General features: G+C 40.0%; 1 protein-coding gene across 1 annotated transcript; it reads right to left on the minus strand.

The window, feature by feature from the left end:
• Positions 1-3,760: 3,760 nt before the first annotated feature.
• On the minus strand, positions 3,761-45,625 carry ATP6V1C1 (ATPase H+ transporting V1 subunit C1). The gene is made up of 13 exons (XM_078072158.1): positions 45,439-45,625; positions 28,788-28,958; positions 27,717-27,784; positions 21,418-21,503; positions 20,692-20,786; positions 18,873-18,964; positions 17,757-17,855; positions 15,917-15,985; positions 8,600-8,692; positions 8,416-8,509; positions 6,878-6,975; positions 5,917-6,043; positions 3,761-4,381 (listed from the first exon to the last, which is right to left on the minus strand). Exons 2-13 carry the CDS (start codon positions 28,917-28,919, stop codon positions 4,286-4,288), a joined length of 1,149 nt encoding a protein of 382 aa, XP_077928284.1. The 5' UTR covers positions 28,920-28,958; positions 45,439-45,625; the 3' UTR covers positions 3,761-4,285.
• Between the last annotated feature and the right edge of the window lie 26,464 nt (positions 45,626-72,089).

Raw genomic sequence — 72,089 nt, forward strand, 5'->3', positions numbered from 1 at the left:
GGAGACCCCAAGATGCTCCCAAATCCTAAGTCAACGACACTAACTGGGGGTTCAGAGAAAGACTCTTTCAAAGGCGGTCTCATTTAACTGGCTGATCACCAGCGTCTGAGTCTCCTGGGTGTTTGTTAAAAATGCAGATTATTCCTTGGATCTACACAAGACTTACAAACCACATCTTGGTGGAGTTGGGCAATGAATCTGCATTTTTATTAAACTCCCCAAGTAAGAACTGCTGTAGATCTAATCAATTTCAATATTAAGCAGTTGTCAGAAAATCTCCTGTTTGTGTCTGCTCACGAACTTCTAACTTCTGCTTTCTTTCAAACTTTTTTCTTCTTGTATTATCTTGACCATTCTTGGTGTGAAGGATGTCCTGTTTCTCCTGTTTCACTTTCTTCTCCAGCTAAACCTTCCCAGGTGCTATTCCCTACTGCTGATCACTTCCATGGTTTTACCTTGTTCCCTTTTTCTCCCACAAGTCATGGGGCCCAGATCCAAAACTATTCTAAAGGTGAATGTGCTGGTAAAATAGTTCTGGTGGGTAATATTTCTTTAAAAAAAAAAAAAAAGGCCAGAATTACATTCGTATATTAATCTAAAGCTATCTAGGCTAGAAAAATAAAGACCCTAAATAAGATTACATTACTAAAATGAGTAAACTTCGGTTTACAGACAACTAAATTAGGGCAGTTTTCAATGCACTTCCTTTAGAACATAACACTGTTACAGACCTTCTAAGATAAACCATCTTTTACTGATGTTAACAGAAAAAAAGAACCATTTTTCTCTATAGAATAGCAAGGTTTTAATTATTAGCTATTCTATAATATTTGTATATATGGTTTTTAACCTAGTGCATTTGTTACTCTGATTTTTTTTAAGATTTATTATTTGAGAGAGAGAAAGAAAGAGCAGGGGTGTGTGGCAGGGAAGGTGCAGAGGGAGAGGGATACAGTGTGTCTTAAGCAGACTTCATGCTGAGCATGAAGCCCGACACAGGGCTTAATCTCACGACCCCAAAATCATGACCTGAACTGAAACCAAGAGTCAGAGATTCAACTGACTACACCACTCAGGCACCCTATTACTCTGATTTAAGGGAAAAAAAGAAAAATGCAGCTGTGAATAAAGGTGAATAACTTCATATCTAGATCAATTTCTTATATTTTATTTCCAACATCTGGGACTATTTAAATTTGAAGTTCATGTTTGCTGAGTATTTGTGATGCATGAAGTATTACTTGAAAGGTATTACTTGGCATATGCTTGTTCAAGAAGCTACATTGGAGTCTGTTCCACCCAGACCACACAGTGTCTGCCTAAGAGCAACTTTAGCAGGCAGGAAAACGTTCCAGTCTGAATAACTTGGGCTACTGAAATTAGCATGCAACAGCTAGACACATCACTGAAAAAAAGGTCTGGGTTCCTATGTTCCTGCCAAATACCAGCACAATTTAATATTTCATGAAGCACATGTAATGCCTTTTCCTTCTCTATATCACATGGACTAAGTTGAAGGAAAGTGTCTGTCTCACTCATACAGGACCCTGTAGAGGGCAAGAGGCATCATACGGACAAAAGAGCCCAGCAGTCAGAAAGCTTAGATTCAAATTCTGAATCTAACTCAAAATCTGTGAGATCTAACAAAGAAATCACCAGTCCTTTGCCCCTAAGCCTCCACAAGTAGAATGGGGACAACCAGTCCTCCCAACACAAACAACATGGGGAAGGGATGAGGCAACGGGTACTGAGAGCACTGGCAGAATGGTCTCGAACAGACACCCAATAAATGTCTAATGAATCTCAAAGTAATCTGAGCTCTATCCTAGAGGAGAACCAATAGACTCTGAAGCAAACAAGGCAAGAGGAATAGAAGAGTCCCTTCCCAGGAATGGTAGCTACCATCAAAAGTATAAAAAATCCAACACAGACTGAAGCTCAGAGATACTCAAACTGCTTTAACATTATGCTACACACACACAGTCTACTCACCCCACCACACACACACACACACACACACACAATTACTTCCTTCTAACCTTCAAACTCCACAATGTCATGACTAAACACAGGTGAAAAGAAGCTCTAGGCACTCATCTAGGATTCTGAGTACATGCCTCCAGCTCTCACCGGGCACCATCTCAAAGCCCTACACGTGCAGGTGGGAACTCTTGCACTCAGAACAACAGCCCTATGAGGTGGGCACTCCAGTTATCCCCATTCTACAAAGGAGGGATGGGGCGTGGAGATCACAGGGCTCAGCAGCAGCAGAACTGGGCTTGGGCTCCACAAGAGCTTGAGAGCTACATCTTGGTCACTCTGCATCCCTGATGGAAATTACAGTGAAAGTCCTGAAGTTCCAAACACACACTGGGATTTTAAACTTGAAACAACCCTACCTACCCATGTCAGAACAATGGTACTGTCCAGGTAAAACCTTAAAGTCATCACGTAGGCCTATCAATCTTTCACTTTGTCAAAACACATCCTCTAGCACAGACTACGCCCACTGTACAGATACTAAGACTCAAAAATCACTTGCAAAAGACGACAGAAAACCAGAATTTCCTGACACCAAAACCAAAAATTTTCAGCCTCCTTTTATCCAAAGGAAAACTGAAAATAAAATCTACAACATGTCTTAAACATGTCTTAAATTTAGAATTCTGACAGGGAACTTGGCAGTACGTGTCAGAACTTTAAATATACCCTATGATCTACGAACCCCACTTGCAGGGTCTTTCTTACAGAAATACTAACACAAGTAAACAAAGATACCTGTAGAAAGAGGTTTACTGCAGCAGTGTTTGTTAAGAGCAAAAACAAAAAATAACCCGAATATCCAACCAGTCAGCTATATTATGGCAGAAATACATGATGGAAAACCATGCAGCCAGTGGAAAAAAATGAGGTAGCTCTAGATAGACTGACATCTACCTATTTTGGATACACTAGTAAGCAAAAAAGCAAGTGACAGAATATATGCAGTCTGATCCTACATTTATTTAAAAATAAACTATGTTTGCATGTGTGTGATATATATGCTGTGGAAACCTAGAAAAAGGCCTGGAAGAATACATCAACTCCCTTGAGAAGAAATCTGGGGGGGAGGAAGGGTCATCTCTCATTTTTTACTTTCTAGAAGTCTGAATGTTTGAGGTAAATTTCTTTTGAAATAACAATATAAATTTATGAAGTAAAAAGGATTTGGAAGGTGAATTTCTAGAAGGAATAGAATAGCTGAGAAATGCCCTGGGAGTGCACAGGAAGGGGAACACTGCCACAGAACCCTCTTTAGAAGCTCCTCCAGGATGCTCAATGAAGTCGTCCAGAGATTTTTACAACAAACAATGCCTTTTTTCAGACGATGTCATAAATGACATATATGTCAAAACAAAGGCTTGTATAATCAAAAAATCCTAGAAAGGAAACACGTGAAGTAAGGACTTACACAGAACAAACGACTGAAGCTGCACGGTTTCGCTACACTTTATTCAAAGTTGGCCCCACTTCCTAATTATTTGCGGGAACTCAAAATCTAGTGTCCAAATGTAAATATCCATCATATATTGAAAAATAATCTTTACATTTGTGCTGTGACCCAAATTTGGCACACTTTAATCATACGTGAGCCAGATACAAACGGTTGACCCTCGATACAGAACAAAAGCCTGGAAGTGGCACAGCAAGGTAGCTATGCTCTCCTTTATTAAATTCTCAACCTGAACTGTTACCTTCCGAAGTTACACACACCACAATATACCTTTGCACAGGTAATTTTATTCTCTCCTGTGGGTGTCAACAGTGCTCACAGATTGGAATTTGAAACATTCAGAAAGCACATACTTGAATATCATCACATTTCGTTACATCATGATTCAGTAACTATTAAACAGTTATGTCTACTAAATACAATGAACAAATGGTATAAACATTTACCATTCCCTTGTAAACAAGGCTTTTGTGCACAACAGTAACAAATGGAATTAATGCATACCACAGTATCAATGAAGGCCTTCTCTTTAAATAAACTATTCTGTTTATAAATAAACTCTGATTTTTTTTAGTACACATTTACAGACCTGATCAATAAAAAGAAATAAGACATCTATTTTCCTTTAAGAAGAAAATATTGAGAGATGGACCACTATGGAAGAACTCACTAGGAAAAGTGGTCAGAAGCAAGCAAAGGACAAGAGGGAGTTAAAAGTACTGTCATACTGCAACCTATTTCTGTTAGAATACACCAACACAAGGACAGGATTGTCTGGGAAGGAGCTCATTTTTACTTGAATTCCAGCAAGTTGCAATCAATCTTGTAGTACACATAGGGGTAGTATTCCTGTTGACTCAGGTTTAAGCCTGGAATATCCATAGGAGCCTATAGGAAAATCAGACAATTATCCAAATGAGTACTTACAGAAATCAGAAAAAAAAGAAAAAAAGAAATTAAACATTACCATTTACCTTCTTATTGAACATCTACTCTGGGCTAAGTGTATATGTTTATGCTAATTTAATCTGAGTTAGGCATTATTACTCCAATTTTGCCAATGAGGAAACACAGTGGGTAGTAAAGCCAGATTTAAGCACTCACTGACTCCAAAGCCTGTATGTGTTTAACTATGACCCTGTGATCCATTTTTATGCATAATGTATAAAATTACTTTTTAAATCTCAGGCTTGGGGTATTCAGTTTATGGGGCACTTGGCTTATTAAAATGTTGAATAGAAGTAAACCAAGTATGATTTTAATGGTGTCACTTATCATTTACGCATGTTTTAAGAATATACTGGTAGGAGGGGTGCCTGGGTGGCTCCGGTTGGGCATCTGCCTCTGGCTCAGGTCATGATCTCGGGGTCCTGGGATCGAGCCCCGAGTTGGCTCCCTGCTCAGTGGGGAGTCTGCTTCTCCCTCTACCTCTGCCCCTCCCCTCCACTCATGCTCTCTCTCCCTCAAATAAATAAAATCTTAAAAAAAAAAAAAAAGAAAGAATATACTGGTAGGAAATTATGTATCAAATAGTTGAACCTCATATTTTATTGACAATTACATGAAAATGTAGAATGTAATTTCCTGCATTTTCTTCTATCAAGAAAATCTGACATTTCGTGGGTTCTAACTAATGCAAATGTGAGATACTACCATCCTAAAAAGAAAAAAAAAACCAACAAGATATTTGAAATAAAAAAATATGAAATAAAACCCACTACAATTTTAAACAGCAGTAGTGTGCTTAAATACCCTGTTTGAAAGAAGACAGAAACACACCAGTTTAGAAAAATGGTAGGTCCTTTTAAATTGCTCCTCTACTGACATCGCTACTTGTACCGACTACAACTGAATTAACTACTTCGTTTCGTCTTCTCTGCAATTCATTACCTTCGGTAAGTAAGTACTGTAGTATGACCAGCTGCTTCTGTATTTCTGCGGCTATAAACATCTGATCTATAGCAAGACGATGACTGGCTCAGAAGCAAAAGCACTGATCTAACTAGTATAAAACAGAGTAAACAATGTAAACTACTTGCTATGTTTATCTAACAAATTAATTGAGACCCTCAAAGTAATAAAGACATAGATTAAATAATACAATATTTACTATCCCTTTTCCATTTATCTCCTTCCAATGATTTTTTCTTTTTTTTTTTTTTTTTAAAGATTTTATTTATTCATTTGAGACACAGAGATACACAGAGAGAGAGAGCATGAGCAGGGAGAGAGGCAGAGGGAGAGGGAGAAGCAGGCTCCCCGCTGAGCCAGGAGCCCGATGCGGGGCTCGATCCCAGGACCCTGGGATGACCTGAGCCGAAGGCAGACGCTTAACCATCTGAGCCACCCAGGCGCCCCTCCAATGATTTTTTCTGAAATTCATTCCAGTTGCTACTCTTCCAAGGTGCCTAGTAAGTACTTACATCAATAATAGCTGCTGCACTGCTGTCTAGATGTTTATACAATTCATATAATACTTCTCTTAGTTTCTTCATTGTTTTCTTATTGGGCTGAAGTAGCATTGCTTGGAAGTTCACTGGCAAGCCATACCTTAGCAGGAAGCAAATGTACAGTACGTAACACAAGTAAACATAAAAAGAGATTTTCTTTTCAAAGCAAATATTCTCATAGTCTTCTTTAATCAGTTAACAGAGAGAGGGTATCTCATTTTAATGACCACCTCTACAAGTTCAACTAATATACAAAGAAACTCAAATCTTCTCTGGTCCTCACTGTCCACTAGAAAACTTCCTTAAAATGAGAACCCACGGTCTACTAGGAATTACTTTTAATTACTCTTTAATTTTTAATCTGTGAATACCCTCAGCAATAATATGTATACTTAGAGGAGACACCTTCATGATAAGGAACAACATAATTACATCTTGAAAAGTCAATGAAATTTACAAATAGCGAGCATGGCTACAAATAAGTATTTTGAACTACATCTAATATGAGCAAACTGTATAGAAGATCACAAGATGATTGAGATTTTAAGTATCTCAAAATAATAAAATATTTAAGGTTAATATGAAACAGTGATTTCAAATACATCATCAGTATACTGTGTACCAAACTACATGTAAAGTATGTGAAAGATCTCCTTTTAAACAAACATTAGCTAAATATTTTATAATCTACTTTTAACTTAACTACACCAGCAAAGAACTAGGGAATACAGCAGTATGGATCGCTTTTTCCAAACCTGGTATCAAGGACAAGATTAATATGAATGTATGATACTGACAATCTCTCTCTCATGGTTGTCCCTTTGGTTTCTCTGCATCAACTTCCTATTACTGGACCATATTTTGTAACAAAGAGGTCTAATGTAAAGGGATCTATAAACCCTTCAGTTCCAAGTTTCTCAACAACTTTCTTTACCTTAAAACAGACTCAACAAAAACCCTCAACGCTTTCACATGAATCCACGCAATAAACGCCTCACTGAAATTTACTTTCAGCCACCGTACAAGTGGTCCCTATAAAAAGGAAAAAAAAAAAAATCACTACAAATTTGGTCTTGAAAATGGCAATTAGAAATAAATAAACCAAATATTTTTAAAGGAGTTGACTATCCAGTAAGAATCTACAGGAGAATTAAATCACATTATATTCACTTTAAAAATGTTTCATTTTTCTCATTATCTTGGACACTTCATCTTAAATAAGATTAAAAGGTCAGCCACTACACTGAAACCTCAGTAGACACCAAAACTGATGGATCCTACTCGCTATGTATTTTCATGAAAGCAGTTTAAACTGATACATAATATATATGTGCCCTAGGTTTGAAAACCGAAATATAAAAACCTGAACTTATTATGCAATACATTTCAAACATTTAAAATAGAATTCAACTTACAAACAACTTCTCAGGAACAGGACAAACAGTTATGTAGTAAGTCATTTAATACATATCCCTAGGTCTAAATTTTTTCATCTGTAAAATCAGGGGTGTTGATCTAGATCCCTTAAACCTCTTCATATTCTAAATTCTTAATGATTCTATTACACAGGATAACTTCTCTTTGAACTTAAAATATTCAATATGATTTCCAGTACTAAATAAAAATACACCTTTAAACAGATTTTAAATAACTTAATACTGCCTTTCAATATGTAAAAGACATACGTGATCAGTTCAGCTAAATTATTTACAGAACATCATTAGGTTCATTTGATGTACTAACCAATTAATTTAAGCAAAAAGGACATGACAAAGTGAAAATCTTTGGTTAAAGTATCTGTTCTTTAAAAATGCTCTGGACCTTCTTAACAAGTTGGTTTTACTGGGCATTACTTGGTTAGGATTAGTTTTCTCCCAACTTAGAGGATATGGTTTATAAAGTACTTAGGAATAATTTTAAATGGGATTTGCTTTTATTTTCTCTTTCATCACAAGAGAAATAAATTTTCACTCATCACCCCTTCCATACTAGCTTCTTGTCTTCACAGTAATCCGGCACTTAAAGATGACAAGGAAGTTGACACCATCTTCCCTTGTCACAATTCCATTCCCTTTCTCCATTTTGCCTAAAACATACTAACTCTCCAGGGGTTTTAAGTAGAAACTGCTTCAGTATAATATTGCAGCATTAAAAAAATTTGCCTCAAGAAAATGAAAAATTCTTCCTGAAAAAACTATTACTTAATTAAAATAATACCTCACTATACTGCATTTAAAATTAATTCCTGATATGGATTTAGATGGAGTAAATAACTTTAAGGTATGGACTTCAAGATCTATGTTTGCTTAAATTCATTTTGATTAATAGAAAAAATAACTAAAATCAAATGTCTTAAAAATAAAATCAGTTTTCTTCTTTTAAAAAAATTTTAAATAAAAAAAGTAAAATAAAAAGCAGTACTGCTTTTTCTTCTGCTTAATGCTGATAATACTAAATATTAAGAACACATACAAACTGCTTTTTCTTGTCAGTAGAAAGCCTGTTCATTTCTTCTTTATCTGCTTTCATCTCCTCTTCGTTATACTGGAAGTCCCGAACGATGAATCTAAATTTGGGGTGGGGGGAAAAACAAAATTGTCCACACTGTGTATATAGGTGATCTAACAAATTAAAAAACAAAAAATAATTATCTTACTTGTTTTCCCTGGCTTTGTGCCTGAAGTCATCAACTGCCTTCCTAAACAAGGTGACATTACAAAGGTAACTGTCTTGGTCCTCTGAGAGAACACTATGGGGGGAAAAAACACACACAAAAAAGTCCATTTAAAGCTTTATATGGATTGCTCTCTTTCACACTGAGGGCAGAATTCACGAACAGAAGGAGGACAAACAACAGGGTATGGAGCCCTTCCCAAACCACCTCAAGGCTAAGCACCTGTATTGCCTCCAACACCGAGGACACTCAGTGCTTACGATGTGTTTATTTACAATGCCTTAACAGCCCTATGCCATTTACCTCTTCCTAACCCAACAAAATCCAACATTTACTCAAGTAAAATGTCCAAGCTCTAAGAACTATGCTTTTCCATCTATCACTGCCAGGCTGGCTGAGACAAAACCAGTAGCTAGTTTATTCCAGAGTCTCCCTGCTTCCCTGCTAATAATAAGCACCTTCTTCTCTTCTGGAAACCAAATTCTCTCTACCTCTCTCCAGTCCAGCCCAGCCCACTGAGGCCTGGCTCACCATCTATGCACTGCCAATAGCTCCTACCTCAGATCTTTCCTTCCCCACTGCCCCCAACACCCTAATTCAAAAACAGACAAATGCAGTGGTCTAAATATCCTCTGACAAAACACACTTTTATGCATCTCAGGGCTTCCTCCTAGGCTCTAGAAGATCCCAGCGAGGTCAGAACTTCTATCCAGTCATGGGTCTCATGGACATCACTGGAAAAACCTTTCCAGACACAACTACGTAGGGAAATTTTAACTGTCATATAAACTTCTAATGCCCTGGGGAAAAGCTGTTTGGAAAGGCAAACTGTACAGTTCACGTATACTATGACTCTCAATTGACTTTCAAAAGTTACCTATAGCTATTTATGTAGAGAATCCCAGACGCGGGGTCTACGAAGCTTTACAGTGAATTGTTCAACAGTGATGATGCTGGGGCAGGAGCATCACTTAATCGTGTGTGGAAGGGTCTCTTTTCCTTTCTATTTTCCAAGTATTAGGTTTTTTTGTTTGTTTAGTTTTTATTTACAATGTGGTACTTCTGAAATCCAAAAAAATAATGTTTTACAAACCTGAGGGAGTGCTTGTGGAATTCAAAGATACTTTACTAAATATGGGGGGAGAAAAAAAAAAAAAGCAAGTTTAGTTTTTCCAAGAAGTCTGAGAATTGCTTGATTAGGTTAATTCAGGTAAATTCAGGAGGCAACAACAATACTTAATGGCAGAATGGCTATAAGAACTGACGCTAGCCTGGCTCTTGGTCTACCTCTCCAACAGTAGGACCAGCAGACATCTCTGGGAGGACTGACCACTGTCATCACCAACAGAGAGAGAAACTCAGCTACTCTGGATTTGGAACATTTAAACTTCCTTTTCAAAGGTGTCCTCTCGGGGCGCCTGCGTGGCTCAGTCAGTTAAGCCGCCAACTCTTGATTTCGGCTCAAGTCACGATCTCAGGGTTGTTGAGATCGAGCTCCCTATCGGGCTCTGCGCTGGGAGTGGAGCCTGCTTAAGATTCTCTCTCTCCCTCTGCCCTCTCCCCCTCCCTCTTAAATTTAAAAAAAAAAAAAAAGGTGCCCTCTCTGGCTGGCTCAGTCAATAGAGCTAGAGCATGTATCTCGATCTTATGAGTTCGAGCCGCACACTGGGTCTACAGATTACTTAAAAATAAAATCTTTTAAAAACTTAAGAATTAGGGCGCCTGGGTTAAGCGTCTGGCTTCGGCTCAGGTCATGATCCCCGGGTCCTGGAATCGAGTCCTGCGTCGGGCTCCCTGCTCAGTGGGGAGTCTGCTTCTCCCTCTTCCTCTGCCTGCCACTCCCCCTGCTTGTGCTCTCTCGCTCACTCTCTCTCAAATAAATAAAATCTTAAAAAAAAAAAAACCCTTAAAAATTAAAAAAATAAATAAATAAGAGGTACTCTCTCAAAACTATTACCCTTAGTTCTTGCTCTCGGTGCCTATCAAATCCAAGGCATGGCAAGTACCAAGTGCACAGAACTCAATAAAAAACCTTTTATGATCTTCAGGTCTCCCAGGCTTATCTCTGTAAAATGCACACTGCAATCTAACAAATCCAAATCCAACCTGACAGGCTAGTGCAGACCCCTAACAATATTCCTCCATTGTCATAGTTATCTTTTAAATTCACACAGTACTTTGCCATTTTAAAGACCATTTCAAAAGCATTTGATGTTTGACACGGCTCTGTGACAACGAGCAGGGTGTCTATTACGCAGGGCCCTCTATCATGTAAAGACCTGGGTCACAGCAAAGTTGTTTGACTTTATTCAAAATCCTATGGTGAAGGAAGCCAAGATAAAAATTTAGTCTTATTTTATGACTAAATCCTGCTGTGCTATCTTATTAAGAAAAAATAAATAGAAACCACCTGCTTTTCCTTCCTACCCCAGGAAGGGTATTTCTTAAAACATTATAAAAAAGAAACCATGAGTCCTTGGCATAATGGACTTTCAATCATTTAACATGTACTGAGCCTCTATAAATGTGCCCAGCTCTTGCTACATATTAGGAATAAAACTAAGATATCGTGGTTCGCTGACCTCAAAGCATGGGTCTAATCAAGAAACAGACAGAAACAAGTAATACAATACAAAATTGCAAATGTTATAACAGAAGATATATGTGACATACTGGGGCAAAAAGGGAACTGATAACTTTATCTCAGGGGACATTAAAGAGTTTCACAAATGCAGTGATGCCAAGTGCAAGTCCAAAAGACAGGCGAAGGAGAGAACATGCCAGGCGAGCCCCACACAAATGCACACAGGTGTGGAATAGCATGGCGCATTTGGGGCTCTGCCAGATACAAGCAGAGCTGGAACAGAGCACACGGGGTGGGTGTGTGTGCACGCGCCTGTGCCAGTAATAGATCGGTACACCACAAAAATGAAAATGGCATCAATGCAGGAGACTGATGAGAGGAAAAAAAGAGTGGAGATAAAGGAGACCAGCTAATGGCAATTCCAACAGTCCAGGCAAGAGACGGGAATCTAAACTGAAGCAGTGGCTATAGCTACGGGGGCGGCGGGGGAGGGGGGGGTTCAAGTCAGCTGAACCATATGAAGTTGTTGGTATCTGACATTTTTGACCTACAAAATAGCAATTTCATAGGAGTCAACCAAATGCTACTGAAGGTAGAAATAACACAGCTATTAGACTGGGTGGTGGAAGGGCAGGCAGTGAGGGAGAGGTAAGAGTCCAAAACGACTATCATGGTCTGGTTTGGTAACTAGGCACATGTTGCTGCCACACACTACAAGGGAGATGGACGACTCAGGCTGAGGTTGGAGGGAATAATGTCCTATTGGTAGTTACCTGTGGCGTAGACATGTGCAGTGCCCAAGAGGAACCCAGGTGTGGGAGTCTGAAACTATGGGGATAGCCAGGCCACAGACGGAGATTTTGGAGTCCCAAAGCTGCAGGCAGAAGTCAGAGCCCTGGGTGTGGCTGAAAAGGCGCTGACAGAAGAATAGGCTGTCCCACTAAGACAGAAGAGCCCATGTCTAGACTCGCCAATACTCAGGGCTAAGAGATTCTCTCCGGCTCTCAGGCGCAGAAGCCAGCAGGCTGCATTACAGATTAATTCGGAGACAGAGTTTGCAGGAGGTCACGGGGCCAGAGATGAGGGTGCAGGCAAGACAACAGCTAAAGTAATGACTCGAGAGTCCAGGCTCAGCAGAAGAGGAAGCATGACTGGAGGAAATCAAGTGTCAGAGCAAAGGGGTGGGGACTAGAGATGTGGACAAGGTCAAAGAGCAGGTTCTGGGACAGTGGAAAAGATGGAAAGAAGGCTCCGCTTCAAGAACTGGATTACAGATTTAAGAGCCCAGAAGTAAAGCCTTTTTAGAGGTCAAGAGTGAGGCAAGGCAAGAGCCTACAAAACTCAAGTGGAGGGGCACGTGCGTGGCTCAGTCGGTGAAGCGTCTCCTTCAGCTCAGGTCACCATCCCAGAGTCCTGGGATTGAGTCCCACACATCAGGCTCCTTGCTTAGTGGGGAGCCTACTTCTCCCTCTGCCTGCCGCTCCCCCTGCTTGTGTGCTCGCTCGCTCTCTCTCTCTGACAAATAAATAACATCTTTCTAAAAATAATAAATAAATAAACAACAACCAAAAAAACTCAAGTGGAGGTGATGGTTTGTGAGTTGCAGGGATCGGGGAAATGAGAAGCCAGAAGCTGGAGGGATTTCAAACCAAGCCAAAACCAGCAGTGACCTTAAGTGACATAGGAGACCAAGGCAGAGAAACAAAATGAAAGCCAGAAGGAGAGGAAAGAGTTAAGAAAGTGCCATCTTTTCGTGATGAAACATGGACTTGGACTGTGCCTGAAAGGGAGCTTAGTTTAGCTTAAGCCAGGTTGCACAAGTTCTACCAGGTTCAAATAAATGACCCAAACGCACACCTTCCTTTAGTTCTACCGTTACGTAGAAGTAACAGCACGACCTCCACACAGGTATAAGCGGGCCTGAAGGAGACGGCAACGTTTTCCAGACACTGCACGGCATTTGCAGTCACCTGTGTGAGTAGCCTTGCTTCTAGAGCTCACTAGCTCTGTCTGCTGCTTCGGATTTCTTAGCTCGGTCCTAAAACTCAGACCTGCCATCTTCTCTGTTCCCTAACTAATCTTCCTATGTCACTGCCAAGGCATCTCTCCTGCTTTTCTTTGTAAAAGTTATCTTTGCAACCCCTGCTCCAAAACACAGGGGAAACTTTTCTCTGCACAATGGCTAGTACAGTTTTTCCTAGGCTTTCATAGCTGGGTACTTCTAGCTCCCCAACCAAAAACCTCTGGGAAGCACCAATGCGTTTGTGGTACTGTTTCCAAAAACAGAGAAAAGGCAAAAGTCAACTAGTGATCGGACCTGGTCAGACTACCTTCACAAGGAAAAGTAGACAAAAAGGAAAGTGGTAATCCTGAGTACAAGTGAAAAACACCAGTCTCTGAACAGTTTTTCCAACGAGCGGCAGCCAGCAGCCCAGCCTCCACTTCTCTGGCCGTAACTGTGCAGCACTGACGCACGGCCCTGCACTTATCCACACAACAATGGTGGGAGTTCAAACTGTCCAGTGATTTTAAGACTCAAGTAGAATATTTTACAAATAGCTGGATTCTAAGCATTTTTTAAGTGAAATTATTTCCTTCAGATTTGAAGACCGTATTTTTCAATCCGCTCTTCTACCTCACAATTCTACTTTCATCTTCACTGCTCCCAAGAGTAAGGACTCAAGTGCCAAAAAGCAACAAGTCAGAGTATTACTACTTACAAATGACTTAAAAATGAAGCACTTAGAACAATCACGAGCACACAGCAGCTACTCAAAAATGTTATTATGATAAGCTAAAAATCCAGCATCAAGTCAGAGAGATCTTTCCTGAACATTGGACAAAATGCCAAACTAACCCAGCACAGCCTGTCTGCCCCACATGATGAGCCGTCCTGACACGGCGCTGGCTGAGCTGCTGCTGTTCTCGTGGACTAAATTTAACCAGCAAAGCTTTCATGTCAGCGGTTCCAAAGGCCTTCAGAACAGAGACACAGGCAGAAAAGAGGTTTGCACTGACTGGTGGTCAGGGAGCACTTATTCGTCATCCAGAAGACACGCGTTGTCTACACTGAACTCTTACCGCTTGGCATTTTTTCCTTCAAGCTACTAGAGTAATGTTCAAGAGATGTAAATCTCTGAAGTAATATTTTTAATGTCCTTCTTTCAGAGCAAACCCGAACACAGGTACACACCACTCCCCGGGACCTTGGGTCTGGCATATGTACAACCTGTGAGGACATTCTGTATACACTGGGTCCTTGGTCTCCTCCTTCCCCTCCTCTCAGACATAAAGTCAACCTCTATGGCTTTAATGTCCTACAGAGCATAAAGGTATAAGAAGTTGTTATTCGTCAGGATAAACAGCTTCAGTGGGAAACTAATATGAAGACTAAGGCTGTCCCTTAGTCTTTAGTCTACCATGTGAAGGGCTGGTGAGAATGGAAGATATTCCCCAAAATGGGAAAAAAAAAATTCGTGATGAGCAGAGGTTTGTGGTTTAGTTCTCAAAAAAAATCAACATTTGTGAAACTATGATAATCATATTACCTTATATTTTGTATATCTTATCAAGCCTTAAAATAGCCTCATAATGTGTACTGGGAAGGGGCTATGCTCATTTTTCAGACAACGAAAAATGAGGCCCAGAGAAGGTAAAACACTTATCCCAGGTCACACAGCAAGTTGGTAGCAGAACCAGCAACAGAACTCAAATCCCTGGGCCCAGCACTCTTTCCATTATACTAAGCTACCTCCCATATGACACAATGAAACTGGAAAAGAAAATACTGCATGGGCCTACCCTTACTAACACCACTTCTTTACTCTCTGCTGTAACTTTCTCTCAGCGCATGTTGCCACCTCTTGAGGCACAGCCATACGAAAGAATCCTTGGGGGGTGCATATACACCGTACTTAATATTTTCTCAAAGAACATCTCGTGCAGAATGACAGAATACAGGAAAAAATGACACGGTAGTGTCAACAGTATAAGACCTAACATTAAAAAACCTGACTTTTAGTCCTAACTTTCTCCCTGGACACTAATACAGCCAATACAGCCAAATGCCTTAGGCAACTATTTAATTCTTCTGTATTTTTACTTCTTTCTCCACAAGAATAACTGCTCCAACTACTTCACAGAATCGTTGTAAATATCAAATGAGATAATGTATTATCAATCCGTATATTTAAAAACACTTAATACAAGTTTTTTTTCATGGAAGATATAGATTAAGTAGAATCTATGCTCACTGAAAATTGAGATCAACATGGTACTCTAGCAGCCATTTTGGTATACTTCCTTTGCAAGAGAAATGAAGAATTATAGACATATAGTAGGTATACAATAAATACTGAATGAAGAATTTTCAGAAGGTGGCAAAGCATGGCAGAAAAAGTACCATACCAGTGACCTGGGTTCTAATTCTAGCCCTGCCATCAATGAGATGTGTGACTCTGGGGAAACCACTTCACCCCTGTGGCCTCAAACTTCTCCACCTATAAACATGAGACAGTCGATCAGACTGTACAAAGTCCCTTCCAGGTCTTTAACTGCGATAACTAGAGTTACTTATTTATAAGGTGAAAAAGATGGTCCTGAAACCGTAAATTTACCACAAAGAAAAGATAAAGCTATTTCCTAACCCAACATTCCAACTCTAAAAAGGAATTCTAGGAAAGAAAGAAACAGGTTTTACAAAGACTACTACTTACTTGCTAGACCTTGGAACTACCATTTCAGCTAGTGTTTCATACTGCTTAATCCAGTCGTTGTGGTTTAACCTGCAGAAAAGGTACAGTAAGTAGTGGAAAAGAAAAAAGAAGTCTTACCTCCTGCCATAACCAGAAAGAGAAAAAAATATGGGACAAACAGGAAATTCAACTAAAGTATACCTCAAATCTATGTAACCAAAAAAAAAATTCAAGTTTCCTCCTGAGAAACAGTAAGTATGAAGCAGGAAATACAGTTCACCACTCTTATATCCAGTAACTATTGCAAAAGAGGCACATCCTAGAACTAAGTTTCGAAAGCAAGTAAAGCAAAGTACAGATTTTAAATGACTTTCAAACTTCAGAGGTAAATGCATTACCTTATTAAAAATAAATTAATTAATTTAAAGGCCATACTGAAATCTCTATCATGTCTATTCACTGGCCGTTACGAAAGGCTGGATCAAACCGTATTTACTAAAAGCACAGTGTACCAGGAAGCATTGAGTAAATTAAGTGACAGCAAACCATGCTGCACAGAACATTGTGCAACAACCCTCTGTAGAGGCCAACGGATTTGGGCGTGTGCAGAAAGACAGTTATGTTTGCAATTTAATGAACTGCAGTATTTGTAGGCCACATAGTGAATAATTCAACATGTAAGGTACCCTAGGTCCTATGTTTCAATTACTATGTACAGAAAACTATAAAAATTTCTGATCTTAAACACAAATTTTCAATAAAGATTGTGGCAAATCTTTTATCTGGGCAAAGGTTATTTTCCTACATAGTATAAAGACACAGATACAAAGAAGTTTATTATAAATAATCAGTGCTCTGGTATTCTGCAGTAAGGGGAGAAAAGCAGAAGCCAGATAATATTGTAGCCATAGTAAATTCAATGCGGGTGCTTTCCTACCATTTTCCAATATTCCCAGTTCCCTAACCAGATAGAAATGGAGAACACAGCAAAGGAAGAATTCGTGCAAGAATTCTGTGAAGAATCCCCAAATCTCCCACCTCAGTTTGGATCCTCCAAAGATTCCTTGATAGCGAGACTTCAGTCCAAGTCAGAAGTGAAACCATTAAGTGTTTCTCTCTCATACACACGCAGGCATGTGCATAGAGTTCTAATCCTTCCTATGAGTGTCCAAAGGTTTCATTTTACCAAGACAAACTATGATCACAGAAGAGCTGATCTCAAGAAGATTGCAAAGGATTCTCTAATCCAGGAAAACTATGCCCAGAGCCTATGCCTGTTTTCGTAAATAAAGTTTTACTGAAACACAGCCACATCCATTTTGTATGTACTATGTACAGCTGCTTTCAGCTACAACCACAAAGTTGACATGGCAGAGTTGAGTAGTTGTAAGAGACCCTTGGGCTTGCAAAATGTAAAATATTGACTATATGGCCCTTGAAAGAAAAAATTTGCTAACCCCTGACCTAATCCATCCTTTGCCTCTTAAAGGGTTTAATTCATCCTAACCAAAGATTTTTCAGAAAAACTAATACAAAGAGCTTCCTACTTTGAAAAATCTAAAATCTGTATTTTTTTAAAAATCTAAAAATTTAGCATTATTTAATTTTTAAATAAGCCCACCCTACTAAGCTGCTAAATTTGATTTGGAATTGCAATTTATAACTGATGTCTCCATTACCAGATTATGAACTCAATTCTACTATGTGTGCCATATGAATACATGTTGGTTCACAGAATGAAGGACAATGTAAGAGTCCCTTTACAATTGGGTTCTATGGAACACTTCAAATTACAATATCAGATACTAACATTTTTCTTATATTTTAACAAGTAAAAAACTTTTGTAATTACAAGACATACTTGGGAACTACGACCAGTAATGTGACGAGATACTCTGAATCAAGAACAAAGTCATCCTTCTTCACAATTTCTGCTAAACTTCTAGTTAGCAAACTTCCTCTGAGGAGTAAGAAAAAAATAATCAGGCTGATAATGCCTCCATAACACAAGTAAAGAAATAGCAGGCTAATTTTATTCGCATATATGTACTATATATACATCTCGAGAAATGGATTAATTTTATTAGTTAACGTTTTTACTTTGCAAGAAGTCAAAATTTAGCTATTTCCCGCCCTCACTATTAAAGAAATGTCAACATTTATCAAAATTTGCCTCTAGTATCTTCCTTTGTGTTTGCTTTAATTATTATAACTCAGCTCTTCTCTTGATTACATACATAATACCTTGACTGGGCAAGTGTTATTCATTATATCTCAATTAAAGTCTATTTCATCATAATTACAAAATGATATCATCTAAGGACAACCTTTGATTTTCTTCCCTCTCCCTGGGTATCATCTGATACTAAGCAATTTTGGTTAGTTAACCCAATAATCAACTCTTTCAAATCAGTCTTCATTTGGTCTCCCAGTACATTTCATAATGAAAATGACTTGCCCTGTTTGTTCCACTGATGGTATCCAACCAATTTTCCCTCTGGAATATGAACGCATAACTTGAATAGTTAAATGCTTAAAGCTACACTTGCAGTAGTCATAGTACGATGAGATCAAGAAAACAAACGTGTTCTATCTTTTAAAAACCTAACGTAAAAAAGCTAAACTTGGAAAACAGAAAAGCAGATAAATTACATTGTAAAAGGATTCTTCGATTGAATTCTTTTAAGCAAGTAATTGCTATGCAATTAAACTATGATTTGATTTAAAACAATTTTAGACAATTTTTCAGTAAAAACTTAAATGCATAAAGGGATAAACAAACAAGTACAATAAATCAGTCTCGCATCTGTTTTGACTAGGCTGAATTAATAAACTTTTCTCCATGAAGTAAACAAACACCGTTTTGATTACAAAAACAGCATAAACTGGAATTCACTAAACCCCAACAACAGCTCGTTCAGTGCATGCTAGAGTGCTTCCCCAATTCTTAATATTCACATATACTTGATATGCTTACGCATTCTTCCGTTCCAAATTCTGAAGATTTCCCTTCAAGTTATTATATGCGGATGCTCTAGATTTCAGGTCATTGTCAATTTGAGTCACTCCCTTTAAAAATGAAAAAGAAAAATAGGCAAAATTTTCCTCAATCTGCCTCTACTAACACAAAGTAGCTGTACCTGAACATTTACTTTAAAAAACACCATCACTGGTTGCTGATGTAAACCATTATTTTAAAAGCACAACTTTAAAAAAGGTCATTTAAAAAAATAACCTACTTCATTTTTAATAACCCTGGTAATTTCCATATGAATCTTTTCTACTAAAGATAACGTTTTAGTCCACATATATTTTAATTACTGTTATGATACTATTTCTTAAACCACATAAATGCAATCTAGGCTACTGGGTACAGAGATTATTGATTAAAAGGCTTTAACTTCAGAAGGCTGAAGGATTAATTTCCAAAAGTAATAAACTACACGGTTTTGCTGTTCACAACACCACTATTCTTACACAAAATATTTTTGCAATTAAATTACAATTGTGGATGAATATTATTTATAAATGTTATAAAAGCTGATTAAAAAAAAAAAACTACTAACAATTTAGGAAGAAAGTACAAATCAGCAGACTTAACATTTGAAGAACTAGTTCCAATTCAGCTCTACCATTATTACCATTCCTCTATGAGCCTGTTTCCTCATCTATACTAGTATCAGAAGATAATGATTAGATCCTTGATAAGGATCAAAAGAAAATAAGGCTCATAGTAAGAGCATCATTTTATATAAGCAAACTACTCACTTTCATAAAATTATAATGATGACCTCAGTTTTAAAACCCTTAATAATCTACTCATTTATATAGAGCACATTGTCAAATAAAGTCATTGGGAGCCAGGAAAAAGTCTGTCCAAATAATTTAAACCATAATTTTCATCCTAGCCAGATCATAACAATGTTGACAATTAAAAGGGCCTCGTCTATTTGCCCTGTTTATAGCTTCAGGTAAGACTTTTACATTTTCTCTCAAGTTCAAGGACTACAATATAAAAGGCGAGTTCATGGATGAGCTTCACAGGATCTGTGTACTCCCTGAAACTGTACATAAAATCATGTGTACGTGAATACAGGCATTTTTTTGGGTAGAGGATCGATACTGAATATCAGAAGGTGTCAGAGAACCCATAAAGTTTAATGTCTGAATCAGTACTATACATAACCATGCTAAAGTAATCATTTTTGGGGCGCCTGGGTGGCTCAGTCGCTAAGCGTCTGCCTTTGGCTCAGGTCATGATCCCAGGGTCCTGGGATTGAGCCCCGCATCGGGCTCCCTGCTCTGCAGGAAGCCTGCTTCTCCCTCTCCCTGCTGCTCTCCCTGCTTGTGTTCCCTCTTTCGCTGTGTCTCTCTCTGTCAAATAAATAAATAAAATCTTTAAAAAAATAAATAATCATTTTCATCTACCTAAATGACTACTAAATCTTTAATAGATTCCAGTTTCCTGTTCTACATAATCTGTTACCCTTAAATTTGTGTAAATCATAAATACAGAATTTTTAAGTTTACTTTCTTAAACACCATTGATAAAATATCTAAGTTAACCACTTAAGTAAGTAAACAGCACAACTTGGATAATGTACACAGCAAAGTGTTATATTTTAACATCTTTCTTTTTTGGTAAAGTTGTACTAAGAGTACCTCCTGTTTGTATCAGTCACATATCATTTAGTTGCTTTGTCAAAACCTAAAGAGTATTGCCCAGCTAAATACTTATAAAATAAATAAAGCCACTATAAATCACTGTGTCCTACCTGTGTCATTTTTTATCTTACCTTGGCGATTATTTCAGAAATATTTTTCAGGGACTGCTTGATTGGATACTTAGCCATGTCCCACTGAAACCTTGTTATATAAGTAACCAAGTCAACTGAAATAAGGAAATAAATTAATTACTGAGAAGCAACAGAATATTTATAGGTTTCCTACACAGTAATAACTTTTAATGGAATCAGTAAAGATGTCATCATTGCTGGAGAGTCCTGATTTTAAAAATGTGGAACTATATTAAATAACATGGATTAATCAACATTTTTTACCTTGTAATCTGACTGGCTCTCTTCTCCTTACTCAAAATTTTATATTTTCATATATACACATTTTTATGTGTGTATGTGTGTATATATAGCTATATATTAAAATGCTCCTTCTAATTTGATGACTTAAAAAATGGAATATGTGCATACCTGTGATATGCCTCAAATGTCAGAGAAAGAGACACAAAGATTAAGAAACTTCAAACTGTCTCCTCAATAAGTAGAATCTGACAAAAGTATGTTCTTTCTTCGCCAACTTAAACTGAAAATAAATCTATTAAAACCAGGTGATAATTGTTTCTAGGAGTCTATACTTCAACAATCTTCAAAACACAGACCCTTTCACATTCAAATGAAAAGAATAAAAAATGTAGAGTCAAAGAGACACTCAACTACTATTCCGTTTTCGTAGCTAAATCATTCACCTTATGTAAGTCAGTACCAAATCCTGAAGTATTAGCTTACCTCCATTGGCCAACAGATTCTCCTGAACTTTATCTTTACTATCCTCCAATACATCAGCCATGTATTGAGCCACTTTCTTAACCACCCTTGGGAGGCACAAAAAAAAAAAAAAAAAATCAACAATCATTTTCAGGAAAAAGACCTATATTCCATGCTATACAATGAACACACTACATAAGCACATGAATCTGACCATATCTGTTCCCATTACATCTATCTGTATAATATAGAACATGGGTCATAACTTCTACAAATAAGGTTTTAAGGATAAAAGGGACCAAGATTTTGTTATATGTGAAGCTCAACTGAGTAACTGTAGAGATTTAAAAAGACTACATGCAATATGTTTATTAAGTCTGGAAAGAAAGTAATGGGAAACTAATGAGAAACATACATTATATGACAAAAATGGATCAATGAATCTGACTGCAAGGACCAACAACAAAGGATGGAGGCTGGGAGCTAGCATTCACCACTTACATGCTTTCACTTAGGACAAAAGAGATCCGACAGGCAACAGAATACAAGCAACACTAATGATGAAGAATGAGGTCCTGTATTATTTATTCATTAACTATTTATTAAGCATCTACTACATGCAAGGAACAGTGCTAAAGAGAAACCATAGTGCCATAACTACTGAGGCACCTAGATATCACTTTGTCAATCCCTTCATTTTATATAAGTAAAGACGTTAAGGTATAAAGAGAATAAGTGACTTAATCACAAAAAGTCACAAAGTCACAAAACCAGCTAATGGCAGAGCTGGGACTAGAAACATAGTGTCTGGACTTTGGTGTTCTTTCTCCAGTTCCATGTCTGCCTCTGGGCCCTGGGTGGGATACAAAAGTATACAAGACAAAAACAAACAAACAACACTAGTTTCACATGGAAATGGAGAGACACCAAAAGACACAAATGACTAAATACAAAGTAACCTATGGTTAAGTGCCAGCTGAGAATACCAGGTTACAGAGAGAGAAGCACAAAGGAAAAAGGGATCACTTCCAGCTACTATAATCAAAAAAGCATAATGACTCATGAGCAGGGCAATGAAGGACAGGAATGGTTTTGAAAGGATGATTAGATGGGAAGAAAGTACATTCTTGCTGCAGGGCATCCTTTGAGTCAAGATCAGGAGCGGCAGAAAAGCAAGGGCATTCAGAGGATGACAAGGGATCCACACTGCCCAGAATGCTGTGCTGAGAAGGGGAGGTTAGGCTAGGAAGGTAGCCTAGAGCCAGATTGCAGATAGATAGCCTCTGATGTCAGACTTTAGAGAGAAGTGTAACATGGTCAAAACAAGGCTTTGGACAATCTGAGGACCATATGCTCAACGGCAGGGAGGATAAACGGGTAGACAAATTAAGAAACTCCTGCAAGGGGCACCTCGGTGCCTCAGTCAGTTGAGCATCCAACTCTTGGTTTCGGTTGAGGTCATGATCTCATGGGTCCTGGGGATGAGCCCCGTGTCTGGCTCCATGCTCAGTGGGGAGTTGGCCTGAGATTCTCTCCCTCTGCCCCTCCCCTAACTTGCATGCATGCGCCCCCTCTCTCTCTCATATAAATAAATATTTAGGAGAAAAAGAAAAAGAAATTCCTGCAACATGAACCAATAAGGGCCAGAAAAAACGCTATGCTAAATGACTTCAAACCTAATAAAGTAGAACAACTGTAGAAAAAATGATGTAAACTGCTAAGTCTTCAACACATTTAGCTTGGGGATTTGTACACACACTTGGCTATGTCTCCAAAATTCACTTATCCCTTCAAAGGAGACAAGGCATTATTCCCGTGTAATTTCACAAGCATCTTATAAACAGAACCATTTGCTATGAACACGCAAAAATGGCCATATGTTTACCGCAGAAATAGTTCAGAGTGTAGAATTGCCTAGTGTCAAATTTATAAACCGAGTGTGTAATTCAGAACTTCCCAATCTCCCTGTGCATCTCTACAAGAGTATCTATGTCAAAGTACACATGGTCACCTTAAAAACTGCTCTGATTAGATTACTTGATAAGTAAAAACTGTAATCTACTCCATATATCACAGTGTTCAGCCTTTAAAAACTGGAACATTTAAGTCATTAAGCTCCCATCTGTCAATTCTACCAAGGTCTAACAACTACAGGATTTAAATTCCTCATTGTTTCAAATAAACTGACAAAGACAAGATTGCATAACAGTGCAGAAAAGAACAGCAGACAAACTGCACAGGTAACTTTTGATTCCACAACCAAATGTACTACATTTAACCTAAATACTTTCCAGATTCCTCCCCTAAAAAATGTGAACAAACCTTACACTACATTCAGGATATCCCAATGACAATTTAAGGAAAGACCTATAGCGCCAACGAGATGATTAATAAGAATCCAAATAATTACATTGTCAGGGACCTCCCTTCTTCACGTCTCTGGTGGTTATGACCTGAAACTGTAATGAGGGGATGGAACTGTAGGGAATATAATCACCTCAGGGATGGCAACTACAAAGAGATTCCTCAAACTTTTTCATAATCAAGAAACAAAGAGATGTTCATACCATCAAATTAGTGCTCTGAGAATATCATCAATACTTATTTTCACATTTGCCCTATAATTAATGCATGGAATTACTCACCGTAAAGTACTTTTAACTTTTTAAAGTTACTTTTTCTTTCATCCTTTCATTCTTTTTTTTTTTTTTAAAGATTTTATTTATTTATTTGACAGAGACACAGTGAGAGGGAACACAAGCAGGGGGAGTGGGAGGGAGAAGCAGGCTTCCCGCTGAGCAGGGAGCCCGATGCAGGGCTCGATTCCAGGACCCCAGAATCATGACCTGAGCCAAAAGCAGACGCTTAACAACTGAGCCACCCAGGCGCCCCCCTTTGACTCATTCTTATTGCCAAGTGCCTCGTCTTAAAACTTTTAATATCTCTTGCTTAATCTACTGTAAATGTGTCTGCTGACTTTTTTGCCTCCAATATTAAAGACCATCAGTACATCTGTCTATTTACTTACTACACGCTGCTATGTTAAAAGGTCTCTCTGCAACATCAGCCTCTATTACCCAGAGACGCTGCATTATGGCTGTTCCATCAATAAAGAAAAGCCTAATAGCATACATGGGAAACCCTTCCAAACAGACTTCAAGAATAAGTTCCCTTAGAGCTTCAATCAAATATACATTTCTAAGATTCTCCAAAATTCTGTTATCTTACAAAATTGTACCTCTTTACCCAAACCCTAAGTATTTAAATGCTCTGTATTCCAAGAATCAAAGGAATCGTAGACTGGTTCTGCCAATTAATCAAAATGCAAAAAGTGATCAAGGATCCCATATCCATCTTCAGCTGAAATACAGAGCAAGTAAGTATCAGGAGTGACTAAAACTGTGGTTTAGAAAAACTTTTACTGTAACTGAATTTTAAAAACAAGAGCATCATTATCTTCAAATAAATGGCATAACATCTTATGTTCACAGAACAAAGACTTAAAATTATTAGGATGGCAATATTCCCCAAACTGACCTACAGATTCAACACAATCCCCATCAAAATTTCAGCTGACTTCTTTCCAGAATTTTGACATGATGATCCTAAAATTCATATGAAAATGAAAGGTATAAGAATGGCCAAGAAAACCTTGAAAAAGAAAAACAAGAGAGAATTCACACTTTCTGATTTCAAAACTTACTACAAAGCGACAATAATAAAGACAATGTGGTGCTGGCATAAAGACAGAAATAAGGATTAGAAAGAAATATAAAACTGAGAGTCCAGAAATAAACCCTCACATTTACACTCAGTTGGTTTTCAGCAAGGGTGACAGGGCAATTCAATGGAGAAAAAATAGTCTTTTCAACAAATGGTGCTAGGAGAACTGGATACCCACATGCAAAAAAGTGAATTTGGGGCTCCTACCTCACATCATATACAAAAATTAACTCAAAAAGGATGTAAGACCTGGGGTGCCTGGGTGGCTCAGTCAGTTAAGTAAGTGTCCAACTGTTGATTTTGACTCAGATCATGATCTCAGGTTTGTGGGATCGAGCCCTACGTCAGGCTCCACACTTGGCCCAGTCTGCTTGACATTCTCTCTCTCCCCCTGCTCATACTCACTCACTCTCTAAATAAATAAAATCTTTAAAAAAGGATGTAAGACCTAATGTAAAAGCTAAAACTATAAAACTCATGGAAGAAAATATAGCTATAAAACTGTGTCACCTTGAATTAGGCAATAGTTTCTTAGACATGATATCAAAAACAAAAGCAACAAAAAATAGATACATTGGACATCAAAATTTAAAATTTTATGATTCAGAGGCACCTGGCTGGCTCAGTCAGTGGAGCAGCAACTCTTGATCTCGGGGTTGTGAGTTTGCGCTCCACACTAGATGTAGAGATTACTTAAAAATAAAATACTTTTAAAAAAAAATTGAGGGGGGCACCTTGGGTGGCTCAATCTTAAGCGTCCAACTCTTGATTTTGGCTCAGGTCGTGATCTCAGGGTCTGAGATGGATCCCTGCAGCAGGCTCTGTGCTCAGCAGGGAGTCTGCTTGAGATTCTGTCCCTCTCCCTCTCCCTTTGCCTCTCCCCACTGTTTGCATGTATGCACACTCTCTCTCCCTCTAAAATAAGTAAATAAATCTTTAAAAAAAAATTGTGCCTCAAAGGACACTATTAAGAAAGTGAAGACAGGGTGTCTGGGTGGCTCAGTCGTTAAGCATCTGCCTTCGGCTCAGGTCATGATCCCAGGGTCCTGGGATCGAGCCCCGCATCGGGCTCCCTGCTCAGTGGGAAGCCTGCTTCTCCCTCTCCCACTCCCCCTGCTTGTATTCCCTCTCTCGCTGTCTGTCAAATAAATAAAATCTTTAAAAAAAAAGTGAAGACAACCCACAACCCAGAATGAAAGAAAATATGTACAACTCACATCTGATAAGTGACTTGTCTCTAGAATTATAAAGAACTCTTACAATTCAATAATAAAAAGACAAGTAAGACGATTAAAAAATGGGCAAAGGATCCAACAGACATCTCTCAAAAGAAGAAACACAAATGGCCAGTGTAAATGCATGAAAAAATGCTCAACACATCACTAATCTTTAGGGAAATGCAAACGGAAAATGCAATGAAACACTACTTCCTATCCGCTAGAATGGCTATAATAAAAAAGATGAACAGTAACAAGTTCGTCAAGAATGTGGAGAAATTAGAACCTCTATACACTGCTAGCGGGACTATAAAATGGTGCAGCCTCTTTGGAAAACAGTCTGGCAATTCCTCAAAATGTTAAAAATAGAGCTACCATATGATCAGTAACCCCACTCTCCTAGGTACATACCCAAGAGAAATGAAAACATAGGAATATACAAACACTTGTATACAAATATTCATACCAGTATTATTAGCCAAAAAATGGAAATAAATAACCTAAGTGTCCACCAACTGATAAATGGATTAATAAAATACGGTGTATATGTACAATGGAATATTCTTTGGTAGTAAAAAAAAAAAATTGAAATGGGGCACCTGGGTGGCTCAGTCGTTAAGCGTCTGCCTTCGGCTCAGGTCATGATCCCAGGGTCCTGGAATCAAGCCCCGCATCGGGCTCCCTGCTCAGTGGGAAGCCTGCTTCTCCCTCTCCCACTCTCCCTGCTTGTGTTCCCTCTCTCGCTGTGTCTCTCTCTGTCAAATAAATAAAATCTTAAAAAAATAAATAAATAAAATAAAAATAAAAATAAATAAATAAATAAATAAAAATTGAAATATCAATACATGCTATGACATGGATAAACCTTGAAACATGCCAAGGAAAAGAAACTAGTCACAAGAGACCATATATTGTATGATTCCATTTATATGAAATGTCCAAAATAAGCAAATCTTATACATATGTCAGAAAATAGATTAACAGGCAGGGAGTAAGGGGGGACAAGTAACAGAAGGTTTGTGATGGTGGAAGTGGGAGAGTGATGAAAATGTACTGTAACGGACTGTGGCGATGGCTGCACAACTCTGTGACTATATTAAAAATTGCAGTACACTTTAAATAGCTGAATTGCATGGGATGTAAATTATATCTCAATAAAAATATGAAAAAGACAGTCACGATTTTCATACTTCAAACAGGTATATTTTATTGTATATAAATTGTACCTTCATAAAGATGATTTACAAAGAAAAAAGAAGTCATTATTTTCTAAAACCATTCCAATAAGCAGAGTATCCATGTGATAATAAGCCCAATGTCCAGTTAGCCTGATAACAGTGACTCTCATTTTGCTCTAGTCTATGCATATAAGTACATTACCCTTCTACAAATGCATCCAGTTTAGCCAGTTCATCCGACAAACCAACCAAGACATCCAGTGTGCCAACCTAGGAGGGAAATAGACCATTTTACTACCTAGGTTTCATCCCCCCCCCTTTTTTTTTTTACAAGGTGATACAACATCTTGATTTGAAGGGCCCACAAATCTTAAGTTTTCCGTATTTTATTTCATAATGCACAAGTGTGGTTAAAAAATGTTTGTCAGACATTTCAAAGCTATTTTTATGTGGAAGATAATCCTCTAATTCATGGGTACAACCACTATTTAAGATGTGCAGATTCCCTAATGGCAGGCCTCTGCCCCTACCCGTGCTGCTCAGCGACAGGTGGATCATCTGAAGTCATGGTTTACAGCAGCACCTCTTAAATAGGGGTCCATGACTATCAGTGTCTCAAAGCAATTCATAACTCCCCAAATACAATTTTAAGTATTTCTTAAATGAATGCGATGTATAAGTGCCTGCTGTTAACCAGCAAAATAAAAGTATCATGATTTTTTCTATTCTGTAAAATTACTGACAGCCTGCTTCCCTTTGAGGCTGCCAGGTTACAGATCTTCAATAACTGTTAAATAAATTAACCACATTAAATAACTAGGTGAGATTTGCCAAGTATGATTAAAGAGGTACAAAGGTAAAACATTTACAACATTACTGAACACTATATGAATTTAACAAAAAATCGGGTTCACTGTGAAATTTAATATATATTACTAAGATTTTTCACTTCTGAAGATCATATTTGTGAATGTAATATATCAAATATTTTCATAAGATTTCTCATTACAATTTATAGAAAAAGCACAAAAGTTTTTAAAAACGTTATCTCACTTTGGTAGTTTACTTCTAAAATCTCAATTTCCTCATTATTTAAAATCTGAAGATCAGAGAGAACAAGGTAAGTTTTCAGTTATGCCAATGACTGGAAATGAGCTTTTTTTTTTTTTTTTTTTGAAGGAACCCAGATATCTCATTTCTTCTAAAAGGTAAGCACAGACAACTGTCCTCTTCATGATGAACTCACACACTATTTTACACCACGCAGTTTTACCTTTAAGTCAGGAATGTTAAACTTTGAAGCAATAGCAAGATTATTGTTCTTCGTAGTTGCTGCGTGCAATTTCTCCCAAGTTTGCTGACATGTTTTCTCCCCCGGAGCAGATATAAGCCAGAACTCAGTCATATTTGTTACCAAGTATTTTTTCCAAAATCAAGAGTGACTCTGAAAGGTAAAACAAAACAAACAAAAAATACCTTTAATACCATTTGTTCCTAAAGTATTTCAGAGTCACAGGATAAGATAATTATTAACCTGTTTCAAAACTAATCCAACACTGGCAGATGATCTCAAGCAAAGTAAAATTTACTTACCTGGAAGTAAATCCACATAAATGGTAAAAGGGGATTTATTTATACTAGAAAAAAAAAATGAGGGGCGCCTGGGTGGCTCAGTTGGTTAAGCGACTGCCTTCGGCTCAGGTCATGATCCCGGAGTCCCGGGATCAAGTCCCGCATCGGGCTCCCTGCTCAGCAGGGAGTCTGCTTCTCCCTCTGACCCGCCCCCCTCTCATGCTCTCTCTCTCTATCTCATTCTCTCTCAAATAAATAAATAAAATCTTAAAAAAAAAAAAATGACAAAGACCTAACACAGGAAGTATCTAATTTTTTTTAAATTACAAAACATCTAAAATGGGAATTACTCAATGAAGTGAGACTACTCAAAATACTAGCTACCAACGGTTTCATTTCACAAAAGAAGTAGAAGAGTCACAAATTTATAGGTTTATCTTAAACTTTTAAAACATAAAACCAAAATAGGAAATTTAAAAACATGCACAACTTTTACCTTTGAGAAGGAATTGAACGAATGCATTTGAACAGTAGCCACTAAATAAATTTGTCATATCTGGCTTAGCAACTCCAACAAAGTTAGCCAAATTGGTCATTAACTTTAATCCACATTCAACCTAAAGGAATCTCCTCAAATCCCTGGCGTATACTTAGTTGCCATCAAACATTCATAAATTTGCAAAAGAAATCTCGCCAATTGGCCTTATATGTAAAAATATGATTGGGGGGGGTAGTGATACAATCCCACTGGATCTGAGTGAGAGGCTGTGTGTGGATCCCCTTTCCAAAGAGTTCCATTAAGACACAACCAACCCTCAGACGCCTGGGTGGCTCAGTTGGTTAAGCATTTGCCTTCGGCTCAGGTCATGATCTCAGGGTCCTCCTACTCAGCAGAGAGCCTGCTTCTCCCTCTCCCTTTGCCTGCCACTCTCCTCTCTTCCTCTCTCTCTCTCTGTGTCAAATAAATAAATAAATAAAATCTTAAAAAAAAACAAAAGACACAACTAACCCTCTTCTACAACCTCCCTTTTTCCTCCCTCCCTCTCACACGGAAAAACAAAAGTCTAGAGCCAAATGTATTCAGAATCTAAGTAGGTAAAGTATACAAACTCAAAAATGAAAATATTACCATACCATTATTTCCACTTTAATATGTCTTCATTAGAACCACCATAAACTTTCCTACTACCTGTGACTGTTGACGCTCCCCTGAATAGAAAATAACTACCTTACAAAGTTGTCCTGATAACAAAATCATATAATGAATGTGAAAAGACTTTGTAAATTTAAATTTCCTTTAAGATGTAAAGTATTATAGCTAATCATAATGGACTTTTATTAATTTCATGATTTCATTCAGCCTATTTTTAGAATTATAATTGAAGTAATCCCATGCAATTATTATACAACTGAAAGTGCAGTGAACACAGACACCATTCTATATATTTATCTTTTTCCAATTTCTGCTTGTAGAGCATCTACTATATACCAGGTACTGTTGTAAATGTTTTATACATTATCTCGATCTTCCCGATATCTCTATGAGATACACATCATCCTCCCCATTTACAGATAAGAAATTCAGACAGGTTAAACTGGTATAAACATAGATGGTGGTATTAAATGACTATCTCAAAAACTCTACTCTAAAATGATTTTTCCAGGGCGCCTGGGTGGCTCAGTTGGTTAAGAGACTGCCTTTGGTTCAGGTCATGATCCTAGAGCCCTGGGATCAAGTCCCACACTGGGCTCCCTGCTCAGCCGGGAGTCTGCTTCTCCCTCTGACTCTCCCCCTTCTCGTGCTCTCTAATAAATAAATTTAAAAAAAATAAAATAAAATGATTTTTCCAGCATTAATGATAAAGATGCATTTAAGAGCTACACTCTCTCAAATGATCAACAAACTAAGCACAGGCTTGTTAGTGATGGCAAGCCCAGACAAAGCATTCAGTCTGGCCAGAAAATAGTACAGCTTAACTGGCCATCCATGGAAGGAAGCCAGAGCACCAAGTTCTAAAGAAGCCATCCAGAGATAAGCTTTGACTTGAAAACAAAACCATTACTAGACTACCTGAGAAACTTCAAATGTTAAATTTTAAAGCTATTATATAAATATCATTCTACCCATATTCTTTTCCAACTTAATTTTTTCATTCAACCTGTTTTTCGAATTATTCATGGTGATCCATATATGTAGTTCATTCATTTTAATTGCTATAAGGTATTTTATGAATAACCTAAAATTTATTATCCATTTTCCTCTGGAAGGATAGTTACATTTTACTTTTTTGCTATTATAAACAATTTTGCAGTGAACGCTTGTGCATGTCTGTTTTTGTGAAAGAATTTCTGCAGGATAGAAGTAAAACCGCTGAATTGAGTATGATCACGTGGTAGACTGTCTTCAAATATGGAGGCGACAAGTCTTTCCATGCTCCAATGCAATGTGACTGCCACTCCTCCCATCAAAAGGTGGATTCTATTTCCCCTCATCTTGAATCTGGGCTGGTCTTGTGACTTGCTCTGACCAACAAAACTCAAGGAAGCCACACTATATGAGTTCAGGGCCCAGGCTTCAAGAGGCCTTGCAACTTCCACTTCTGTTTCTTATGGTCCTCAAACCACCATGGAAGGAAGCATGTAGTCTAGTCTAGTGGAAAATAATAGGCCACATGGCAGAGAAACAGCAACACTAGGGCTGAGCAACACTAGGGCTGATAACCAGCAGAAACTACGGAATAGCTGAGTTTCTTGAAACTTCCAGCATAGTGAATGTTCCAGCTGAATACAGCCCCATCAATGAGCCCAAGTGAAACAAGCAGAAGCAGCACTGAGACAACCCACAGAATCAGGAGAAGTAAGAAATCACTGTTTTAAGCCCCTAAAGTTTGGGGTGGTTTGTTATATATCATGAGATAACTGACAAAAACCATCATCAACTTTGCTGGGTACTGACAAACTGTTCTCCAAAGCAGTTACCAACTGAAGTTCCCACACAATGGTATAGACTGTTCATAAATATGTATTTACAGAAAATACAGAAAGGAGCAAGGTGCTTCAGCTATGTATTTAAGATTTATTTTAAAAAATATCTGGGGCAGGGGCACCTGGGTGGCTCAGTCGTTAAGCGTCTGCCTTCGGCTCAGGTCATGATCCCAGGGTCCTGGGATCAAGCCCCGCATCGGGCTCCCTGCTCAGCGGGGAGCCTGCTTCTCCCTCTCCCACTCCCCCTGCTTCTCCCTCTCCCACTCCCCCTGCTTGTGTTCCCTCTCTCACTGTCTCTCTCTCTGTCAAATAAATAAATAAAATCTTTAAAAAAAAAAAAAATATCTGGGGCAAATATGGCAAAATGTTAATACCTGTTAAATCTGGGTAGTGGATACATGGATATCTGTCAATCTGAAATATTTGAGCTTTTCTGTATACTTGAATTATTTCAAAATTATTTTAACTGTTACAAGAATATAATTACTTTATGATAAAATAAAACAGAATACTTAGCAAATTTATAAAAATTATAATTTTAATGAACTTTCAAATGGAATATCCAGAGAATAAAGTAGCCTTGTTACTACGTTAATCCTCCGAACACAACTTTTCTGTTTTAATACTAGTAAAGATGCTTTCAAATCTGTTTATGTTATGACCAAGTATAATAATATATTGAACAGGAAACCTTTCTGATGTTTTGGAATTTTTAAAAAATATTTTAGGGTCGACATATTCAGCAACTCTAATCACATAAGGTTGTAAAGGTAAGAGCTTGGACTACACCTATATTAACTACAGGATCCATCTCAGTAAGTTGCTTTTTAAATTAAACTGCTGATGAAATGTGGTTCTATCTCCTGCTTTCCTGTCATTGCCTAATCCTGTTCTCTCCTGTACCTGGGTCACCTCACCTAAGCTGCTCCAACCCTGCTTGCTATCTTTTCACTTGCCTTTGGCCACTTCAGCTTTGGCTTTTCCCTATCTCTGGTCTCCTCCATCTAATATTCTTACATTTATCAAATCTAGCTTTTTTTTTTTAACCCAAACACCAATTACAGGACTACCTTGAACTTTAAAATTCTTGATTAATTAGAGAATCCAATAATATCTTTCAACCTCTTTTTTAATAACCCAGATCTTCTACGTGATGGTAGTTTTTGGAAATTTGAGGTTTTATTATTATTATTTATACAAATGGTTCTGTTAAAGTATATCTGACGACATTTTATACCTCCTCTCCCCTCAAAAGAGCAGGTGATTAAATCGATTAAGTTCTTCCTGAGATTTTAAAATTATTCAAAATGTACCTTCTTCAGAGACTGTAATAGTATGAGCTACTACAGTAGATGTCACTATCATGCCATTTAGAGTTCTAGAAAATCTTTTTCATCCAACAGGTTTCCAAAGTATTTCAAGAAATAAGAAAAAGGACCCCGTTTCTTATCTATAAATACCTGCCCTACCCTATTTCACTGAGCTTTTATTAGGATCAAATGAAATAATGTCATAATAATTCTAAGCAAACGTAGAGTCTAGTAACGTCTAGGAAAGGGGTGCCAGGCTGGCTCAGTCAGGGGAACATGTGACTCTTTATCACAGGGTCCTGAGTTTGAGCCCCACGTTGGGTGCAGAGATTACTAAAAAAAAAAAAATAAACTTAAAAAAAGGTCTAGGAAACTTATAGAAAGTACTCTAATTCCATCTTTCAACTGGAGACTTCCCTAGGGCCTGTTTGGTGATGGGGAGGAAGAGGTGTCCTCTATGTTTGGTACTGTGTTAGACACGTCTCCTATGCTATCTCATTTAATTCTCAAGACAGCCCTATGAATTAAGCAGTAATACTTGAAGAGGTTACTAATTTACCAAGGTTACATAAGTGGCAAATGGGGTTCAAATCTCACTGGGTTTGACTGTAAAGCTATGTTCTTTCTACTGTGTCATGCTAGAAGAAAATGTTCTGCACTCAGACCCACCTGAGCTCTCCTATTTGGAGAGATCCACTTGTAACCTTAAACCCTTTTGTCCTGTTTCCTTCCAGGCTCCGACGTAGGCCCAAGGAATTCTCTGCTAGATAAAGGGACCTGATCTGAGCTTCCCTTCCCTTTTTGTTTCATCCAGGATCATCACAATTTCTAAAACAGCAACACCCAACATCGCAAACTATCCTAGCTCCTAGAAGGAACAATGATATCTCCAAACAGAAAAGCAAAATAAATAAGAGATTCAAAAGACCTGGAGACAGAATTTAAATTAAATTTAAAAAGAGACCTTGATTTCAGAAAGAAAAAAAGCACAAACTTTGGAGTCCATAATAGTTAAAATCCTAACTAACTCTATCCTCTCACTAGTTTCCTCATCTGTGGAATACTACAAATCTCTTCACAGAGCTGTTGGAAGGAGTCAACAAAACGATGAATGTAAGAAATGCCCATGAGAACAGCCATCAGTAAATCTTTTGCAAAATCCCTTTTTCTCTGTTTCTGAACAATGTTACCCGGTGGACACAAGTCACATAAAAGATATTTCTCCTTGAGGGGCACCTGGCTGGTTCAGTTAGTAGAGATGTGACACTTGATCTTGGGGTCACTGAGTTCAAGCCCCACACTGAGTGTAGAGCTTACTTAATTAAAGAAAATTCTCCCTGAAATTTAAGAAACCAGTTCCCGATAAAATTTATCTTTGCAGATGAATACACATATGTACTTTTTGGGATCAGAAAATGAAATCCATATTGCTAAAAACATTTCTCCTTTTATCTCAGCTGCATGGAAACAGAGTCAAAATTGGGTGTCCACTGGTTATCTTCTCATTAAGAACCTAGACACTTCCACCTCCTCTGAATGCTTCAAATGACTTCTGTTTTTATTCCTAATCATTTCCCTTTATTTCATCTTAAATATTGGAATTCAGGCATAAATACAGACAAATCATCTGTTAAACAAAAGAGAAAATTAAAAGGCACTCCAATCAAATGTTGGAGTTCCTCAAGACTCAGATCTAGGTCTAAGTCCCTCTGCTATATGTGGGTATAAATGTGTGTATACAGGGCGCCTGGGTGGCTCAGTCAGTTAAGCGTCTGACTCTTCATTTCAGCTCAGGTCATGATCTCAGGGTCGTGGGATCAAGCCCTGCAACCAGCTCCATGCTCAGCCAGGAATCTGCTTCTCTTTCTCTGCCCCAACTCCCACTTGCGCACTCTCTAAAATAGTTTTTTTTTTAATCTTTAAAAAATTTTTTTTAAAAAATGTGTGTATAGTTTTTCTCTTGAAGATGTTATCTATACTCAAGGAAATTCCAGGCTAGATGCTAAACACTCTCCCAAATTTTTATCTCCAGCCCAGGCCCCTCCGCTGCATCTAGAGCTGTACCCAACAAGCCTCCTCAACTAACTAGAAGATGTCTCCACTTGGATGTCTCAAAAGCACCTAAAACCCAACATTTCTAGTCAAACTCATAATCTCTTCCCCAAAACCTTGTCCTACTCCAGTGTTCCCTGAGTTAGTACAGGTGTACCCCTGCAACATTAGACAATCAGAATGTCAAATGTCATCAAGATAACGGCCAATACTTATTAGGCACTTCCTATTTACTAGCACCAGTCAAAACACTCCATACATATTAACTCAGTATGTTTAAAACAACCTTATCAAATAGGTAGTAGTTACAAATGAAGAAACCAAGGCACAGAAAGTGCCTCATCTATTAGGAGATATATAACATGTATCATATATCATGATTTGCTAAGATGATACCATATATCATTATATGCTAAGAATGAAATGTATTATATGCTTTCATAGCACCTTCTTTTCAGTATTTCCCTGAGGGACACTTTTTATTAATGTCTTTTTTCCAAATAAACTTCCCCTTGGAGTAGATGGAAACCATGACAGTTTTTGCTCACAACTCAGTATCCTCAGTACCTGGCACAGAGGCCAGTATGTAGAACCTCAAAAAGTATCTGATGAATATTTTTTTTTAAGATTTTATTTATTTGAGAGAGCACATGCGCTCATGAGTGGGGGGAGGGGCAGAGGGAGAGGGAGAAGCAGACTCCCCGCTGAGCAGGGAGCCCTACAAAGGGCTCAATCTCAGGACCCTGAGACCATGACCTGAGCCAAAGTCAGATGCTTAAATAACTGAATACTCTTGAATGAATAAATAACTGTGAGGATTAAATGAGATAATAAAGTACCTGGTTTATAACTGGTTACCTCCCTTCACTTCCCCTGTATTTTTTAAAATCAACTTTATTGAAATATAGACAATAAAATGCACTCATTATAAAAGTACTGTTTAATGAGTTGACAAACGTATACACCTGGGGAACCACCACCACAACCAAGATTAAAAACATTTCTGTCATCCCAAAGCCTTCCCTCACACCCAATCCCAGTCAATTCCTACTGCACTGCCAGCCCTGGACAGATGCTGATCTGCTGTCACACTATAAATTAGTTTTGCCTGATCTAGAAGTCCACTGTAAATGGAAAATACATTATATATTCTTTGTATTGGGCTCCTTTTGCTCAGCAGATCTTTGATATTTATCCATGTTGTGGGTATCAGAAGTACACTGTTTTATGCTTACTATTCATTACATGAATGTACTACAGTTGGCTTATTTATTTGTCTGTTGATGGACATTTAGACTGTTTCTGGTTTGGGGCCATGGACAACCAAGTTGCTATGAACATTCCACTACAAAGCTTTCTGTGAAAATATATTTTCATTTCTCTTGGGAAGTGGAATTCCTGAGTCGAATAATTAGCATATACTTAACTTCATAAGAAGCTGCCAAACTGTTTTCCAAAGTAGATACATTAACTAGGTATGCAAGTTCCAGTTGTTATACTGCTCACCAACACTTAGTGCTGTGAAGTGTTCAATTCTGCTAATTTACCAATTTTTTCTTTTATAACTAATATGCTGTGGCATAAGAAAAATTTGCCTACTCCACAGCTTGGACTTCACTGAGCTTCTTCAATCTCTGTTTAGTTTTCATCAAATCTGAAAAAATTTCATCCATTATCTTTTTCAATTTTTTTTTCTGCTCCCCTTTCCCTTCTTTTGAGACAAAAATCACATGTTGAACCACCCAACATTGTCCCACAGGTCAAAAAGCTTCTATCCATTTTTTTCAGTTGTTTTTCTATGCTTCAGTTTGGGTACACTCTTGCTCTATATTTTAGATTGCTGAACTTTTCTTTAGAGTATTCTGCTATTCATCTCATAAAGTGAATTTTTCACCTTAGATGTATTTTTCAGCTTTTTAAGTTCCATTTTTTTAAAAGTAGGCTTCAAAGCAAAGCTTGACTGTAGTTATGCTGTGAGCACAACAATGAAAATGTATTGCTTTGGTAATAAGGGGAGAAATGTTCACTTTTGTTTAAAAAAAAAAAAAACAAAAACAGGGGCGCCTGGGTGGCTCAGTCATTGGGCGTCTGCCTTCGGCTCAGGTCATGATCCTGGGGTCCTGGAATCGAGTCAGGCTCCCTGCTCAGCAGGAAGCCTGCTTCTCCCTCTCCCACTCCCCCAGCTTGTGTTCTCTCTTGCTGTGTCTCTCTCTGTCAAATAAATAAATAAAATCTTTAAAAAAAAAAAATTAAAATTAAAAAAAAAAAACAGTGCCTGAATAAACGTCCCATACATTCATACACGTATAATTAATTTGGAAATGTATGACATGGTAACATGATTGATAAAATATAAATTCATTTTAAAGCATTAAGAAGATGTCACTTGCCATTATTAATATCCCCAGTATTGCTAGTTCTATATTACAGAAATGATTTCTGTTCTGTGGCACTTAGAAACCCTATATATCAACCCACTTTTTGCATGTTTTCTATGGCAGATTATAAACTTAAAAAGTGAAAAGCAATATGAAATACGAAATCAAGTACAGAACAAAACAAAATCTGAGTAAACTCTTGCTGGGCTCAAGAAATGCAAATTTTTATTTAATTTATCAAGGACAGAATACAGAGGATTTTAAATGCCCTATATAAATATAGTGGTGGCTTTGTGACCACAATGTAGAGTCCTGATTCATTCCCAAAATATCCCCTTGAAAAATTTTTCCAGGTCTAAAAATATTGGTGATAGAAGGCTGTAAAACTCACAAAAATGTATCTCCTAGTTTGCTTCTTTCTTGGAAATAAAACTCAAATCTGCCAGTCTTCACTCTCATCACTCAAAAACTGAGTTTTTCTGCCTTACCTTCATAATCTTCCTGAACTCTTATCAATCTTGACCTCAGGCCTGCCTGCCTTTAGTTCTCTTCCTACTTGCCTCTGCTCAGACAGTCCATTTTGCACAAAACTTCTATTCCTGTCTTAACCAACTCAAACTTTCCTTAACAAAAAGGTTTTCCCAACTAAGCCTAACCATGCACTAAATCCATTATTATAATCCCAAACCAGTATGTTCCCATCAGTATGTTCTCCTTCAACCCGTTTAAACCCATGTAATTAACTGCGTTAAAGCAGACATCTATTTGGTGTTTTGTTACGTATCTCTTGCTTGACTATAACTGTTTTCAATTTACGGTCATATCATTCATGTCACCAAATGTTGTAGGTGCTTAAGTTTTCAGAACTGTGGTAGGATTTAAGAAGCAAAACAAATAAAATGCACTCCCTATCTTTTTTTTTTTTTTAAGATTTTTTATTTATTTATTTGACAGAGACAGTGAGAGAGGGAACACAAGCAGGGGGAGTGGGAGAGGGAGAAGCAGGCTTCCCGCTGAGCAGGGAGCCCGATGTGGGGCTCGATCCCAGGACCCTGGGACCATGACCTGAGCCAAAGGCAGACGCTTAACGACTGAGCCACCCAGGCGCCCCTGCACTCCCTATCTTGAAGGAGCTTACAAACACGTGCACACAGGTCTGTGTAAGTAAGTAGGTCTCTGTGTGCTGATAGGGGTGGGAGGAAAACTTAATGCAGATGACAACACAAAAAAGAAAAATCGAGGCAGAATACATTGGAGGGGCTCCTGGGTAGTTTAGTCGATGAAATGTCTGACTCTCAATTTCAGCTCAGGTCATGATCTCAGGGGTGGTAGATGAAGCCCCAAGTCAGGCTCTGTGCTCAGGGCAAAACCTGCTTGCGATTCTCTCCCTCTCTCTCTCCCCCTGCCCTGCCCCCCTGCTTGTGCATGTGTGCATGCACATGCACTCTTTCTCTAATCTTAAAAAAAAAAAAAAGACTACATTGGAGCATAAGAGAAACACTGGTCCAATTTTTAAAATATTATTTTGTCTGACTGCAATAAGTATGCTGCTTGAAAAAAAAAAAACAAACAGTAACAATTATTTTTCAAAACGGGAGAAAGGAAAGGAGAGAAAGGAAAACCTGGGTACAAAGCTCTGTTTATTTACTGTGTCAACCCACTACTGGGAATTTGAAGGCTGTAGATTATTTTCCTACCACAACTGACTTGAATATAAAAAACAGTAAAGCAATAACCATCACAACAACATAAAAGGTTAAGATAATAAGCTCAAAGAGAGACCTGCTGGCATCTCTTCTTGAAAGTGTGAGCCCTTGGGCGCCTGGGTGGCTCAGTCGTTAAGCGTCTGCCTTCGGCTCAGGTCATGATCCCAGGGTCCTGGGATCGAGCCCCGCATCGGGCTCCCTCCTCAGTGGGAAGCCAGCTTCTCCCTCTCCCACTCCCCCTGCTCGTGTTCCTGCTCTCGCTATCTCTCTATCAAATAAACAAATAAAATCTTTAAAAATTTTTTTCACAATAAATTAAGACTGAAGGTGGTTTACATGCAAAACAACCTCCTTTTCAGTACTTGAAAATACCAAGTTTACTAAAGTGGCCTATTTCAACAAGCGCAAGAAACACCTCAGATGTTAGTGAAATATCAATCACACAGCCTTCCAACTGCGATACATCAACTTTTAAGAGAATTCATCAATGCAAAAGATTTACCACAATCCATTCATTTTAAAAAGTTGCCACATCCTACCCCAGAAATTGTTAACACCATACAAATAAAAAGCAAGAACAACTATTTCCTCTTTGAATGTTAAAATTCTACCCTTCAAAACAGAAGCATCTTAATTGAGATTGTGGGAAGGGGTTACTGGTAATAAAACTTGTTTAAAAGTTTCCAATAACTAAAAGGGGAATTTTACCTTTCAAGGAGTAGTTTCATGATTCATACAGAATGAAATTCTGAAACTGTCAGAACATACACCTTCTTTAAATAAACCTTGATTTTTGCTTTTTGTTTTCAACTGACATATTTAAAATTGCTCTATAATCCCATTACAGATTACCTGAATTTCATGCCATAAATACATTTAAAGATGGAAGACAATTTTATCTTTAATAGACATATTTTATAAACTACCATCTTTTTTTAAAAAAGATTTGAGAGAAAGGAGAGCACATGCGCACATGAGCGAGGGAGTGGGGGGTGGGCAGAGAGAAAGAATCTCAGGCAGACTCCCCGCTGAGCAGAGAGTCCAATGCAGGACTCAATCCCAAAACCTACGAGATCACGACCTGAGCCGAAATCAAGAGTTGGATGCTTAACTGACTGAGCCACCTAGGCGCCCCTAAACTACTATCTTTTTATTTCACAGTTGGCTAAAAATAAATTTGTAAAAGCCAAGCCTTAACTTTTACATAGATATCAGTCATAAAAACTGAAATGTGGGGGGGTGGGGGGGTGGAGGTGGATGGTGTTAGGGTGTGTTAGGGAAAATATCTTGTAATTTCTAGTAAAGCTAGATGAAGACAGGAGGGCATTGGACACCTATTACTGAAAGTAATCATCAGGACCTTCTGAGCTCCCAGAGACTTCCTCTCTGCCACAGGCAACTCAGCAATGACCCAAGGAACAAACAATTCTTTCCATGCCAGGGGAATCCCTGAATCTGCACTCATGGCTCCCAAAGTGTTACTTCCCTTTTACTTTGGGCTGGTATTTTGTAACAGTAATTGGACCACAATACCACATTCCACCAGAAGATGCTTATATCTCTAACACAATGTAGCCTGAAATTCATCAAGTTACAGACTTAAAACAAGTTAGTTTTTCCCAGTTCATCACTCCAGTAAGCTTGAGATTCTGTTTATTGATAGTGACAACCACTTACTGAATATGCACTATGTGATAAGCACTTCAGTATGCTACGCAATTTTGTGTTTAACTTCTTCAAAGATGTTATTACCACTCCCACTTGTAGATCAAAGAACAGTTAATGAAATTATCTGCCCAAGATCACACACCTAGTGACTATACACATTTTACATGCTAGTTTATTAAAATACTACTCTTAACTTCTATATCCCCAACAACTAACAGTGCCTGTCACTTAACAAGCACTCAAATATCTGTCCAAAAAATAAATGGTAGCACCACATGCAAGTGTTTTGTAACCAAATGGTATCTCTCTCCCCCAGGAGGAGTTTGGAAATGTATGAGAACATTTTAGATCGTCCCAACGTGGAGGCTACTAACTGCATTTAGTGGATGGGGACCAAACAACAGACCGTCCTGTCCAAAATGCCAGTAACACCCATACAGAAACATTAAGCGATAACCTGGTTCATAACGAAAACCCTTCATGGTAAAGTTAATCCAACTGTTAATCAGTTTAGTTTATAAATAACTTCCTATTCGCTGGTAGTTTGCTTAAAAATACACTAGTTTCTTTTTATAAAACACCATTTTTGCACTTACCTGGCATTTCATTTTCAAATATACACACAACTCATTTTAGATAAAAAGCTAATGCTCTTTTATCCTCTGATGTAACCAAAGCACCTCTCCTCTACTGCTCACCTGGCTCCTTTTTGAACTCAATAAATGTATAGCAGATTTACACAGTGATATAACATTAGAAGTAGATTTACCACTAGAAAATAACTTTGCTTCATTATCAAGAATATAGTTTGAAATTTCTGGTTCCAAGGGTCACTCGTGTCAGTAAGAAATTTTAGAATGCCCTGGGTCATTGCCTGAGCTATCTTTCCAAGGGCACTATAGTAATGGCTTCTACTATGTCTTTTTTTTTTTTTTTAAGATTTTATTTATTTATTTGACAAAGAGAGAGGGAACACAAGCAGGGGGAGTAGGAGAGGGAGAAACAGGCTTCCCGCAGAGCAGGGAGCCCGATGCTGGGCTCGATCCCAGGACCCCGGGATCACGACCCGAGCCAAAGGCAGACGCCTAACAACTAAGCCACCCAGGCGCCCCAGGCTTCTACTATGTCTTTAAAATGTCAATGAAATGGGAATCTAACATGAATTAGTTTACAACGAAAATAGCATATAATTTCACATCAAAGGGTGAAAAAGATTGACTTCTGCAGACATATCAAAATATGTACAAGAACAAAATTTAACTAGGAGATACTTGTAGCTATCCTTAAACAAGTTCAATAGGAAGACTGCTTCGGAACCGGTGGACTCCAAGGAGATCCTTCTGCAAAGGTTTATTCTGGCATTCCAGTTTTGCTCTTTGGCCAATGGAATTATTTCATGAGTTATGGAAATAATCACAGAATAAAATTTTTGAAGCTAAATTTTCTTTTTAGGTTGTAAAAGCCAATGTAAATGAGGTTCCTAATACTGATATACCAAAAATTAAAAACAAGTATCTCCTGCCCAGTTCTAAAAGCAGAATTACATTAACTACCTAGCTCTCAGCATTTACTTCAGTCAGATCCCGAGTACTGTTTCCGTAGATTTTATCTAGTCCCTGCAAGATACACCAAAAGAGAAGAAGATCCAGGAGTTCTGAGACACAACCCCAAGGCTCGGTCTTCAGCACAACTTGAGACTTGCTTGTTGCCAAAGAACCGTGATTGACAACCTGAGCACTGTGCCCTCCACTTTGTTGCTTATTATCTCCTCCAGAACTGTAAATTGACTAGCTTTACCCAAGCTTACAGAAAAGCAGTTTTTAAAGCACTGACCACCACTGCCAAATCCCTTGAAGATGTCCTACTAGAAAAAGTACACCAAGAGTGCTAACGTGCTGAATCAAAGATTACAACATACTTCAGCCAACTCATCCTCTCTAGATGTGATTATGGGTAAGTATTATGTAGGTAATCAGCAGGAACAGGACACCAGCAGTCAGCACACTGTGAAAGTTCTGCCAGACTGAGACAAACCTGTTTCTAGTTCCAAGGTTCTAGATAGGTTCCCATCTATAAAATGAAATGCATTTTCATCTACTCTCTCTCAAAGACCTGTGAGAACAAAATAAACATGAAAGTTAATTGAGTCTACCCTGTTACTACTATTCAATAAAAGGTATTCTGGAGGAGTAACATTACCAAAGGATAAGTCTGGAAGGCCAAAACAGATTTTTGCAAAGGAATCTCCAGTCAACCCCCAAATGATCCAGCCTCCCCTGTCCTCAGGACTGCTTAGGGGGTAGTTATAACTACCCTCAGTGAAGGGTCAAAATAGAATCTAATCATTCTTCCCCTTCCCCAACTCCTTAGCTCCTCTGAAAGTGAATACGGTTAAACCTTCTCCTTAATTCCTTAATGGAGAGAGAAGGTATCCTGCCTTCAAGTCCTTCAGTGGCTCTCCATTTCCTACAGGAGGAAACTATTAAAATGCTTTGCCATCTCTTGGCAGGAATTACAACAATGACCTCCTGAAGTGGTTTCCCCTCATTCAGTTTTGCACCCTCCACATTCTCAACAAAATTTTATTTTTAAAAACCACGTCTAACTCAACTCTACTGCCTATCATCTTCACTGGCTTCCCTTTGCTTTTAGGATAAAAGCCCTGCTGGGCCTGATCCCAGCTTTCCCCTGCCTGCCTCTCTCACATAGTTCTCTGCAGATTCAACCCTGCTAGTCCTCCTACAATGTCTCAAAAGCTTTATTCCTATTCACATCTCAGGGCACTGACATACGCTGTTCCTTCTGTCTGGAATGTTTTTACTCACACCTTCACATCCTTTTTAGCTGCTTTTCAGATACCAGTTTGGAAGTCATATGCTCCAAAAGCCTCCTTTGAACTTTCTATAAAGACCATGTCCTTTACAAACTCTCTCACGCCACTGTTATTCCTTCCAAGCACATTTCACACGTGCATAATTATTTATTAAGACCCATCTCTCCTCCACTCCACTGGAAGCTCTAGGAGAGTGATCCTGTTTTCTAAACCTTCACACCAGCATAGCACTTGGTATATAACTCAATATATATCAGTTGAATGAATGAGTAAATATCATTCAAAGTCTTCATTATCTGATCCCAACTTTATTTTTCACTTTTCTGGAATCCAAATACACCATAAACCTGGGCTTCTGACTCCCCTAGGAGTACTCTTTCTTTTCATCTTCAGGCCTTCAAATCCTGTGCCTTTCCCTGCCGAGAAAGTTCTCTTTTCTCTCCACCTGTTCAAATCCTACTGGCTTGCAAAGACCCAACCCCCGTTATCTTTCCTCCAGGATATTTCCCGATAGTGTCAGTTCATACCTCTGTCCCTGCTCCACAATTCCAAAGCACTTAGCAATTTTTTTGATAATTACATATAACCTCATAGTACTTCAATGTGTCATGTGTGTGTGACTTATCTCCCCAACACTGGTGCGAACTCCTAAGGCTGGACTGTTTACACCCCCACTCCTGCACTCCCAGAGCAGTGCTAAGTACTGAGCTCTCACTGAAATACTTAATTTTTCCCTAACATACCAGATTTTTCCTCTGAAAAGAGTATCAGCTTCTCTTTACTCGTTTTCTCAAGTGATTCAATTTGCCGTATGTGACTCTCCCCTCAAGTTCCTTTTCGGGGATTTCTTGCCTACCCTTCCCCCATTCTAATAAAAAATGGTTTGAGTTCTCTGGATTCTTGTTCTTTCCCCTGCCTACAAAGACCCTGCATCCTCTGTGAGAGTACCCTGCATGTAGTGAGGGGCTCCTAGACCCTTTAAACTGCCATCCCCGCCCTACTCACAAGCGCGTAAGCCCAGTGAAGGCTCCTGAGCTCGCTGTGACCTCACACACACCACCCCAGATCCTCATCTGGGCCACTCTATCACATTTCATCCCTCTAAATCAAGGGGCGTGGATTCGCTCCCCGCCCCCCTTGCAAGGAGAAATGTCCCAGACCCGCAGTGTTTCTCCCTCCTGTCTCAGCTATTCAGTACCCCCTAGGGCCATTTCTTTTTCCCTTCTTCCTCTTCCTTAGAAACAACCCACGCCCAAGGTTTCAACGAACCGACGCAGAGAAACCAAACACAACCACCCAGCCAGCTCCAACGCCACAGCCTCGGCCCCTGCGCCCACCCCCATCCCTCCCAGACGGCGACCGCACCGCAAGGTTCGGCCTGGCCAGGACTCCCCATCCGGGGTAACCATCGCTCACTGACCCAGGAAGGTGTCAAACGACGAAGTGGCTGCACTAACAGGTACGGAGGCGGACAGCCTTGCAGACGTTAACGGCTCAGCGCTCCATCCCTCCCGGACCTAAGCTCCGGCCTCACGGCTTTCTCGACCCCAGCGCCTACGGAGCAAGTCACGTGCCAGCCGGAGCAGTCAGCTGACCGCGGCGCGCGCCGCTTCGCCTACGCGCGCGCCACTGCGCAGCCGCAGCTGCCGTCGCAGCCGCGACCTTCGCGGAGGGGCGGGGCTGGCAGGCTCTCCGGGGCGCCCGGGAGACCCGGGAGGGCTGGCGGCCGCCGTTCCGTGGTGGGTGGGGTTTGCCGCCTCTCCCAGTGTCCTGGCGCCGTCTGGTCCGCCCCCTGTGAACGTCATCACCATCATCCCTAACGTTATCCCGCTTTTTCAGATTTCTGTGGGTCAGACTGTCTCTAGCCCCCTACACAGGCTACTCCACTCGGGGTTTTTTTCAGACAGCCCCGTTTTCTGAGTAACATCCTTAATAGTTTACTTCGGCTGATTCACATTTTCCTTCTAGTCCACTTCCAGTTAATTCCGTAAGTGTTCCTGGAACATTTACTGTGCACTAGGCATTCTGCTAATTTTTTTTCAGGGTTTATCTACCAGAGCGAATCACTCCTTGCCATGAGAGGGCACGTTATCTAGTTTAGGAGTATGTGTGGCGTGTGATAAACATCACAATAGTTGAAACCACATTACATAATGAGAAACCATGAAAGGTTTCAGAACAAAGCTATGGACAGGGGAAAAAGCATATCCTTTGAGAGGCAGAAGGTAGCAAGCCGCTCTTCTGAACCCTGCATATTCCATTGGCTTGGGAAAATAAGGGGGGTTCTAATTTAGAGTATAGTTTTAGAAACGGTAGAAAACTTTGGGATTTTCTAATGTAGTCCTTTTAGATTTACAGATGAGGAACGTGAAGAACCAGAGGTCAACAGAGCTGTTTAGCACAAGAGCATAAACATATCTCGTTTTAAATCCTCATTCTACTACTATCTGTGTGACCTTAGGCCTCTAAAGTTCAGCTTCTTCACCTGTGAAATGGTGGTAATGATACACACCTTTTAGAGGTATTGTGAGGATTGAAGGAAGTATGCATTTAGCACAGTGGCTGGCACATAGAAAACACCCAGCAAATGATCACCAGGATTACTGTACATTACAGGACCCAGGTTTTCTGAGCTATCCCATGCCTTTTCTGCTCTTGGGTCCCTGTAGAAATTCACCACAAAATTTCTTAAAGCCTCAGTATTAAACTGGACAGAAAGTAACAACCAACCAAACTATCCCCAACCTGATATTTTTCACCAATTCTGAATGAAGTTCAGGCAATTCCAACAACCAGTTCTATAACACAGCTTTGGAAACTTATCAGGAATTTCAAAAGTTTGATCTGGCTTCACAAAAATGGGCCTAAAAGCAGTATTTTGTTGGCTCTGTACCGTCCAATAAAACTTTCTTCAATGATGGAAATGTTATTCTGTCCTGTTGATATGGTATGCACTAGCCTTATGTGGCTACTGAGCACTTGAAATGGGGCAGTGTGACCAAAACTGAATTTTAAATTTTATTTCACTTTAATTAAAATTTAAATACACACAGGAGGTTAGTAGCAACTGGTTTGGACAGTGCAATTTTAGGGTCTGCATTTGAAATCTTTTGGGGTTTTTTGTTTGTATGTGGCCCTGAAGCAGAATTCTCCTCTCAGTTTCTTAAATTTTAAACTCAAGTGCATCCACTTCTGTCCTCCTGACACTTTCCAATGTTTTAAACACCATGTTATACTTGAGAGGCAGTGTAATGTAGTGCCCAATAAATGTTAGCTCTATTACTAGGTCTAGCATATCTCATTCAAAAATCTAGCAAGCATATTTAATATAAGCAGGGCATGATTGCTTCCTAATGCTTCTAATAGTAAGAGAATATGCTTTACAAAAAGAGAGGAAGCTCACTTTTCTATACTACACGTAGGAGCGTGCTAATATGTCAGGATGCCCAGCAGGCATGCCACACTTTTCCCTCCATTTCCAAATACCTACATACTCCACACCAGGAAGTACGTTTTAAGCTTAAAGGCACTGAAAAAATGCATAGAGAATATCTTTTTTTTCCTCATATTTTTTAAGGGAAAAAGATAAATGTTTTAATTAAACAAAGTGGGGGAAGTATTTGAAGCTAATAGCACAATAGAAATCAAAATCACTTCACCCTCCTATAATATTTAAAATATCTTGGAAGTTGGTACTGGCATTCCCCTGAGAAAAGGAATTGTCCTTGCTTAGGAAAATGTCTTGATAAACTAGCAAAAATCAAAGATAAACTGAGCTTGGGTAAATGGAGACAAACCAAGCATAACTAAACTAGTTTCCAGATTGGAAAGAAACAGAATTGGGGTGAAGAGGTGGGAGGAAAGCATAGGGAAGTGAAGGGAAGAGAGAAGAGAAAGGAAGCAACATGATAAAGAGCTTACAAAAACAGGAGTGCTTAGAACTCCATTTGAGATTGCTGTGATGTAAATCTTTTGCCATCTGCCCAAGTTTTTAATAAAGTCTAAGTTCAGATGCTTCATACAAGCTTTTATTTTGTAGAAATTTCTGCTCTCAGGTTACATTACATAAAGAGCTCAAACAAATGGATAAGAACAATCAGTAAGACCCCAACACACAAATGAAGAAAAGACACAAACAATTAGGAGAAGAAGAAATACCACTGCTAAAACATATGAGAAAATATTCACCCTTACTAGTGTTCAAAAACATAAATAAGACAAGGGCGCCTGGGTGCAGTTGGTTGAGCGACCTACTCCTGGTTTCAGCTCAGGTCATGATCTCCGGGTGGTGGGATCATGCCTTACATCTGCTCCACGCTCAGAGCTCCACGCTCAGCGTGGAATCTGCTCAGAGTTTGTCTCTCCCTCACCTTCTGCCCCCTCCCCTGCATGTGCACTCTCTCTCTCTCTCTCTCTCTCAAATAAATAGATAAACCTTTAAAATATGTATAGAAATAAGACAATATAAATATCTATAAAAATAATATATAAATATAAGTGAGAACTTATATTAGCAAAGATAGAAATATGTACATAACAGCCAATGCTGGTGAGAATGTGGTAAGATAGACTCCCTTATCCTGCTAGCGGAAATGTAAACTGGTACAACTTTTACCGTCACCAATTTGACTTATGAAAGTGAAGGCTTAAAAATGTTCATTTATTTGCTCTACATTAGGGTGGAAATAATTCACAAGATAGGAAAATATTTATGCAAAATATGTCCATTATATCATAAAGTCTGTTTTTATCAACAACAACATCAATTAAAGATTTAGCCAAAGAACTAAGCCCCCTGTGAAGGTGAAGTGTTGAAAATGGTTTGAGGGGCGCCTGGGTGGCTCAGTCGTGAAGTGTCTGCCTTTGGCTCAGGTTATGATCCCAGGGTCCTGGGATCGAGCTGGCATTGGGCTCCCTGCTCAGCGGGAAGCCTGCTTCTGTCTCTCCCACTCTCCCTGCTTGTGTTCCCTCTCTCGCTGTGTCTCTCTTTGTCAAATAAATAAATAAAATCTTAAAAAAAAAAAAAAAGAAAATGGTTTGAGTTTATATCTTGAATGTTTGGAGTTTAATACTCATAATTAATGAATAGAATACACTAAACCAGTGGTTCTCAATCAGAGGATATTTGGCAATGTCTGGAGATGTTTTTGCTTGTCACAACCTGTGAGGAGAGGGATATTACAGGTGTTTAGTGAGTAGAAACTAGGGATGCTGCTAAACATCCTACAATGCACAGGACAAACCCCCACAACAAAGAATTATCTGATCCAAAATGTCAATAGTGCTAAGAGAACTCTAGTACTAGACCCATGATATTCTCAGATTCCAAAGGTCTTTTTTTAAAGATTAATTGATTGATTGATTTTAGAGAGATAAAGATAGAGAGCATGGGGGGAGGGGCAAAGAGAGAGGGAGAGAGAAACTTTAGCAGACTCCCAGCTGAGTGTGGAGCTCTGCACCGTGCTCAATGCCACGACTCTGAGATCACAACCTGAGCCAAAACCAAGAGCTGGACGCTTAACCAACAGCACCACCCAAGGGCCCCCAAAGTTTGTTTAACTTTTATTTTTTTAAGTAATCTCTATGTTCAATGTGGGCCTCAAAGTCATGACCTCAAGATCAAGAGTCATATGCTCTACTGACTGAGCCAGCCAGGTATTCCATTAGATTCCCAAATTCTTGACTACCAACATGATATATAATACTCTCAGTTTTTTATCTGTAAAATTGAGACAATAATATCTACCTCTATTGTTGTTGTAAGAATTAAATGGAATCATGTAATAAATTATAGTCACATTGCCACTTTGGCTTGTCAACCAGGCTCACTCACCAGCTAAGAAATTGGTTCCCATATGCCAGCCTCATAGTGAATTCTGGATTTGTCAGTCACAAATTTCTACATATCATACCCCTTGCTCGAGAAGAATAGACACAGAAATTTTTTATCAATAAATGCCAACTATTTAATGAATAATGGCTTTTTAAAATAGGTTTTCATTTATTCCTATTATAACAATATATATTAATTATTTCATAATTAGAAACTATAGATAAGCAAAAAGAAGAAAATGAACATCACCCATCATTCCACAAGGCAGGGAAAATCAATTTGGTACATCCTTCGAGAATATTTCAATTCAGATGCATGCACATATGTAACCTTTGCCGTAGGTTCAGAGCAGTGGGTGGGGAACGTCTGTGTCTGATCTTCCCCAGAGCAAGAGTCTAGGACATCCGTCTTCCTGGTGCCTCAGCTGGGCTGTCAGCTGAGGGATGTCTAACGTTGTCTCCATTCCATCCCCTGCTGTTAACCAGGGTTACCTGTAATGCTTCCTCATTCATAAAGTTTTTTTCTGAGCCCCATAATCATACATATAACAACAGCCAATTAGAGCTGGACTTCTAAAGCCCTTAGTTTTGTGCCCAGCACTGTTCTGTGTGCTTTGAATAGATTAATTCATTTAACCCTCGAAACAACCCTTTGATACAAGTATTATTATTATCCCCATTTTGCATATGAGGAAACTGAGGCATGGAGTGATAATGTAATTTTACTAATTAGTAAGGGGCAGATCTGAGTTCTGAACCCAAGTTGTCTGGCTCCTGAGTCCATGCTCTTAACCTCTGCAGCATAAATCTTCTTGCAGTATCTCTTAGACATACTTCTTTTATACTCTGAATTCTCATGGCATTCTTATGGCATTTAGCTAGTTTCACTTGCATTACAATTTATCAATCTTACCAAGACCACCTTTTACTCAGTCTTGAATGTGCATTGTACACGGTAAGCATCCAATAGATGATTAAATAGATTTTACAATTAAAGGAAAAGTCGGATTTTCAAACACTTAATGACAGAGGGGCAGGGAAGAGGTCACTGAGTAATTAAACCTGTCAGTTCCTTTCTTCTGTTCCCTACATTATTGGTCCCTGAACTAATAGAAATTATCTTTGTCATTATCTCCTTGGAAATGTTACGGAACCTTCTTGGGAGCAGCAAATGTTCATAGGAGTAGGAAGATAAAATATGTTTCTTTAAAAAGCAGTTCTGTCCTTTCACCTGTATTTCAAGATTTTGTTCACTTTATTATTACTTTCTGATTTGCTCATTCCAGCTTTAAATAACATATTAGGAAAGATTTTGAACAACTACTGTTCTGTACTAGGAAGTGGCTGGCTACAGACTAAATCTATTCAATTTTCATCTTATTTACAACAATAGCCTAAAAGTGTTAGCACAAGAAGTTAGCATTCAGTAGTTATAAGGAACCAATCAGTTAAAGGAAAAAAAAAAAAGGAAAAAACATGCAAAAAACAACTGATAATAATTATAAACATGTTTTCTTTAGTCGCCCACTTATTGTTACATCTAATTCCTCAATTTACAAACATACATCGTTCAAAACAGTCAATAATACAATTGATTTACTGAAGGGAGAATGTGTTTAAAAAATTACCAACAGAGGGGCGCCTGGGTGGCTCAGACGGTTGAGCGTCTGCCTTCAGCTCGGGTTGTGAGATCGAGCCCCATATCGCATCGGGCTCCCTGCTCAGTGGGGAGCCTGCTTCTCCCTCTCCCTCTGCTCCCCTGCTCCTGCTCTCTCACTATCTCAGATAAATAAATAAAATCTTTAAAAGAAATAATAAATAAATAAATAAATAAAAATTACCAACAGAAATAATGAACACTCACTTTAAGTACCCTTTCAATACTTTCATCTCAGCCCTCACTATTTTATTAAATGTATTGATTTATGTGACTCCTGTAGGCAAATGATTCTCGATGGATCTCTCACATTTCTGCATGCCCTGTTAGTAGAGGCACTAACTGCCTTTTGCTCGGACTGTCTTTGCAAGGATGTTTGTATGGCCCCCAGCGTTGGAACATAGAGATCACGTCTCCTTCTAAAGTGCGGGACAGCCATACTCACTGTAGAGTATGAAAGATCTGGGTTCCCTGAGCTCAGTGTTACTTTCCTGTAATGAAATAGACTGTGTGTCCCCACATCCATCTGGGCCCATCCATGTCCCCGCCGTGGGAATTGGCGTGCGGGAACTGATACGAATATGCTGATGCTCACATACTGTGCTGTGAGTAAAAGTCCTCTGTCTCTCACCCAGGGGTCTTGTGTCTGCAGCTAGCATCCTTGAAACTCTGACAGGCCCGGCTACCTTGTAGGGTTAAATCTCAGACCCTTCCCGGTTCTCCATAGTGTTTGTGACAGGAAATAATACATCAGAGACACAGCTTTCTGGAAGAGGAAGGATGAGGATCTCATGGGCTGATTAATGGAATTTGCAAGACGGCCATGAAAATAGATAATAAGCCAAATTGTATGGTCCCGAGGAATCAGTTGTAGGCTAAATTGTATGTCTGCTGAGCAATAAGTGGCCTTCTGCTTTATAGGCTGTTACTGTTGTGGAGGTGGCTGCAGGCCATGCAGTCTCAAAGACTAGATAGGGCCATGGTTGCTATGCCGCTAACTCTCCTTCAGGCAGAGGCACTTCCTCACCATTCTGGCAATCAACCTCAGGTCCTCCCTTTATAATGACTAGTACTCCTATTTGTCCCGGGTGAGCAGAAGGTCACCAACCCACCAATCAAAGAACAGTTACAAAGATCATAAGGATAGTGACTGCTAGGTTGAATACACCACTCGCCAAGTCTCCCTAGAGTGGGGGCATAATAAATCACTGTAAGTTTATAAAAATGCCTTGTCCTTCTTGCATGGTTCTTGCAGATGAAAGTCTGGGTGAGAGTAGGGAATGACTGGGGAAAGTGAAGCGGTAGCCACTGGAATGGGACATGCTGATTTTGTGATGGAGGAAGAAGAACAACCAGCGCCTGGGCAAGTAACACCCTAGACCTCAGCAGGTGCAGAGGAGGAAGGACCTTGAGGATCTTTGTCCTTTAGATCATCCCTGGAGCCTTCTTCAGGCAGGAGAACATGTTATTGTGATTCTCCTAAACTGTTGTAAGCACTTTCAATTTAATTCACTGCTTTCCCCTGCCAGATGGCTCTGAGAACAGCTTGAGGTTTGATCATCATTTCCCTTAACCTTACCAACATGTTTATCTGAAATAGCAATGAATGGTCCCAGCTCCTGCATGTCCCACACAAAACACCTGTCAACAGCTCTAGATGTCTTCCCCAACCCTATTCCTATAATCATTGCTCAGTCATTCCAAGGGGTGGATAAATGCCACCTGCCTAGTGACATGGACAGACAATTTTAGTCTGATTTCCCTCAGGCAGCCCCTCCTTAAACAGAACTAGACTCAATTATTCAAAGTGACCTGAGAACTCTAAGATTTAACAGCTGGTGGGCGACCATGTTAAAGGTACTATTGAGCTATGCCCATTGAATGATGTGGGTTTAACTTGGGGCGGGGGCACCAACATTTGTAAACAACACTTTCTTTCCAGGGCTATCACGTACACCTCCAGGACTGTATTGCTTGCGTGGCATCCAGGCATTATTTTGACTTACTTCCAGAAACATGGTGATTTGCACCTTAGGAATGATCATGAGACCATCAAGGGTTTAAGGAAACACTATTAGTAGATCACATAACCGTCAAATGACTGTGAACCCAAAATGAAGTTCAAAATCAAGACTTTGATTACCTGCAAGAGTTTCCCAAAGGGATAACTGGCTCATTTTTTTTTTTTATGGGCAGTTGGTGTTTAGTTACTGCTACAAAGAAAGCCATCCAATCAGAAAATATAGTACAAAATTTGTCCCTGAGTTGAACTGAAGTGACCAGTGACACCACCTTGGCCCTGGAAAGCATTCAGGTCAGCCTCAACTAACTGGCCAGGGATATTATCGATGGTAGAATTGCTTTAAACTTCTTCCTCATGGGCCAAGGCAGAGTCTATACGATTGTAAATACATCCTGCTATACCTACAGTAATGCCTTGGGCCAAGGGGAAAGACCAGCAGAGAAACTTGGGAGAGTCCCCTGACTTCTCTTAAGTTAGACCCTGGTGGTTTATGGGATCTATTCAATGGGTTGATTCTAAGATCCTGGGATACATAGCTGAGGCCATTGCTGTAGGATGGCCGCCTCCTCCTGCTGGGATTCCTGTTCACAGTGGCTTTAACAGGATGCTATATGAGACATATTGAACATATTTGGCCCCAGCCTCTGTCAGTTAGGTTAATCAAAGTGGCCAAGGGAATGGCAGACATATTTATGAAAAAATTCACAAGAAATCAAGATGGTGTAGAAAGGAGGGGTAGATATCGCCGGGAGATAATTCTTCATGGGTTTCTTGTATTTCTTGCTGTTGTTCTGGGCTCTCCTCCCCCCCCCCCCATTTTCAGGGCCAGTTGATTCAGCAGGTAAGTTGTTACACACTTCTTAGCAGATTCTGACCTACATGGCCACTGTCCTGCTTGGACTCTCTTATTAAGGATGTTTGTGTAACAAACAGTATTGGAAGATAGAAATATTATCTCTAGAGCAAAGTTCTGGTAAACATTTTTTTAAGATTTTATTTATTTATTAATTTTAGAGAGAGAGCACATGTGAGCAGAGGGAGGGGTACAGGGGGAGGGAGAGGAAGAGAGAGAGAGAATTTCAAGCAGACCCTATACTGAGCACAGAGCCTCACACAGGGCTCGATCTCATGACCCTGAGATTATGACCTGAGCTGAAACCAAGAGTTGGGTGCTTAACCGACTGAGCTCCCCAGAAGTCCCTTGGTAAGCAATTTTAAAATATTTACTTTAGAATAGCTTCAGATTTATAGAAAGCTTCAAATTTATAGAAATTTATTATTATAGAATAGCTTCAGATTTATAGAAATAGCTTCAGATTTTTAAAGAAAAAAAGATAGAGTTTTCATGAACCCTCCACTCAGTTTGTACTACTATCATCCTATATTGGTATGGAACATTTGTCTAAGTAAGCTTTTATGGCATCCAGTCTGAAAGATTTGGGTTTCTTAAGCTCAGGGTCCTCTCCTATAATGCAAGCCACTGTGTGTCCAGACACCCACCTGGTCTGTCCACATCACCCATGTGGGACTCAGAGGCAAGGGTAGCAAACATAAATATACTTATAATTATGCTGCTTACCATGTGGTGAGTTTCAAATAAAGTCCTTTTTGGGGCTCCTGGCTGGCTCAGTCAGTGGAGCATGTGACTCTTGATCTCAGGGTCATGAGTTCAAGCCCCATGTTGGGTGTAGAGCTTACTTAAAAAAATAAATAATAATAATAACAATAATTTGATTAAAATTGAAAAAATATATATATAAAGTCCTTTTTCTCTGACCCCAGAGATTTGTGCCTTATACCAGCATCCATTAAAACATGGTGGACTCACTCGTTAGCTTGTAAGCAAGGTAAAATCCCACCCTGCACATGTTTTGACAACCCCTCTCTTCCTCCACCAACTCAACTCCTTAAAGGCATGGAACAAGTTCCTGTTCAATAAACAGATACTGAACTGACCTAAAATGAGCTAATAATTTAACAATTGTGTAGAATGAATTTGAGGTTAAAGTTCAGGCTGGTACCTGCACAGAGCTTGGTCCTATCGATCAATCTTTGCCTACCAGTTGAAGGGGAATGGGACACCCTATACAGGCCCATGGGAGTAAAAGAATCACAGATTAAAGGTAAGAGACAGTGGAACGTTGGGGAAGTTGGACAAGTAAGAGGGCTGGAGTACACAGGAAGTCATCCCCATGCTGCCCAGTGACAGGCAGTCCCAGCAGACATTCAGGGAGGTCCATGAGCCTCTGGCCTGAAGTTCAGCAACAGGACTGTGGTCCTGAACTGCACAGCAGGAAAAGGCACGCTAGATGTGGGACCTGGATTCCAAAGTAGCGATCCTCAAACAGGGTGAGGATGGACTTTAAAAAGTACAGTTAATAGCACTTTGTTTGTAGGGGAGGGAAACTGTATGTTGAACACAAATTAACATCTGACAAAGTATTCTTGGCACAACCGATTCTCTGGGGACATGAGAGTTTTGTGATTATCAAGAGTGAGCATGGGCTGGATAAAGTGAAGGGGGGCTGTAAAGCACGATCTTAGACAGATTGGGTGTTAGGCAGGGACTCAATGCAGCAGGAAAGGTGGTCTAGCTCTGCCCCCTCCCACCATGTGGCAGGAGCATCCAAATATGGCTATTGTTGAGTAAAAGCATATAAGATGATCTTCTGGGTTTAAAAAAATAATCCTATAAAATTAAATCCAGCTTATATAACACTACCAAATCCACCATAGCATATAATTTTTTTTTTTCCTGACAGCATTATTTACTAGCTGTATGATCCTGGACAAATATCAAATTCCGAACCTGTTAAATAATATGAATATTAGCACCTCATAAGTTTTGAAGTTTGAGATAATGGAAGTGAGAGTGCTTTGAAATCATGCTTGCTGTATAATTTGCGTTATAGTTATGATTATTATATACATTCTCCAACCAGGCTTTACACACACACGCCAGCAAAGGGAGTGAGTACAATGCAGAAGTAAAAGGGTGAATTAAGAAAAGGAGGTAAATACTAACCGGATATAAATGAAAATGACATCAGCATCATGAAAGCAAGCAGGAGTGAACCTGCTGGTTGGAATTTAGACTCTATTTCTTCACTTTAGACTGTTAAATAAGAGCTGTGACAAACTAAGGTTTTCTTCCAATAAATGTAAATTTTGCAATCCAGAAGGAAAGAATAGTCTCTTCTTCCATCTGTTAAGTTTCTGGGTATGATAAATTATAAAGAATTCGGGGTAGGGAGGGGTTGGTCAACTGGTGTTGGGAATGGATAAATCTGAGCGAATATTTTCAATCCATTATTAAAAAGCAGCCTGATAATTGTATGTGATTGTATTCTAAAATAAAACAAATACCTTCAAATTTGGAATTTGGAAACACTGTTTAATTCACCTTTTCCTCAGCAGCCAATAAGTTTGGGCCCAGAAGGGAAGAGTTGCACAATAAATCTCCTTTGTACATACGGTCCTTCGATAAGAACTATAAAATACTATTTTGTAAATCCTAGCAACCACTTTACAAATATCAGAAGTTAAATCACTAGTTGTTTAATTTGATGATTCATTAAATGCTTTTTTAAGAAATTATGCCTACCTACCCCAACCACACCCATACAGCTACCCTCCCTAACACCCATGGGACTTATACTAGAACCCCCTAGGCTTCTTGTTAAAAATGCAGGCAACTGGAGCCATGAAAAAAACTGACTTTGAATTCTGGGGAATTGTGGCTTCGGGGTCTGCATTTTATTTTTTAAGATTTTATTGATTTATTTTGAGAGAGAGAGAGTGAGCGTGAGCAGGGGGAGGGGTAGAGGCAGAGGGAGAGAGAGAATCTCAAGGAGACTCCATACTGGGTGCAGAGACCCTGAGATCATGACCTGACTGGAAACCAAGAGTCGGATGCTTAACCGACTGAGCCACCCAGGTGCCCCTTGGGTAGGTGTATTTTAATAGAACTTCACTGAATTTGATAAATCTTTGCACTAGAACTGGTCCAATAATAGATGTGAATCTCTGCACATGGTTGTATAATTCATTTAGCATTTAGGGTGTACTAGTGTGTATTCGTGCATCCAACAAATATTCATATGTGCCTACTGAGTATCAAAACTGTACTAAAAAAATCTGTTGTCATTTTTGGAGTGTCTACCACCAACTACATTAAAAGGCCCTTTCAGATAAGGACCCTAAGCAAACATTTCTTTGTAATCCTAGAGACTGATAATGTAACCTCCATATAAGAGTTGCCCACTCGGGGTCCATTCACTCCTCCTTCTTTTCTAACAGAATCCCAGTTTTGTCCAGGGACCCATCCGTATAGCCAAGATTTCAGAAGAAATTGTCAGGAATAGATCTGATTCCTCTGAAGGTAATGCCATTACCCCTACCAAGATTGTGTCAGGTATTTGCATGTGACCTATTTCTGGCCAATGAGGCACGAGGGGAAGTCTGCTGGGATGCTTCAGCGAAGTTTCCTGCCTCGTCCAAGAGAGGTACAGGAAAAGGTGGTCTCTTTCCTCCAAAATAGCTATAATTCTGTGATATCTGGAACTGCAGTAGCCATCTTGCTACTTCTCTAAGAAAGAAGTTTCCACCGGGGACAGCAGAGAGGAGAAATGGGAAATACTTGGGTCCTTAATTACTTTGTTGAGCCTCAAATCAACCAAAGGCAATGTCTACTCTACCTCAGCACTTCCAATTCATTGTTAACACCAGTTTGAGTCTGTGTTTCTGTATTTGCAGCCACTGCGTCCTGATGGTTCAAGATGATGTTGACGATGACTGGAAAAATAAAATGATAGACTTGCCATATTCACAAGGGGCTGGGAATAAAAACATCAATGTAAGACCTATAATCTTTACTCCACAGAGCTACCCTCTTTCTCCTAAGCCCCTATAACCTCCTCGTATGCCTTTCAGATGCAAGAAGGTCAGGAGAAGGTGAGTGACTCCCACAAATGTCTAGTGGCCACCACTGTCCTCTTTGGCCACCCCCTCCCAGCTTGAATCTGTCTCCTCTTGGCTTACCTGACACTTGTTTACTTTATCACTTTTCTTCCTTACGTGTCAAAAGTGTTCTCCCTCTCCTTCAATGGCTCCCTTCCTCCACTACCCACAAAACAGGAGTCTTTCTAGGGGCGCCTGGGTGGCTCAGTCGGTTAGGCAGCTGCCTTCAGCTCAGGTCATGATCTCGGGGTCCTGGGATTGAGCCCCTCGTCAAGGTCTCTGCTCAGCGGGGAGTCTGCTTCTCTGCCTCTCCCCACTGCTCGGGCCTGCTCATGCATGCTCTCTCTCTCTCTCTCTCTCTCAAATAAATAAATAAAATCTTTAAAAAAAAAAATGAGTCTTTCTAAAAAATGGACTCTCCATTCTCCATTTCTTCCATTCTACTAGAGTTTGTGACTGCTTAGCAGACAATTTCACCTAAATATTGCACTCTAATCAAAATCAGTGTGTTCAAAGTCAGACCTACCAATTTATATCTGAACACCATCTCCTTTATCTGGAAATGATACTGTAATTTTTTCAAGATTAAGATCTTGATTATGATCCTCTTTGATTTCTCCATCTTCCCCCCACAATTTTCACCTGGCTCCAAGACCCAACAAGCCCTCTTGCATAATTTCTCTTATACATACCCCTTCCTTCTGTTCTTACAGCCACTACCCTGGTTCAGGCTCTGACTTTATCACTTCAGACCTGGAATACTGCAGTATCTCTAAAATGCATTCCTCTCTGTGCCTTCCCCCTGCCTTGCCCCCAGTCCTTCCTGCATACTCCAAAACAGCTCCCCAAGTCAGAAACCTTCGGTGAGTTCCCACTGCTTTTAAATTCATGTCCAGACTCCCAGGCCTAGCAAGGTTCTAAAAGGAGACCCACAGTTATCTTTCCAGGCATGGCTCCAAACATGCCTCTCTCCAAACTCTTCAAGGACAAGCAAATTTACTCCTCATTTTTCACATACTCCTTATAGTTTCCTTCCTTCAGCCTTGGGTTTACACTAGACTACCCTTTGCCTCCTCCTGGTCTCCAGCTAGCAAAACTGAACCTATTTTCCAAGGCCCAAGTAAGAGTCTGAAAGTGTTCTGATTACCTCATATGGAAGTTATTCATAAAAGTAATAATGATGATTTAAAACAATAAGTAGTCTTCAATGAGTGCTTACTCTGTGCCAGCCACTTATAAAATGTGGATGATAAAACCTACCTAATGGAGTTACTATGCGGAGTCCATGAGCCAGTGTATATACGAGACTGAGCCCAGACCCTGGAATATGTGGAAGGGGCCCAATACAAATCGGCTGAATTGTCACTAATTACGCCATTGAAATGTCGCAATGAGCTCTTGCTACCGGTCAAAATGCCATGTCTTGTCTACTCAAAACAGAATGAATGTGGAAGAAGTGCCTAAGATTACCGTTGGGCTTGGGAAAGGAGAGACCCGGTTCTGGTTCCTCAGCGTCCCCAGCACAACTTTTTGAGTCTTAGGCAAATAATTATGTCTTTGTTCCAAATGACATATATTGTCTGGTGATGTGCTTGTTCTCTATGTTTCTATTATGTGTGCATGTGACATAGCTCTTCACTTCCTTGTTCTAGGCACCAAAATGTGGAACTCAGATAGTATTAGGGAAAAAGTTCTTTCCAAGGTGATTAGAGGAATAAAATCATGTGGGAGACTAAAGAGAAAGCTCTTTTCTGGTGGGCAAAAGCTCCTCATAAATTTTTATCCCCTTTAAAATAAACAACAAAGTTCCCCTCCTCGTGCTATATTTATTCTTGCTGTTTCTCAAACCAAAACACAACTTAAGAGACCATTACTACATAGTGATGTAAACTACGTGGTTTGCATGCCAAATCTGTGACAGTCCTTACTCACATTCCAACTCTAGGAAGGAAATTAGCAATTTAAATCTCTCTTTGAAACATACTGTGGATTTACTCAGAACTTCCCCCAAAATCCCAAGCTGCATTCAATCAAACTAAGCTTAAGATATTATGATTTACATAATAAGTATTTGATAATAAGTAAATATTTCACCCTTTATAAAACGGAGATAGGAAGCATAGTTAGAATTTAGAGCTACTTAAAAAGATCCATTTGGTCCAAGCAAAGCCCCGATCGATCTGGTGCTTTGAAAAATACGGCACCACGCATTCATGAATGACACAGGATTTAAATAAATTCCTGGAGGGAGAAGGTCCACCTGCCCCGGTAGGGGGCTGGATTATAACACACAGGGATGCAATTTCCATTTCTTGGGAAGTCAGGTATAAATTAGCATGTCAAGGACAGCCGAGTTGTTCCCTGGAAAGGGATTCTCTTCTACCCCAACATTCTTATATAGTCAAGACTCCCTGCTTAGGTTTTATCCCCAAATCACCTGGGGTGCTTGTTAAAAATACAGATTTTCAGGCCTTGGGTAGAGCATAGGAATCTGTATTTTTAACAAACACCCACATTTTGGCTGACTCATCCTTCAATCCACATCACTTTGCAAAGAAGGTTGTTTTTTTGTTTGTTTGTTGTAACAGATCCTTTGGCTTTCTGTTTTCTGAAGCACGTCCTCCCAGCGTGTTGAAGATTCCCCAGGTGTGGTGCCAACATCCAGCTCTGTCCTCTGAAGCAGATATTTCTCTTCTTTTTCCCCTCATTAATATTCACCTTTTCTGTTGTATCCTTTCTTGGCGGGGTGGGGGGCGGTGGCGAGGGGGAATGAAGCTCTTCTGAAGAGCGTTAAGAGGAAACCGGTAACAATTATTCATGGGAGCTTTTATCTGTGACTTTCAATGCCTTCATTATTATATTTTTTTTTCTTCCATGGATCCCTTTTCAGAATAATGATTTTAAATTCATAAAATAAAAAGGAAACCAATTATATTGAAATACTGCTCTCAAATATGTTCTAAAAGGTGCAATGGTAATGTGTTCTTCTTTATTAATATACTAGAAAACAAGATCTAGAGGCATGCTTAGGTGTTTTCTTAATTTTAAAATATAGGGAGTATAAATGATATTTTGAAATATTCATAGCAACTTGAAAATATCTATGATTTCTATTAGTGACAAAGTCTTAGGTAGTGCTAAGGTTTGTTGACTACATTCATAATTAAACTTTCAGTTCGATGAGAATGGACATAAAGATAAAATTGTTTTCTTCGTGCAAGTTCATGGACACCCCCCTGCATTCAAGGTCCTTGGACCTTGGGTTCAGGTTGAGAAATCTTGCCTTAATCAAATGGCTTGATTAACTGTGGAAATTCCAGTCACCGTGATTGGCCAGTGCAGGCTCTTCTTACACAAATAGGGTGGGTGGCTTGGAGTTTTTTAGCCATAAGTCTCTGACAGTTACCCGCCATGTTGCCTGGCAGTTAGCAAGGGATTACAAAGGTTTTGGAAGCTTCTCTTCCTTGGGTGTTTATTTGTCCTGTATCCCCTTGCAGTTTCACCCTTTCCAGTAATGCCCCAGGCCTTCCCACTGCCATCCCATCCCTCTGTGGAATCTTCCCACTGACCAGGCCCCTTGTCCCCTCCCCGGGTCCAGCTCGATGTTCCAGCCTGTTCCTCTTCCACTCCCTCCCCTTCAGCTTCTACTTTCCACTGTGTCCCCTACGAAGTGCCTGTCCCTTCTGGAAGTTACCTGGCTGTGTTTTCCAGTCTGCCAACAAGTGCTTACAAAATCCTTCAGTGGTCTAGTCCCATGAGGGAAATGGAAAAATACCATTTCTCTTGCCCCACTGATCAGCCAGATTCGGAAAACATTTTTTTCACCCTGTAGTCATAGGCATTAGTGATAGACACGTCAGCAAGTGATTTGGCTACGGTCGCACTACACACCAAAGCACTGACCTGGCCAGCTTCTCTAATTGAGTGCCAAGCCCCCAATTCACACCCACATAAAAACAGGCAGTTGGGGTGGGGGGTAGGGAGGGAGGAAGGGGAGGGTACGGAGCAGATGGAGGGTAGGGAGAGAGAAGTTTCCACGTTTACACAGGAGGAAATTTAAATATGAGAGGCTCAATAACATGTCTAAAACCAAGAATAATAACAATAAATATATTATATTATTGTTGTATTAATAAGTCTTGATACAATAATAATATTATTATTTCAGACTTGGTTTTTCACTTGTATTTCCTGGAAACAGATTCTGAGACCGGGAAAATTCATAGGAAACCAATGTATTAGGGAGTGTTCCCAGGAAAAATCATTAGGAGAATAAAGAAGTGGGGCAGGGAGGAAAAGAGGACCCCGTAAGGGAGTGACATGAAGCAGAGGTGACTTGGGGAGGGGTAAGTCACACTTCAAGAGTTGTCCCATCAGAGGACAGGGATGGGAACATGTTTATCCCCATATCTGCCAGTCCTCGATTAAGGGCTGCCCTCGGGGGTGGGGGGTGGGGGGATCATCGCTTGGGAAATCCAGCTCTCTGGAGCGCAGGTAAAGTAGGTTGTGGCCGAGAAGGTGTGGCCGGTGGCGGAAAACACACCCAGAGCCAGTGCACCCCGCGCAATCTCAGAGGCAACAATGGAGATGCCAAGTAAACACTGGTGGGTTGACTAAAATTGTATTATTTCAGCACGGTAGGAATTTAGGTCGTGGCTAACCTCCAAGCTCCCTTCCTGCTGGGTCTTTAACAGCGAGACTTCCTCTCGGTTTCCATGTTTCTGTTATTCTTCTAGAGGAGCTTGCTTTTGTATATGTGATTCAGCTCTTCAGAGGGCACCCATGACAGTCATGTGAGATGTGTTTAATTCTGTACAGTTTAATTGTATATTAGCAACAGGCTTTACTAGATGACTCCGCTCTTCCAAGGAAAAATCGTTCAAGATTTTTGTTCTAGGAGACTTAAAAGAGGGAAATATAAATGCCAATTTTCTTTGCTAGTATCCATGTTGTGATAAAGAAATAACAAAGAGTGGCTTTTTCTCCAAAATATATGAATAAATGACTTTTTTTTTCATTCTCGGGATGAGATTGATGCTGTTAGACTTGTTCTGTAGTATTCTACGATCGGCTTACAAGTAGAATAAATGTCATCGATGCTGTTACGTGAGGCAGAGTCGGGTGTGAAGGTCTCTCCCCTGAGCAGTAGACACGGAGGCGCGGCCCAGATCCCCCTTCAAGGAGGGATGTGCTGCCCAGTGCTGCTGGCTCAGCTCCTTCTAGGTGGGCCTCAGCTGCTTAAACTGCCTCATCCGAGCTCATGCCCTGCCCAGGAGAGCCCGAGTCTGGTGACTGAGAAAAGTGGGGATATTCACACATAACAGTTTTGGCCTAACTGGGGAAACCATGACAATGAATGCATGCTCCAGATTTTCCTGTTGGGCTACTCCAGGCTTTGTCGGGTGGATGTGGCAGCTAACTTCTTCCTCAAAGCAGTCCTGCTTCCTCTCACATCCTTTTACAGGTATTAGTCTCTAATAAACATCTTGACCCCAAAGTTCCGGAGACTCTAACCTGCAACGGTTGGTGCTGGGAGTGGTCCCAGAAAGCAGGCAATAAAGTGAGGGTTTGGAAGTGGATCACACACCACTGAGCTGGCCGTGGGGACCCCATCCATCACTGGGTGACTGCTAATACAGGTGGCCATTCAACTGTTACATCTCCCAAGGGGGGGGAGGGTGATTTGGGCATGAGTACCAGGAGGAGCAGATGCACTAGTGGGTTCAATGTATCAGGTGTTTGAGACTTGGAAGGAAAAGGTAGATACAAGGATAATGGGATTGGGAGGCTATTGCCAAGTCCCACTAACAGCTACAGAAAGTTAAGGAGCAGCTGAGGCGAAAACCAAGTATGAAATCGAGGTGTGAAAGCCAGAAGCCTCATGGATATTCCAGCCGTGGTAGGACAAGAGCAATTTTGGACTTTTTCAGCCAAGAGACTAGACTTCATAAAAAATGAAGGCGGTCTGTGTCAAGATCAGGGCCTAGGTCAGAAAAACCTTTAATCCGAACAGATGGAATGAGACGTTTTGGTGGATGTCCCCAAAGATTTTGACATCTCAGACTCTGAACTTCCTAAGCCGTTGGCCGCCCTAGGACTGGCATGATGGGCACATGAATGGAGAGGCCACGGTGACAGAGATGGAGGCTGAGAATATTTCCAAGAGCACATAAAGGCAGTTCTCGCCTTGCCCAGTAGTGTGGGATGGTAAAAATGACCATGTACCCTGGGGCATCTGGGTGGCACAGTCGGTTAAGTGTCCAACTCTTGGTTTCAGCTCAGGCCGTGATCTCGGGTCATGAGATCGAGCCCTGCATCGGGCTCTGTGCTCAGCTCAAAGTCTGCTTGAGACTCTCTCTCCCTCTGCCCCTGCCCCCAGCATGTGCACGCAGTCTCTCTCTCTCTCATATAAGTAAATAAATCTTAAAAAAAAAAATGACCATGCACCCTGAAACCATGCAAAGCAATGTTAATAATCAACGGGAAAAATTATGATTGTACTGTGACTTTTAAAAACTTTTGTCCAAAAAAAAAAAAAGAATAAAAATCAGCTTAAAAAAAAGTTTTATCAAAATATTAGAAACTGTGTTACTGTTGGTTATAAATGTACAGGGATTGAAAAACAATAGTACAACTAATATATATTTAGTACACTGTAACTTAAAACATGAGAAAACCTGGAAATTAGTGGTTTATTCCTGTGTAAATAAAGTTAGCAGGAATAGTTTGGACAGTGTTTACCAGATTCTCGCATACTTTCGACATGGAGAGAGCATCATCTTTTTATGCCTCTGTGGAGAACTGTTGTATTTCTTTCTAGGTCTGGATCAGCTTTCCACAGTTTATGCTTTGCACTTTCAAAGAAATTGAAATTGAAATTGAATTTCATGAAAAACTTCAAAGAGTTGCTTCAGCGTGAAGTGTTTGCCAGGTCCACTTCCTCTGGGACAGCTCCATCCTCTCATTCCTCGCACTTTCTCAGTCCTGTCTCTACCTTTGGCCTCCACTAAGTTCCTCTACTGTACATCTATCCAAAGGCACCCCCCCTGCCCCCCGAGGGCAGCTGGGTGCGCACTCCCACACTCAGCTGTTTCTTCTACCATTTGCTTGACTCCAGTTGCGCTTCCAGCATTATCACTTCTGGAATTTTTTGCTGCACTTTCATCTTTGCTGGCCAGTTCCCTCTTGCGAGTGTCCATTATTGTCAACTGTCACATGGGTTTCTCCAGGGGGAAACAGGCAACACAACTAGATGCTTGGCTGCCTGTGTATGAATTGAGCAAAGATGGGTAGTGAACAATTGCCAACTGACTTTGAAAGAGGTGATGCGATCAGTACTGATCATGCCATGCATCTTCTATTCACATAGCGATCTGTGGACTAAAGAGCTAACATCAGGGTTTGTACTCTCTGCGGTCCTGCACAGTTAATACACTGTTATAACTGAAATTTGAGCCACGGTTGTTGGGGGGCTGGTGTTATTTAACTGAACTTTATGCATATTGGAACCATGCAAAGCAAGGACTCACTGTACTTCCAACACTTGCCACGACCAATCTAGCTAGGCCACTGTTCAATGGCCAATTTGTCTGCAACAGAGATCAATACTGAGCCCCTCATTCCTCAATGAGGCCAACTGGCCACTTGATGGCAAGTTGGCCACATTAGGCCCCTTCCATTTTGGAAGGGCCAGCAGTTTGTTCCCACAGGACATATTCTGGGACGAGCTTTCTTTTCCTGCCTGTAGAGCCTCATCCAGCACCACTGCCTGAGGACTTAGAGTGTTTGACCCACGAGGACAAGATCCCACATTGTGTTAGACAGGGGAACGAACTTAACCAGAGAGGAGTTGTGGAGATGGGCCATGACCATGGGATCCACTGATCCTCTCACCCAGACACCGCCAGCCTGATGGGGTTGCAACAGCCTGCTGAAGACAGAGCTGAAGTGCCAGCTAGAGACACTATTCTGTGAGGAGGCCTCCTGCAGAGCACAGTATGTGCATCCAACCAACGTCTTTAGGTAGACTTGTATCCCCAACAGGAAGAATAAATAAGCCCAGATGGCCCTATTTAGCACCATCCTCATTGACCCACTTTTGAGGGACCTTGTGTTTCCCATCCCCACATTGCTGGGCTTTGCAGGGTTAGAGGTCCTTGGCCCCAAAGAGCACTCAGTTTTGCCAGGGGACCCAGCGGGAGGGCGTGGAATCATAAGCTACAGCTGCTGCCCAAACACTTTGGGTTTCTTGTGTCCAGGGACCAGCAGGCAAGAAGAGAAGTCACCATTTTGGCGGGGATAATTGCCCCTGATCATCAGGAGTGAGTAAGGCTATTATTACCCAATGGGGCAGGAGAAATATGTGCCGAATCACGACTGTACCTGGACAGGTACAGGAGCCTGACCCGAGAAAGAAACGGTGACCAGGTCTCAGGCCCCGCATTGATGACAGTCTAGTTCAAGCTCCCAGGTAAGACTCCAAGGCCAGAAGACGTGGTAGCTGACGGTGAGGGGGATCTAGAATAGATAGTGAAGGAGGGAAATGATGTAGGTCAATTGTGGCCCAAGACCAATTGTAGTGATGGGGGCAGAATTTGTTTCTCCAAAAGTATACCTTAAGAAGGGAGGCCACTGGAATCCTGAAGAAGCTGCTTTCTCAATGCACATGGAGACCGGATCCAAGCAGCATGAAGAGATGGAGGCCGTGGAGATAGACAGCCCAGGATCTCTCTTCAAGGAAGGACAGAGGTGTGGCCCAGCTGCAGGGAGAGGGGTCATGTGATTTTCATATTTCAATTTTATTTTAGAAGTAATATTTTTTTAAAAATTTATTTTGTGATGAAGATATTGTCATTGGAAGAAAGCTCTTAGTCCCCTAAATGTAAGATCTCCAGTAAGCCAGATTGCAGAGATCACTGTACTGAGGTGTGAATGATGATGCTGTTCATTTATATGATGTGTCACAATATACAAAGCATTTTTATATTTACAGGGTTACTTGTTCCAAACAGCCATTCCATGCACTAGGCAGATATTTGTATTCTCTCTTTTAAGAAAAAAAAAATTAAGATAAACTGCAGAATGTTTAGGTATAAATCCCAGAGAAAATCCCCCACTTGTGCTCCAGGAGAAAATACAAGGTTATTCACATAAGTGAAAAATTGAAATAGTGAAAGGTTGGAGCAACCTAAATGCCCCTCAATAGGGGAATAGATAAATAAAATGTGATATATTCATAAATTACCAATACCATACAGCTAGTTAAAACAGATGAAATACAATACATAATTTATAAAATATATCAAATTTCAATATAAATCTCTGACAATAATATTGAGTCAATGAATGGAAAATTTCAGAATATATATATCATATCACTTAAGTAAATTTTAAAATAATGTAAAAACAATACTAAACAATACATATATAGAACTTTTTAAGGATTTCTATTTTGTTTTTTTAAGTTTGTTTATTTATTTTTTACTAATCTCTACACCCAGTGTGGGGCTTGAACTCACAACCCTGAGATCAAGAGTCACAGGCTCTTCCGACTTAGCCAGCCAGGTGCCCCAAGCTTTTTAAGTATATTTAAATTGACTGATTAGATACACACTACACTCCTGCAAGGCTTCAGGTGGTGGGGCGTAAAGGCAGGGAAGATCCCTTGCTTTGCAGGAATTTTTCTTCGATTCAGGGTACTTATATGACTGTATTGGGAGCTGGCAAACAAAGACCCCATTGAATTACAGTCGGTAAATAAGCACAGCCTGATTTTTTAACTTCCAGCTCTTTGCAGAGACCCGTGATCCTCATTTCCCTTTCTCCAGGGCTAAGCCACCTCTTCCCACACTCAGATTTCAGATTCTAGAATACAACGTGTGCTCTGTGCAAGTCTGAGGCAAAGGAATGCCCTTCACACCCCAACCCCACCAGCCCCTCAGTGCCTCCACACCCCCATCACAATGAAGTTTAGTTCTGGGGTTAAGCTCAGTGGCGGTGAGCACCAGTCAGCCTGCCACTCAGCACTTGGGGCGGTTGTACGGACCCTCTGTCTGCTACAGAACAGCTGGGGGGAGTCCATGAGATCTTTCTTATTGAAAGGCATTTAATGAGAATGGGAGGTCCATTGAAAACCAACCCAGTGAGCAAGTCATGCACAGGATCCTGGCTCTTGATAGTGCCCGCATCAGGATTGCTACCGGTACTTCTTCTACCCTGTTCAGTGGAGCTGAGCCCTGAGCACAGGGAGAAGCAAGAAGGTACAACAAGGTACAACAATTTTATCTTTTCCTAGTCTGGACAAGGCAAGGAAAGATTGTCGTCAATGCCTCCTCGGGAAAGAGAGGGCTTAGCCTCTTTTTGCATAAACCGCTAAGGCATGCGGTGCTGTAAGAGTACCCAGAATCTGTTCCAAACTCTCCAAGATTTGGCTCAATCCAATTTATCATTCCTAAAGGCCACTTAACAGTACGTATTTCTTGCTTTTTTTTTAAACCCCTGTTCTAACCAAAGTGCTTCTGAGTTGCATCTCATTTCTCATAGGTTGAAATTATCAAGGCATCTGAGATCATCCCAACCGTAAGAGTTTGCAACCCAGGGAACAAAGGGAGCAAAAAATATTATGTCAAAATATTTTACGTATTGAATTTTAAAAAGCAATTATTTGAGGTTTTGAGACACTAATGCATTCTTGATACCAAGTTCAACTGAAGGGATCACAGAGAGCAGAGAAGATTGTTTCATTATTGAGAATAAAGATCACCTCTATTTCACAAGACTGGGACATTTGAGAATTAAGTAAGACAGGGTTTGCAAAGCACTTGGGAGTTTGCCTGGCTCATAGTAGGTACTTCATAAACTCAGCTGCCATTCTGTCCTGGTGTACCATATTAACTCTTCGGTTCAGTTTAAGAAGATTCCTGCTTTCTCTAAAACAGCCCCTGTCACAGGTTATATGCAAATAAAACTACCTGGGGATTTTGTTAAATTGTAGATTCTGACTCGGTGGGTCTGGGGTGAGGCCTGACAGTCCAAACTGCTAGCCAGCTTCCTGATGTTGCTGATGCTGCTGGAATGAGATCCACTCGAACAATCACGGTTCTACCTCAGGGGATAAAATGATCATTCCTAAGGCACCCGGCTGACTCATTCTGAAGAGCGTGCGACTCGTTTTTTTTTCTCCCCCCCTTTTTTTCTTTTTTTCCCCTTTTTTCTTTTCTTTTCTTTCTCTTTTTTTTTTTTTCATTTCATTTCAGGTCAGACATTTGATCAACATCATAGAGCATGTGACTCTTGATCTCGGGGTCGTGAGTTCGAGCCCCACATTGGGTGTAAAGATTACTTAAAAAAAAGATTTTATTTATTTATTTGACAGAGAGAGACACAGCAAGAGAGGGAACACAAGCAGGGGGAGCAGGAGAGGGAGAAGCAGGCTTCCCGCTGAGCAGGGAGCCCAACGTGGGGCTGGATCCCAGGACCCTGGGATCATGACCCGAGCCGAAGGCAGACGCTTAACGACTGAGCCACCCAGGCGCCCTGAGATTACTTTTTTTTTTAAAAAAAATCATTCCTACTTACTTCTACCCGACAGTTGTGAATATGCTGTTTCATCCCATGTGCCCCCAATCACCGATTCAGATCCTACATAACTTACAAGGAGTAGTTTAAGCCCCACTCTTTTGATAAAAGCTTCTTCCCCAATTTTTGCAGCCCTAAATGATTAATACCATCTCTGAAGACCTGACTCAAATTTAATAAGACTGGAGAGACATTGGTTAGTTAACATTTAGTAAAGTGGGAATATAATTTAAATGTACCTGCTTTAAACTTTACTAAAAACATCTAAATACACCAATTTTTGTTGACCAATTTTTTTGTTACTTGAGGCCTGTTCAAGTCAGTCTCCATTGAGAAGTGCTCTGCTTCAGCTTTCTTACACAGCAGTTCCTGTCACACATGGTTTAATTCTATTGGGTCTGACATTTTTTTTCTCAAATTTGCAGATTTCCTGGCCACACCTAACTTGACCACATTTTTAAAGTGACTTGCCTTAGTTTATTTAACTCGTTCCATAGACATTGCAGTTCGGTCTTTTTGCCCCCAGATTTCACTGGCTTCCTAATATTCAAGTTAAATTAGGTAGTTACAAGAACAAGGCTCAAAAGAGGGCTGGAAACAAACACAACCAATTGTTGCTAAGAGTATGATTCATCTGTGAGAGAGGAAGTGGGGGGTCGGGAGGAACCTGCCAAAGATGCCCCTTTCCTAATCCCAGGAACCTACGAGTATTACCTTATATGGCTACGAAAATTCATGTAGGGAAACCTCACTTAACATAGACTCCAGAGGCCAGAAGGGGGAGCCCTCGGGCACTACCACTTGATACCAACGACAGACCCCAACAGGAAGAATCCTCAACGAGGGACCTCAACAGGAAGAGAGGCATGTTGCTAGTTCATACTACCTTACTACTCCAGCAAGAGAAAGGAAGATTTTTCTCTTTGCCTGGCAACAGCCCAATGATAGACAGTCACAACTCAGCCTATGAAAAGCCAGTACAATTTGAACTCCCAGTTTATTCCAATGGACTTTTTGTTTATAAAAGCCTTCCCAACTTCCCCCTTTCCTCTATAAAAGAGTGTTCCTCTCCTTTGTTCTCTGGACTTGCCTATGGCTTTTGCTATAGCTTGCTTGTTCTGAATTGCAAATCCTTTGCTATTCTCAAATAAGCCCATTTTGCTGGTAAAACAACTGGCTGTTTTACTTTCAATGTCAACATGGCAAATAGGATTTTGCAGATGTGATTAAGAGAAGGATTTTGAGATGGGGAGATGATCCTGGATTATCTGGATGAGCCCAACATAATCTCTTATACGGGTCCTTATAAGAGAGAGGCAGGAGGTTCAGAGTTGGTGGTATAATGTGTAACTATACAAGCAAGAGGTCGGAGTGACATGAGGAAGGGGCCATGAACAAGAATACAGAAGCTCTCTAGAAGCTGAAAAAGGCAAGAGAACAGATATTCCTCACAGAACTTCCGAAGGAATCAGCCTGGCCAACACCTTGCACTTAGCCCAGTGAGACTGATTTCAGACTTCTGACCTCCAGAGCTGTAAGATCACAGAAGTGTGTTGTTTTAAGCCATTAGGTCTGTGGTAATTTGCTGCAGCTTCATTGGTACTAACACAGGGACCAAGAGTCCCGCTCTGGAGAGGTGCTCAGAGTGCTGTGGGCAGGGTGGTACTGAGGGAAAGTGTTGGTCTGTCTGGCAAGTGCTGTCAGTGAAGAGTAATCAAAAGTGCTTCTACTGGGGCGGCTGGGTGGCTCAGTCGTTAAGCGTCTGCCTTCAGCTCAGGTCAGGATCCCAGGGTCCTGGGATCCAGCCCCGCATCGGGCTCCCTGCTCCGCGGGAAGCCTGCTTCTCCCTCTCCGACTCCCCCTGCTTGTGTTCCCTCTCTCGTTGAGTCTCTCTCTGTCAAATAAATAAAATCTTTTTTTAAAAAAAAAAGGCGCTTCTACTGTAATTCATTTGGCACTGTATTTTGTTCACTAATCCTTTCATATGTCTTGCCAGAAGGATGGGGAGATTTTTAAATTTTTA

Source organism: Halichoerus grypus, chromosome 5 (assembly GCF_964656455.1).
Source record: "Halichoerus grypus chromosome 5, mHalGry1.hap1.1, whole genome shotgun sequence".
Taxonomy (NCBI): domain Eukaryota; kingdom Metazoa; phylum Chordata; class Mammalia; order Carnivora; family Phocidae; genus Halichoerus; species Halichoerus grypus.

Coding starts and splice junctions, on each gene's coding strand:
- ATP6V1C1 (XM_078072158.1), bottom strand. CDS start 28,919: ATGACTGAGTTCTGGCTTATATCTGCTCCGGGGGAGAAAACATGTCAG. Junction 15,986..17,756: donor TTACTGGTCGTAGTTCCCAA/GTATGTCTTGTA, acceptor CCTTTTCTGCAG/GTTAAACCACAACGACTGGA. Junction 6,976..8,415: donor CTGACAAGAAAAAGCAGTTT/GTATGTGTTCTT, acceptor TCCTTTTTATAG/GGACCACTTGTACGGTGGCT.